Here is a 72,089-nt window from a genome sequence, read left to right as displayed (position 1 = left end):
TGGGCCTATCGCCCGACTGATGTTCGCTCCTCCTGGCTTCAGACCCTTTCCTACTATCACGGTTCCCCCTATATTTCTTGCTCGATCGACGTGAATTGTCATCTTCACGTTTCCTCTTGTCAGAATCTGCATTTCTTAATGCTCTTTGTCTCGCTGCATCTTGAGTGAGAGACAAGGATAGATCGGTGACAGATCTGAATGTGGTAGGTCGAGAAGCCTTCACGCTGGCCTTGATTTCTGGGGCCAAACCCCCAATAAAGCGCGCGATTCTCTTAGGTTCCGGGGTTACCAGGTAAGGAACCAATCTGGACAAGGTATTGAAGCTGGTGAGGTATGCCTGACAGTCTAGGTTCTTCATAACTAGAGATAGGAAATCAGACTCTATTCGCTCAACCTCATGCTGAGGGCAGTAGTTTTCCTTAACAAGAGCAACAAACTGCTCCCATGACATTTTATACAAGGCAACCTTTCCAGAAGCCTGGATCAACGCTCCCTACCAAGCTAAAGCCTCACCTTTGAAAGACTGGGATGCAAACTTAACCATATCCCTTTCAGCACAACCACTGATGTCTACCACTGTCTCTATCTCATCAAGCCATGTCATACAGTCTACTGCCCCTTTCTCTCCAGTAAACTCCCGGGGTTTACAAGACACAAAATACTTATACGTGCAACCCTTAGCACGTGGGGCTTCACCAAACACAACCTTCTTGGGGTGAACACTGTTTTCATTTGAGGAATGTCGGTCATCATCTTTCTTAGATTTGGGTGGAGTAGGTGGTGGTTTGTTGCGAGCCTCAGAATGATTCTTTGGTTTAGCATGCGGTGTAGATAGGGTTCTACTACGAGTCTCACTGTACTCACTGTACTGTCGTTCTAAGGCTTTTGCTACCGCCTCATTAACGATTGCTTTTAACTCCGCACCAGTTACAAGAAATTTAGCATCATCGCGGTTCCCTACCGGATGGCTATTGACTTCATCTGATCCAGCCATGTAGCTTCACTTGCTACATATAAATGATGGACAAGGTTTTTAACTTAAAGGCTCTTATAGTATTTTATGTTTTTATTAACCAAGGTTTTAAATTGCCATTTTAGGTTAATTTGTTAGAACCTTAGGATTTTATTATTATCCTATGATACTCTATTATTAGCACATAAGGCCTAGTCACAAGGTCAGTTAAAATATTTAATAAACCAAGATTTTTATAGTATCTAGGTGTTTTAGGTTGAATCATAGTTCATTACCATTTATTAACAGGGAGTCATAAGCTACCACTGTCCTTAGTCACGGAGGACATTTAGTTATTGTTCACAGGCACTTCACTTCAAAGAAGTGGTTAAATAATTTAAGGGAATTTAAAGAAATTAACCCTTTATGAGGGATGGCCTGTGTGACTTTGCTGATTCACAGTTTGCAAAGATCGTTAACATACTAACAGATGTTAACTATAATTGGAATCTATTATGTGGGTTATACCATCTTGGCCATGTTTGTAACAACATAAGGGCTAGGTTTTACCTCCAAGATTCTTTAATAATTAACGCAGAATAGTCCTAATTTGAGATGTTAATTATGGATCTTAACCTAATTATGGAACTACCATCTTGGCCTTGTTTTTATAAATCATAAGGCTAGGTCTCTGTTCTCTTTAGATTTTACCAATTTGATATAATGGCAGATTCTTTTAAATTCCATTTATTTTCATATTTTATGCATATAATTAAAAATGAAAACTTAACTAAAACATCCCATAAATTGTTTTAAACGAGTACCACATTTGCCCAAAACGGGACTTCTACGAAAATAATTGCCCATGCAGGGGCGGAAAACAAGAACAAACCCACGCAGGGGTTAACTAACCAAACATGCTCACGCAGGAGCAGAGTACAAAATGACAAGCTCACGCAGGAGCTGAATACTGAAGCAACAAGTCCACGCAGGGACTGAATTACAACTTAAATAAAATAACAAGGGTTTTCAATGACCCCTCCTCTTAGACTTCCCCTTTAGCAAATCTGACAGACCCTTGAAGAAGCCTTGCCGCTCCCTGCGGTCTTCTCGAACCTCCTGTTCAACTTGGTTCAACCTATCAAGAACCTCCTGCTGAAGCTGTGGCTGCGGTGGCTGATACACAGGTGGAGGAGGTGGCGGATGCTGGTACCCATAAGTCGGGTAGCCAGTAGTCCAAAGTCCTCCATAAGGCCCCTCAGGGTGACTGGCATTGTAGTCCCATGCTTCTTGATACGGATCCACACTAGCATAATTGTAGTTGTAGTGGGTATGCGCCGGCTGCTCGAAAGGATTGTACGCCGCTGACCCGGCGTATGCAGGAATTGGGTTATCGAAACCCAATGGTGGTACCACAGGTACTGAGTTGATGTCTGGAATGGGGCTCGATGGACCTCCCAACTGTGGGTCCTCTTCTTCCTGAAGTGGCGGGTAATGGCTGTCACTTGAAGGCTGGGGAGTACTGATTCGAACTCCTCCTCGCACGGACATCCGTGCGTTCGACCTTCTCCGCCTCGGTGGCTCCGGAGGCGGTTGCTGCTCTACTGGCGGTGGTGGCGGCGGCGTGACCGCCCTGAGTCGAGAATCCTGGGAAGGATCCTGTTGCTGCTGATATGGGGACGAGTGCTCAGAGGGCGTGAAGTACCAGTCCCACTGCTTGAATCTCTCTTGGTAACTATCCGGTCCGCGATACGGCGATCCATGGAATGATGACCCATCTGAGATCTCAATGGGGTGGTTCGGCGTTCCTGATGCAGGCTCCATGGGGTCAGTATCTTCGTCCATGTCGTTTTCCCCAGAGAAATGGTCTTCAGGTCCAAGTGGGTTAAAACCCACGGGTTCTGGTAGAATGTTGGCCGGGTTAAATCGGGTTTGGAAAACTGGGGTTGGGTCACGAAAAGAGTGATGAGAGTTGGATCTCTGCAAAGGTATGAAAGAGGGTGGTTGCTGGTTGGGCTCATTTTCCGATTGGGGCCCAAAGGAATGCTGGTAAGAAGGTGAAGAGCTAAGGGAGACAGATCGTCTTCCAGGTTCAACATAGAGCCTCCATGGCTCTTGCGGGCTCGTGCTCATAGTAATGGATGGAGTACGCCGGTGCGAAGGCCCAGCTTCGTGATCATGACCCGTGACGGGTCCCTTGCCTCGACCGCGAAGAAATCTTGGTGGCATGTTGCCCTGCAAACATTATTTAGATAACAACAACAATATAATAAAAGACTCAAAATAAAACAAAACAGAGTTTGTCCTATGTTCGATGTCTAGACTTGGAACTCGAAGAGTGTGCAATTCGTGCACTGAGATTAAACACAAAAGGCTAGTGTTTAATTCACTCAGTGTTGGCTCTGATACCAACCTGTCACACCCCTAATTTCCACGTGTCACCGGTGGGCCCGGTGGGGGAGTATCGTGACGTAGTTGATATCATCATTGTCAAACAACACAAATTATAATGCACAGCGGAAGCAATGAAAATAGATTTACTTCAACCATTAAATGTAATATCAAGTATCACAAATAGTCGAAATAGATCCACAGGCGGATCGAAATAAAAAGAAGGAAATTTTTCAACAGGTAAATGCATCCCAAAGCTTGCGAGACTCTATGATGCTAAGGAGAGGCCAGCCTATTTCGTATAGCACCTGCACTTAATCTTTTTGGGGAAAATACGTCAGTTTACACTGGTAAATACAATTTAACTGACTCATTTTGAAAAGATTTTTAAAAAAATTGATTTAAATGCACAAGGCACAAACATTTTATAATTTGGGAATAATTAATCAAAGTTAAACTAGTAAAAGAATTACATGTTCGTCATGCGTTCAGTCGCCCGAGTCGTGTCGGGTTTAAGGTTAATTGACACACCACTTAGTATAAGTCCGCGGCGGGAAGCCAACGTTTATACCTTAATAAATATGGACATAATACCGGGTGTACGCCTACACCCGGGTGTCAAGGTCGTGGCCAAAAATGATGCCAATGATATCCGGGACATGGTCATCAAACTCCCAAAGGCGTAAAAACAAACAAAACCAGTTTTCAAACGGGTCACATTGATAGTACCCAACTACAAATGAGTTAGGGTCAATTGCCCGACCAAACGGTATTTTATATACCGTACCCCCAAGCCCGTATAAGGGAAAATAAGTTAAAAGTATTTACCTGAGCAAGTATAAACCACAAAAGCAAAATGCAAGTGTCTTTTACTGGGCTCCTATTCTGGAACGAAGGTTTATAATAACCTATTAGAATCCTAACGGGTCTTTTAACATAGCCTAAGCTTAGACCGGTTAGTTTCGAAGGACAAATATGGTTTAATCGCGAGGAAGGCGAAAACCAAAAAGGAATGTGACTTAGACCCTACAAGCTTGGATACTTGTATAACATGGGTAAACTAAACACATTCTGAATTTAGAGACTAAGATGATACGGTTTGACCCGTTTCGGCTAATATGCGTAAACTAGACACATAAGTCGATCCGAACGCGAAAGTGCGTAACTGGTAACCATATAAATCATATACAAGTTTCCTGAGATTATATGCACCAAATGTGTTGTAATATCAGTAAGATATGCCCTATTATGCCCCAAATGAATTTAAACACCAATTACGCCTCATAAGGGCATTTTGGTAATTTTACATAAGCGAAAAAGGTAAAAACGGGAAATCTGAGTTTTCATCTTTAGTTTACTGTTATAATATGAAATTTTACTAAATATATCAGTAGGTATTAGACCTTATGCATATAGACTAGTTTTGACATACACTATGTCGTAAAAATGCCTAAAAAGACGATTTGGAGCCATTTCCGGGTTTTATAAGAAAAGCTGGTATTTTTATAATTCCAGAAGGCTCAAATGATTATATTTAACATAATAAATCAGTAGAAAAAGGTTTGGGGTCAAAATATTTTGTAAAACTCATTTTATGGCCGAAAAGGGCAAAACCGGCATAAGCCGAATTTAGCTTAAAACCTTAAGTTATGCTCAGCCTAAAAATAAATAAAAATCTTTAAAATTCCCAAAATATTATTATATAACAGTGGGTATAAGGTTTTGATATAAAATCTAAGTTTAAATAGGCTATGCGCTAATTATGCTAATTATTCATTAAGAAAGCTTCTAATTACGCTAATGAGCATAACTCTTAATCTAGACCTCAAACTGATGTCAAATTTTGGGGATAAGTCTATATTTCAGTAACTAAGATGTCTACCCTTTTACATTTTCAAAAATTATGATTTTCAGACATTCGGGCATAATGGTCAACATATGGGCATTTAACGGAAACATGCATGTGAACAAGATATCTAATGAACCAAGTTGTATAATCACAGGAGGATATACTAACATGTAATTAGGTCCAAAAGAAGCTCTAAGGCAATCTTAACCTTAATCAAAACGGGTCAGAACTGAAAGTCAAAGCGAAAGTTAAACTATGCGACTTTCGGTTCCGGACCGGGTCTAAACAGAAAATTGTCGAGTTGAACATGTTGGAACATGTTCTTACATCATTTACCAAATTATATTAATGATAAAACAGATTGCATGCATCCTACATTGCTAATTATAAGTTAATTTGAATTTAAGCTTTCTGTTGACTTTTTATAGTTAGTTTTGACTCGACAATTGACATGCTTAGAGTGGGAATCTGGAAATACCCTTTTAGGGGTTTGTTACCCACTTAATTACCTACTTAAAGGTATCTTTAATTCGTGGTTTGACAGAGCACATTTTAATTAATCACGAAGTCAAACCTTAATTACGATGGTTTGACTTTTACTTAATTAACTAAGCTAGAATGGATTAAGGGAGGTTAAGGACACTTACAAGAGTCCTAAGAAGGATTAGGGAGCCTAAGAAAACTTGGTGTAGATCAGAGAAGCTCCAGAGAAGTCTTGAACCAATGATTCAAATGAGCAAATGAAAATGGTCACACTTCAAGCTCTTATATAGTGAACTAGAAGCTCCAAGATCATGCCAAGCTAGCCTAGAATGGTTACAAGATCAACCCAGGTGTCCCTATGAGCCTAAATACTGCCTAGCAAGCCCCTGATTTCAAAAACCAACATTCTAAGTCGGTGCAACAGGCTGGACAGGCAGCTGTCCAAAATCTGCTGCCAGCGACGGTCTTACGGACCGTAAGCTTGAGGCCTTACGGTCCGTAAGGACCTCTTGCGGACCGTAAGCTGAAATGGTTACGGTCCGTAACCGACCTTACTGAAACATGCCCAGATACCCTCCTTACGGACCGTAAGCCTAAGGCTTTGCGGTCCGTAACCGATGGCCAGAGGACAAAAACTTGTGAACTTTTAAGTCTTGACCATGCACTCAAACCAACTCTGAAATCAGCCCATCTTTTTCAGTAGTGGGGCTACATGCTCAGCCATTGCATGCTTGGTTAGGTCTTACATGTTCCCCATTAAATTTCAACTCACAAGGGTCTTGCAAAGTGACGGAGATTACCAAGAATGAGTCTTGGATTCTCATAATGGTTGGCCAAAGGAATTAACTATATTGGTTCCTATTTACAAGGATTTTATTTAACATTTTCAGTAGTAACAACCTATAATTCCAAAGTCCTTAATAAAGATGCAACTTTATTTATTTGAGAGCAACCGGTTATCATATAAGATGATTATCTAATGATTTAAGGATCTTGGGATCTATAACAATTCGGGTCGCTCAGAGGTGATTTAATAACATGTCGCTCTTGGGTCGTTCAGAGGTATTTTAATAACATGACGTCCCTTTTTATTAAAATCCTACCAAACATCTTTTTATTTATTCCGGTTTTTCTGACACATCTGTCTAACGTGACACGTGTCTTTATTTTAAATGGACAGGAATTTTCGAGGTGTTACATTTGGGATCTCATCTTCCAGAGTTGCCTTTGTTTTGGGTTTGGAGGGATTTCTGGATATTTTCTTTTTGGTCCTTTTGGTAATGGCAGGTGTGGGTTTCAAAGCAGTGGTTGTGCTGCTATGATCACCTGGAGTAGTGGGCTCAACAGTAGATGCCTAAGGAGCAGTGGTAGCTGCTAAATTTTCCTCAGGCACCTCTGCTTTTGTTTTTATAGGTGCCATCATTCTAGAAAAATGTTTCAGTTGTCAAACCACTTATTTTAAAAGATGCACCTTGTTTGAGTAAATTTTCATTTTCTTTTCCAAATTTTTCTTTGAAATAGTAGCTTAGAAACCTTGGAAAGAGTAAAAATGATTTGGTATCAACATTCTTTACTAAGTCATTAAAGATCTCCTGGGAATAGTTATAATTTTCATTATTTAAAATAGCATAACCCAGACATTGGATCTTCAATGGTATTTCGTTAAAAGCAGTTGTTTTGTTTGAAACACACATCAAAAGTGTGTGGAATAAAAACCTAGCTGCAGAAGGGAAGAAACCCTTTTCTAAGGTATCCCTTTTTGGTTGTTCTGCATACCCCCTTTTCAAGAAATCAGTTTTCAACTCGGTTTTAGAAAAAGAAGTTTTACCTTTCTGATCATCGACTGAGATTGATTGTGGAGTAATCTGAATTGCTTTTCCCTGTATAGAAGAATTGATGGCTATGACGATGTCTCCTTGTTTTTCAAGGGTAGCATTTTTCCAGAACTCTCTTTGAGTTTGTTGGAAAATGGGAGAATATGCTCTAAGCAAAGTTTTGTACTTTGATGCAGATATGGTGTCGATGATGGAATCAAAGGTGTGGTTGATGGTGGGTTTTTGAGTAAACCTAAGTAATTGTGACGGGATTTGTAAGGGATTTCAATGGGTTCAGCTGCCGTTTGAGCGACCTCTTTGGAAGATGATGATGATTTTGACTTTGATTTAGATTTCGTCATTTTGATGAAGAAGACGAAGAATGGTTCGAAATGGAAGGATGGAAACTGCTTTGAGAAGAGAATTTTTAGAATTCAATTCGACAGTGTAAAACATTGTTTGAGGGTTTTGATCAGGCCTTTATTTAGGGAAAAAGTAAGTGCTAATGTGGCAGCGGTTACAAAGATCTGAAGGCTAAAAACTGACCACGTGTCAACCGCTGATGAAAAAACCAATGATTGTAAATTTCAGTGCATGTCAACAATAAAAAGGGGAGCAGTGACTATTTTTTAACTATCAGTGGATACCCAACAAAATGTAACACAGATGTTTGGTCAGTCAGTGGTCAACATGAAAAACGAAGAAACAGAGGGTGGCCTTCAGCAGTGGATAACATTTAACAATCACATGTTTGCGCTTAAACAAATGTTTGACATTAAAAGAAGTTGGCCCATAAACAACTGTTTGCAAGAAAAGACCAATTTCAAGAATACTATACCCAAACAATCAAAATGAGGAGCTTAATAATAATCCAAGTGTAGTTCATTTTTATTCAGTGGATGTCAACTAACAAAATGTGAGCAGTAGTTGTTTTTTATCTAACAGTGGATAGCCAATAGTAATTGAAACACTGATATTTGGAGTTAAATAAATGTTTAACCTTAAACAGATATTTGCAATAAACAGATATTTGGCCATAAATAGATGATTAGCCTTAAACAAATGGTCTTAAACCAAACATCTGTTTAAGGTCAAGATGTATTTGACTATTGGTGAACCTCAATTTAACTTTTGATGAACAAATGTTTGACGTTTGGTCAATAGATGTTTGGAAACCCATGATAGATTAAACACTATGAATGAATGAACTTTGAAGTATCATAAAACTTTGAATGAAAATCGTGAAACTCTCAACATGATACAACAGTTGAGAGGAGACGTTTGAATCATGTCGAGAATTTTTATTCACACTGAGATTATTAAAATAAAGTATTACATAGAAAAATAAAATTTAATGAAATAATTATAAACTATTACACGCTAGAGTTAACACTTGTTAGGATTTCGTAAACTCTGGCCTTTCTCCATATCATTTCATGGTCTCTTTTGTTTTTCAGATCAGTTAGCATGTTGCAGATTATCTGATCCTATTTTAGAAGTTGGGTAACAAACTCTTCTGCATTTTTCCGGAAATCTGATGGAGGAGAGTGGAGGACTTCATCAAGCAATGCTGTTCCAGGTTTTCTTGTAATTAGTGTCATTGATTATGTCGACTTTCATGTTTAGTTCTTCGTCTGTTCTTTTTTCTTTAAGTGACCACATCGAGAATTGGGTTTTAACATCGCTGGTGTCTGACCAGTGGTAGAAGCTGAAGTTTGCCATGTAGATTTTTGTTGAATTTTCTGATGTGGAAAATCTTTCACAGACAATGATTAGTAACACAGTTTGTTGATATTTTGAATAAAAAGTAATTATCGATCTTTTATAGAGTTTAAAAACGCGTGTACATGGTAAATGAATAGGTTAATGGTAATTATGATAATATGCTTTTGTTCTTTGAACTTCGAAAATTTGTCCCTTGGGTTTCTTGATATTTAATTTTAAAATTTTCCCATAAAAATTGGGGTTTGGAAAGGATTTTGCATTAAAAGACTGCTGTTTTGAAATATACATTAATCGGTTTATATTAAATCTACACGTTTAGATTGATTAAATATATAAACTCATGACCACTTCACCTGTTTTTCATCACAATTTCCTAACAAGATTCATACTTTCAAAAAAGTGGACTAATATAGTTTATTGTTGATATGGCGTCATTCACTACTGTAAAATCAGATGATTTAAAGCAGCGTTTTGTTAAGCATATAGAGGAACAGGTGTATGAAGATAGGACTACTCTTCAAGAGCTGAAGAGATGTTTTGATGGTGTTGGGATTGAACCCTACCAGAGGAACAGATAATGAAAGCCAAAACAGGATCACAACAGTGGACTCACAATAAGCAGCTGTTTACTATGAGCTTTCCCCTTGACAGTGGCTCCAACATCTGCTATACTCCAAACTACTGCTTTTATCAACATCTGCTGACCTACAACTGCTGATCAACACAAAGACTGATGAAAGTTAAAGCCCTGCTGTTCAATCTGCTGCCCTGAGTCAAGCACTGCTGATCATGACAAGTACTGCTGGGTTCACAGCAGTGGAATGATGCAGCAGCAGTTTTATTCATCTTATGTAATATTATGCAATATCAGTAGTTAGCAAAGCAGTAGTTGTATAGATCAGTAGATAGAGTTTGTTAGGTTGTTAGATGTCACTTTCATGGTGACGTCAGCTGAGATGCTTCAGTGGTTTGGACTGTCTATAAATGTAACAGTACTCTGTACTGTTACATTTGATTGACTGAGTGGATTCTTCTTCTTCAGTCCAATCCTTTCATCTTGTACAACCAACCCTGAAGTATCAGGCTGAGGGGGAGCTTAGTACTGTAAGCATGCTTGTAATCTTTTTATTTGCTTTGTAACCTTTCGACTGATGAAAAGCAAATGTTTATCAAACTACTCTCTCCTTTGGATTGTGTTTAACAAAGTTTGTATTCATTTCCGCTGCACTTTTTACTGTTTCATATTCTCTGAATGTTCAAATTATACAAACAAACACAATCATGACAGCCTCTGATCCTAACAATTGGTATCAGAGCTTGGACAGTCAAATTCGATCTAACAATCAATTTGACATAACAGTTCAGCTCAAAATTCATTGATACTAAGGTTGATTGTATTTAGTTGAAAAACAGAGCAAGTGAAATCATGTTCAAAATGATGAACCTGATTCTCTGTAAAACAACCAAGATGTCATAAGATTCACAAATTTTAATCAACAAGTGTTGTCATGCACAAATCATTCATAGTGTCCAGATCTGGAAACTTATCTGGTTACTATGGTATGTCCATCTTCATTCAAAATTGACTTCAATGATTGTTATGGAATTTGTGATGATTTCATCATATTTTATACTAAAGAATGTACCTCAGATTAGCAAAACCTATGTTCATATAAACACTAGTGTTTTGCTAACATAAGAAAGAGGGAAATAAAGCTTTAGTCAAAATTTCTTATGTGCTAAAAGGCAGGTTGAGAATCCTCAAAAGGACCAAATCAACCTTGTCAAAATACATTAAGAAAATATGGTGTCAAAACAGTCCAAATCATACGTGATGTGAGCTTTGGTAGTAAAACATGTACAAATGTGGCCAGATCTCTCAAAACATTACTTCAAAATGATTCTGGACTAAGCTTCTTCAAAATAAAATCTCCCAGTGAGTAATTCTGTACTTGTGAATGGGAAGGGTAAAAAGGGAAGAAGAAAGTGAACAAATCTCAAGTGTGGTTATCTCAAAACTTTTGAAGCCAAAAGAAAAGGGTATAAGCATAAAAACTCTTATGAGGTTAAAATTGGGTAAAACAATGGAATCATGCAACTGTGTGCATTCATCAAATATTGGAAATGTTCAGGTAACAATGGCATCCCCTGTGATTGACCTTAAAAGAGGAATTTACAATCAATTGACAAGAAAATGACCCCAAACAATGGTCAAAATAACTTGAGAATGATATGATCATGAACTTATTTGAAAATGCTGTCAGATCCTTTTGATGATTTTCAAAACATCCTTTCATTTTTTAAAAGGTGTTTTTCTCAAATAAAACCAGATATATTATTTCATTTTTTTATAATATATCTTGTACGTTTACTCATTTTTATAGTAAAAGTTCATCTCTGGTTAGGCTGTAATTTCCTTATTTTTGTGTGAAATTACTTGACTTAAAACTTATCAAAAGGAAATTGTACACATGTCAAGGTCATATCATTCTCAAGTTAGTTTCTCACAGATCATAAATTGATTGTAAACTAATTTTGAACCACTGAGATACTCATGTTCTAGTTCAAATAATTAGACACAAAATGAGTAGCCTTAGTAGAAAAATCTTCATCATCTGGGATGCTAAACCACTGTCAGGATAATGAACATGTGGCAAATCCTTGAACAAAAATTTCTGAAGATAACTGCTGACAACTTAATCTTGATAATATACATCTAAAATGTATTTTGTTAAGAGTAGCATTTCTGGTGCTCAACAGATGTTAGACAAGATACTGTGCTTACACAAAGCAAAATCAATTCCTACATCTGAACAAGCAGATGCTAACATTATTTGTCAAAAGTTTAAACACTGCTGCACTATCAGTTGTTGCACTAAAAGTCTTCATTTTATTCTCTACCACTGTTTTCCCTTAACTGCTGTTGTGCCACAACATCTTCCTTTATCTGATCCGATCTTATATCGTACTATTGTTGGCAGTTTAGTTTATCTTACGGTTACTCGGTCGGATATAGCTCATGCTGTTCACGTGGTTAGTCAATTTGTTACTGCTCCTACTTCTGTTCACTGGGGAGCTGTTCTTCGTATTCTGAGATATCTTCGTGGCACTCAGTTTCAGAGTCTCTTATTTCCTTTAACATCTTCTCTAGATCTACGTGTCTATAGTGATGCTGATTGGGATAGCGATCATAATGATCGTAAATCTACCACTGGTTTCTGTGTTTTCCTTGGAGATTCGTTAATCTCGTGGAAAAGTAAGAAACAAGATGTCGTTTCTAGATCTTCTACTAAGGCTGAGTATCGTGCTATGGCCGTGACTACATGTGAGATTGTTTGGTTACGTTGGCTTCTTGCAGATATGGGAGTCAATATTTCTCAGCCTACTCCTCTACATTGTGATAACAAAAGTGCTATGCAGATTGCAAAGAATTCGGTTTTTCATGAGCGGACAAAACATATTGAGATTGATTGTCACTTCACTCGTCATCATCTACAACTCGGAACCATATCGCTTCCATTTGTTACTTCAGCCTTGAAGATTGCTGATATTTTTACCAAGGCTCAATCGGCGTCTCGGTTTCGTTTCTTGTGTGACAAACTCTCAATGCTTATTACTATTGCATTGTGAGTTTGAGGGGAGATGTTAGCATAATATCGTACGGGCTCGTTTGTAATGGGTTTATTTCTCAGCCCATTTAGCTAGTTAACCTAGAAGCCCTGTCATATATATTGCCGTCCTTTTTTTGTTGATGTAATACTTTTAATACATTCTAATGATAAACCCTAGCCGTATTCTCTGAATATCATTGTTAATTTACAGTAACTAGATCTGTTTGATAACATTGTAAAAGAAAACTAAACTTGTCATGGTCTTTGGTTTCTTGAGTCAGATCTAGACTCGCCACCATAAAGAATCATTTTTTATCTCCTCACCATCTCCCCTTCCCCCACCCCCATTCCCATTCTTTGGCTTCACCTTCGTCTTGACCGCCGCATCATCGTCGGCCCCGCACCAACCTTATCCAACACCGCCCTATCTCATCCGTAATCGCCTCTGGAATCTTAGGGCTTTCTTATTTTTCAAGTGAGTTTTGAAATACTCTTAATGCTTTTGTGTCTAGAGGAAAAGCTTTTGTGTAATTTCCAGAATAGTCTTCTTTTACGTCTTGCTTTACATACTCGATTGCTTGTGTCTTTAGAATTGGTGTACATGGTTGAAATTCGGGTGGTTGTGCAGTGAAATGTTGGGTCAATTTGGTGAATTGGTTGAATTTAGGATTTTGCTTTTGATTTTGGGGGAAAAGGGGATGTGACGGTGAATAGGTGATGTAAGGGTGAAGAAGAAATGTTGTTCAAAGGATTGTACTAACGTGATTATTAATAGTTTTAATTGTTAAAAGGTATTATCGTAATCATTAGGTTTTTTAGGGTTTTATTTAATAATTAGTAGTTTTAGTAATTATTACAATGGTTTTGTTAAATAAATGGGGTAAAAAGACTAATTTACCCTTCATTTAATGGGTAAAACTAACTGGGTTAGGCACAAAGAAGATAATGCGTAAGATTTTCAAACATTAAGTACAAAACTCGTCAATTTTAAAGGCAAAGGACACCGCCTGAAATTTGGTATAAAGAAAAAGGACAAGACTTGTAATTCACTCTCACTTTTATTATGTGATGAACCTTACCCGATCCGAACTGTCGAACCGACCCGAATTTTTTATGTTCAGTCATATGAAATTGGATCCGACTTTGGATCTTAGTTGCAATTTTTAGAACGAAAAATATATGTGGTTACATGACTCGAAGAAAAATCGTTCAGTGATTTCAGCGTATAACGCACGTGAGATTTTGAAAATGTCGTTCGGTGGAATGGAGGTTGTAGGATGGTAGTGATCTGGGTGATTTGGGCGTAGGAGAAGAGAAAAAGAAGAATGAGCAGTTTTAGACTTTTAGGTTTAGTTTACCCAGAAAACCCATCCTGACCCACATGTTATTTTGTTATTTTTTAAAGTTACCCATCTTGACCCATTTAACAATTCTTGTTAACCCAACTTAACTCATCTACTACAAAAAATAATACCCATCCTAACCTAAAGTTGAATGTATGGGTTGATTTTGCTACCCCTACATACAATGCTCTTATTATGGAATGTGACTTAGTTCTCGTCCCTAGATCATCTAGGGTAAATGTGGTTGTTTTTATGCGGTAGAATAAACACAAGCTTAATCTAGATAGTTCTTTAGCTTAATAGAAGGCTCGTTGGATCGCTGATAGTAATGGCAAGAGCTAGCGACCCGGTTTAACATACATAGTTTAGTCTTGGACCACTTTCCTAACGCCTTGGGGTCGTGGTCGCCTATTTATATTTTTTTTGTTTGTATTCATTCGAGATACAGAATATATATACAGAGTTCTAAAGCAATGTAGCCATGGTGCTGAAAATGTCACCTAGATGCATTATTGAGATGTAGAGATTGGATATAATCCTAGTATCCTAATCATGCATTTTCAACATAATTCGGCTTTACTGTACAAGACTTTCGTCACAACAGTCTGTGTGACGAAAATAGGAAACATTTATGAATAACAAGATGTGAAACATAAATATAAGGCCGCCCGGGGCGGTTCGTTAAACTATCACGGAAAGCATAAATAACGCGTTATTTCCCACCCCGCTCCAAACGTCCACGCGTGATAGTTTAACGAAATCAGATTTTCGTGATTTTTTCAACGCTTATGGTTTTTTTTTGTGAGTGTAATTGTTGGTTGGGGGGAAATTGTTGGGTGTGGTGATGAGTGATGACCACCCCCACTAAAAAAAGTTGTGAGTGATGGAAAAATGATTGCTGACATGGCGGAACTTGATTGGTGCTTGTGAGTGATATAATTCTATCACTAGTGACCACCCCCACTCCCCTAATGATGGTTTGATATGTGCCTTTGTGTACTAACACGCATATGAGATTTCGAGTTCAGAAACAAAAACAATTTTGAGATTGTAGCTTCAAAATGATCATATCCCAAAAATGATGGCAGAAAATGCCAGCAAATTTATTTAACCCAAGAATAATTTGAAGTAACTAATCAAAACTCAAAAATAACAATCCCTTTTCAAGGAATTTATGGGCAATGATGAATTAATTAAACCTAGACAGTGGTGACTTGAGTCATAAGCAACTTGACTACCTCTGGCGAAACTTTTGCAGCTTGTTTCTTCAAGTGATCAATCTTTTTAACCATCTCTTCATCAAGCCGTTTTACATTCACTCCAGAAAATCCAGTTGACTGCTTCGTAATAAACGTAACAAATAATATGGTAAACATCTTAACATAAACTAATCAAGAAGATTCATAGGATATTTCTTTTACCTCTGAGACTGTCTTCTGGTATTCTTTTTCCATATGGGCTCGATATTTAGCTACTTCTTCTTCGGCTTCATCTTTTGCTTGCTTCATTCTGTTCAGTTTTGCTGAATCCAAAAAACCGACACCATTAATCGTATGGGATTACGCACAAGCTTACTTTTTGTGGATGATGGAAATACAAAAATAGTTTACCGGTTCTTGCAGCACTGACTATCTGTCGAGCTTCTTGTTCAGCAACTAGCAATTGCTGGATTCCACCTTGTTGTCTATAATTCTCTATATCTACACTTTAAACTGATAAAATAATAAAGGTCATCCAGAAGCCAAATCAGCTGTGCTTAGCCTAATTTAACGCGCATAGGTGTGTAAATCTTTATAAACAGGATGATAAAATTTATGTTTATGATCAATACTATAACACCCCCTTAAAAGGATAAATCCGACCCAAATGCAGTGTATCCGGTTCATGATGGAAAGGTGAAGGGGACAACGACTGCTATTGAAGCCGAAGAAGTAAGCAACTATAATTGCTAGGTAATTTCCTAACGCTACATTGGCACCATTTGTGCTCGAATCAAATATATATTAAGGACTAATGAAGAGAGGTTCATTACAAAAGACTAAATTATTGCGAGAACAAAAATAACAAATGTAAAGCTTTTAATTTTTTCTATCAATGATTCATTTATTAAAAAACTTTTACCTCTTACATACAAATGTCATGTCTAACTTATGTACATAAAAAACCATAAACTAATATGTTCATAGGTACATCTATTCATTTTTTAAAGTTTACCTACACATGTGTATATTGTGTTTAGGAAATATACCGACACTATTACCTACACATGATCTACACAAGTGTAGGTTTTATAAATAAAACAAAGAGTTAATTATATAGTTAGTCCTTGTGGTTTGCACAAAATAACATACTTAGGTACTAATAGTTTAAAATCACCTTCTAGGGTATTAACGTAGTTAGTCCCTATGGTTTGCACAAAATAACATACTTAGATACTAATAGAATGTGATTTTAAACCTACAAACAACGTTAATACCTTCAAACGTTACAAAAAGAAAAATTAATACCCTAAAGTGTGATTTTAAACTATTATTACCTAAGTATGTTATTATGTGCAAACCACAGGAACTAACTGTGTAATTAACTCATAAACAAATATCTTTTTTATATATTTTCTGGATCAAAATTCATGAAGCGGTATCCTTTTCAGTGTAATTTCTGGAAAGAGATTTAAACATTTGACAACAAAAGTATTAGTAAATTAGGGTAAAATTTACACAAGCAAGAGATTAAAATTCACGACATAGGAATTCGGAATTATTATCAACATCTTTTATTATTTGAGATTCATAAATCAACAATAACAGATTTACAGAAACAAATGATTGTAGCATAGAAAGGGAATGATACCTCAATAATGACGTGATTAGGAGGGGATGACGGGAGAAAGGGGATGTGAATATTATTATTATTATTACTAGCTTACAACCCCGTGTATTACACGGGTTAAATGACGAAAAAATATAAATTATAAACTTGTATATAATCCTTGTTAATGACATGACTTATTTAGATAAAATAGTAAAACAAAAGAATAATTATATTTTCGCTATTCAAAATAATTTTTTAAGTTTTCACTTCTCTTTTGAGATACTACAATCCATTTTATTATGTCTTAAAAAGAAGTAACACTAAAAAATAAAAAATAATGATCATAAAATTGTAAGTATTTTTAAAAATAATTATAAGTTATGAGGTTATGGTAAATGAATTGTAATTAAATTCTACTATGTATATTAATGATATAATAAATACTTTGATATAAATACTATTTTTAGATATATGGATCATGAGACAAGATACGAATATCATCATTATATAGAAAATACTACATATTAAAAAAATAATACTAAAAATAAAGTATACGTTTAAAAAAGTAGGACTAAAGTTTTTTAAACTATAAATTTTAGCATCTACAACAACTTTTTTAATTAGTAGTTGACATTTAAATATTCAAATTAAATTTTTTATAATATTATATAATGTCTTTATTTAGCATGATGATAATGTCTTTAGTTGCGTAATATGATTGAAATTAAGTTTAATATTTAAAACTCAATGTTATTAGGAAGTTAGACCATTTTTAAGATGAAAACATATTGATAGTAACATAAATTTAAAATTGGAAGAAAATATTGAACACGTGTATTACACGGCTTAAGTAAATGTAATGTTATATACTTAATAGCAAAAAAAAATATGTCTTTCAAAAACCATTTAGTGTTCGCTTTAAAGATAATTTGGTACTTTATTTAGATAATCCGCTTGTAATTTTAGTATTCTAAGTTATATATTATAAGTACTTGTACATGTGATTTGATACTTTATTAGTAATTATTGTTTATATCCAAATAATATATTTTATCTTAACAAATATATATGGTTAGGGTAAAATAAAATTCTCGACAAGTTGTGAGAACTTAGAGAACTTGGCCTTACAAAAGGTTTTTTGATTTTTTTTTACAGGGGTGTGAATGAGCGGTTAGAGACTCTAGACGTTAAACTTTTTGATTTTGGATTCAAGTGGTTAAAACCACTAAAACATAGGGACTCAAAACGTAATTTACTATTAATTAAATTTGAAATTATACGTTTGATCTCGAACTATATTAAATAATGTTATACTTATTATATTATTTGATACATTTATATTTGTTATAGATAATTATTAATTAAATTTGAATTTATAGTTTATCTCTAACTATATTAATTAATATTATATTATATTTTGTGTATAAAAATTAATATGTAATACTATTATTAAAAGGGAGGAGGCACCAGAGAGTGACACGTGTACAAAAAGATTTTTGTTTATTAGTATAGGAAGATTTACACTTAATAACACTATTTTTATGCTTTAATTAATCACTGACTTTTTCAATTTTCCTTTTACCGATTGTCACAAACCATTATTGAATTTTAACCAATCATAACCACGTTCACTAAGCTAATGTTTTGAAAGGGTTAGATCGTTAATAGTTTTAACTGGATAACGTGTTATAACGCCCGTCTTGTTTTGGTGCATGTCAAGGTGAGGTGGCATGGGTCGTCACCTTACAGGCCACAACGAAAAGCTTTATTGATGCGATTGATCTGCTGATTAAAACACTATCAAGAACCAAAAAAATATATTAAATAATTTAATAATTCAGATACAATGAATATACTATAATTAACCCAAAAATATAATAAATAGTTTAGTAATTCAAATACAATGAATATACTATAATTAAACTGAACTAAGATAGAAAAATATAAAATATAAAAACATGTAGTTTTTATCATTAGAGTCAACTAAATTATAAGAACTTTTGTCATTGTAATCAAGATACTTCATGTCGGGTTGGTGTGTTGGTTGATTAATGGGTTGGTTGGTTTATGGGTTGGATTGCTCAATAAGAACACGGGCCATATTTTAATTTATGTCAACCCAACCTCTGCAAGATCCAATTTAACCTAACAATCGGTTTGTCGGTTTGATCTTTAAATAAAAAAATAAAAAAAATTGGTTTACCTGTAGCGAGGTCCGGGCCTTACTAGGGGAAGTGCCCATGGCCCACTTTCCCGGGACCCAAATTATTATTAATTTTTTTGTATAATATATTTTTAAAACAAAAGCCTATAAATTTTAAACCCCAATAATATTTACAACCCAGTTTGTGTTTTAAACCCATTAACCTAATTTGTTTTGGTCCATTTAAGCCCATTTTACATTTAACCCAACTAACCCTATGTAGCCCAATTAAAAGACTTAAAACTTTAAACCCAATTATATTATATAATCCTACAAAAAGCAACTTAAGACACCATGGTTTGAATCACACCCCTTCAAAAAGACATAATCCTTCAAGCCACTTTTAAATGTATCGCACCCCTTACAAAAAAGTCACAACTTTTAAATATATTACACCTCTTCAAAAAGGCACAACCCTTCAAACCACTTATAAATGTATGACACCATGGTTTGAATCACACCCCTTCAAAAAGACACAACCCTTCAAACCACTTTTAAATGTATCGCACCCCTTACAAAAAAGTCACAACTTTTAAATATATTACACCCCTTCAAAAAGGCACAACCCTTCAAACCACTTATAAATGTATCACACCCCTTATAAAAGAGTCACAACTTTAAATATATCATACCCCTTCAAAAAGGCACACAACCTTTCAAACCACTTTGAAATATATCATATCCCTTACAAAAAGTCACAACTTTCAAATATATCACACCCTTACAAAAAGTCACAACCCTTCAAACTACTTTTAAATGTATCACATTTTTTAAAACAGGTCACAACTTTTAAATATATCACACTCTTCAAAAAGTCACAACTCTCTAAACTAATTTTAAATAATATAAAAAACATATACCCCTTCGTTTAACACATATACTCTTTTATTTAGTATAACTAAAAAAAAAACAACAACTTGGGTTACCTCTTTTATTTAAAAGTTATGTCTATTAGAATATTGCATCTGTTACTTTCTTTATACCATTCTTTATAGAAAGCATCGGTTGGAAAATTTAATATCAACACAAAATAAAGGCCACAATTTAGATCTACAATGAAGCAGTGTTCCATTAAAAAAAAATGAAGCAGTTAACAATGAAATTAAAACCAATAACAAACCCCAATATACTCCCCCAAAACTCCAATATACTCCCCTATTTTGCAATTCAATTTCAAACACAAATCTGGAACCAAAATCAACAAAGATAAAATTAATTGTCGATTCATTCTCGATCGTCATCAACTGATTATAAATGATTAATTAAATATATCCCATGACCATTTTAAGAACCAACGCGAAGATTACCGATTCCGGTGAAGATTCCGATATTCAAAGTACGAACAACGAATCATCACACGCCAATTGACGGTTAAAATGCTAATCCCTTATATATCCACTGATAATTGAATACAAGATGATCGTTGTTCGAAATTTAAAAAAAAAAGTGCAAATTTACTAAGTCTATGTTTTTGTTTTGGCACCCATTCAAAATTGAACATAAATTTTTCAAATTGTTTTGTAAGATCTTTTGATTATCAAACTGTTTTGTTAGCGGTGACAAGGAACTCGGAACATATTCAAGGGGATATTAAAGAGTATTCTAGGACCTTAAAAAGTTTGTTTTAGTCTGATTTATATGAAACACAGAAAATAAAAAATAGTGTTGTGATGTTTTTGGTTGCTAGAGAAGTAGTTTTGCTCAATTGTGTTTTGTGGAGATGAATAGTAAAGAGCTTTTGGATTTGCCATCTGAGAATCCTGGATTCATTGGGTCGAAGTTAAATGGTGGGCTAAGGAATTAAATAATCTTGGAATTGTGAAACATTATTTACAATGAAAATCTAATGTATTGTGGTTGAATTACATTTGATCGATATGAATACGTAGGGAATGTATGAAAATGTGATGCCTCGAGTAATTGCTTAATCAAGTGGAACAGGAACGTCGATTGCTAACAGCTTACATCAACGGCATATCTTACTCAAATGCATTTCTTTGCAAAATTAAGTTAGGAATAACCTCTTACTTAACTCGGTAATTGGTTGGCAGTCTATTGAAGCCATTTGCGAGGGATCAAATCCTCCAGAGGTCAAAATGTTTTATTTTAAGTTTTCTTTTTATTACAATACAATTTCTAAAATCACTTTTTATATCTGTTTGTTGAAATTCTTTTTTTTTTACTAACATTTTTAACGATTTTATCTTTTCAATATCAGCCCATTTCGCAACATAATGCTGTTTTTTATCTTTATTTCGATGCGGTTTTTAATATACTTAACCATGTTAATGTTAATGTCACCGACACAACGTCTGTAACGCATACGGTCCCGCCGCAACGCGCGGATAACGTTTTCTCGTTAAATTACAAAATCTTCTAATCTTTTTTTTTGTTTATTGGTATCACAATTCTTGTTGTGTTAGTTTTTCTATATTTATAATTTATAATTATAATCTAGGGGAATAAGAATTCATTTTTTCTAGTTTCACGGGGCCCTCAAATTCTGACGATCGGTCTACCTGCAATGGACCAACTTATGTGAATCGGACCGGTGAGGGGTCCGGTTTGCCCGTCCAACATTTATTACTGGTCACATTGGTTTAGACCATAGGGACGATTTGGATCACTGACAGACCATCGGAGTATCATTGTGCCACCAACGGAACACCCAATCATATCCATCTCTACAAATGGAACCTAAAAAGAAGGCGATTCTTGGGATTCTGCTTACAGCTAAGCTAATTGATGTATTTGGAAGGAAAGAAAAATACCATTTTTTGAAGGTAAAAAGGCAAATGTGGCTAAAGTGGTGGAAGACATAAAATTTTTAGCCAACCTTTAGATTAAAAAATATCCCCGGTTAACAGTCTTTCGTGGAAAGATTGGAGCGATTTTAATTTGTAATTCTGTTGGATATTATTTTCTAGCTTCTTACTAGTTCTTGTTTGATGAAAGTCGCAGTTAACATTTACCAATAATGAATTTTATTAATCCCAACTATTAGCCGTTAGATAGTAACCGTCCTAACTTAAAAAATAACTAGTGATGGTCCCACCTTTTCACATATTGTAAACCAATTGACATTTACTAGCATAACCTTAATTTTATTTCCGTTCCCCTTTTCCTTTTCTATTAGTAAAGGTCTAATGGTTTACAACATGCGAATATGTGGGACCATCACTGGTTATTTTTTAAATTGAGATCGTTGCCGGCCAACATATGTGTGTGTGTGTGTTTTGTAAGTTTGGTATCATTTGTGATTTATTTAACTTAAGTAACTATCTTGTTTTTGTTTATAAACCATGTAAATATTTGTTTTAGAGTTAAATGTCATTTTAGTCCCTGTGGTTTGAACCATTTTGCTAGTTTAGTTCAAAGGTTTCATTTTTCACCTGTGGGTCCAAAAATGTTTCACTGTTGCCATTTTAGTTCACTGGGTTAACTTCATCCATTTTTTCTGTTAACGAGAAGGGCAATTTGGTCATTTTATATGTAATTTTGTTAACTAGAATGACAATTCGGGCATATAAAAAGATCGAATTGCCCTTCTTGTTAACACAAAAAATGGATGAAGTTAACCAAGTGGAATAAAATGGCGACGTTGAAACCTTTTTAGACCTACAGACGAAAAATGAAAACTTTGGACTAAACTGTCAAAATGATCCAAAACCACAGGAACTAAAATGTCATTTAACTCTTTGTTTTAGTTAGAAGATATAACTCACAACAACCTAAAAGATGTAAATACATGTTTTGTAAATTTCGTATCATTTCAATAATTTCATTGTAGTAAAGTTTTAACATTGATTGCACTATAAAATATCTGTGATTTTTCTAAGTATGATTACTCTTATTCAATAAGTATCAATTATTGGCCGTTAAAAAAAAATATCAATTATTGCAACTTATGTATTTTAGAAAAATATGAGCCCTCATATCTAAACTTTATGCATATTAATCTATATAACTATATAAAGCATCTTATATGGGCAAAATGGTAAATCTCTAGCATAATTTTAAGATGGCATACGAAAATCTATATAACTATATAAAGCATCTTATATGGGCAAAATGGTAAATCTCTAGCATAATTTTAAGATGGCATACGAAAAGTCTGTTAAAATACTAATTTTTGTCATTTTTCTTCCATTTCTGCCCCTCTTCCCTAACATTGGCCTCCCTCTTTTCCCATGAAAACCCTATCGCATGCCGAGTCTTTGGTCTTCAATTGCAAATGAAGCGTCCCCTTCCGACGGTTTCCATCGCCCCCTCTACTCTTTAATATCTATATATACAGATTAGAGAACTTTTTAATATCTATATATATAGATTAGAGAAAAAGAGAGAGATGGAGCTACAGATGCAGAAAGAGAAATATGAGGGATCCAATCGGTGGTTCCGACGACCGGTCTACAGTGGCATAGACACCACCACGACAACATCAGCGACATACAGAGTAGTCTTTCGTCACCACGCCTGGTTTCAAACCCTAATTTTTCTTTTCATCATATGATTTGTTTATTTTGGGTTTCTTTTACGGCAGCAGAGTTGGCATAGGGCTCCAATGGAGTTCCACTCGACAACCCTAAGGTCAGTTTTTAAAACTCTGAATTGTTATGTTGTTTACTTATTTTGTGATTTTGTTGTTATGTTTCTATTCGGATTGTGGTTACGAATTTGCAGTATGACTCATTGGATCAAGGGTTTTGCTGTTAAGTTGGAATATTGTTGCAACTTTTTGATGATTGTGATTGTTGGTGGTTTTATGTAGGCTGTATCACCTCTTACTGATGTTGTAAAGAGCGATGGGAGAGAGAACTGCAAAGAGGGAGAGAATTGAAGACACACTAGCAGCACCGCCGCCACCGACCTCACTCGCACACTGATTCTGGTTTCACCCACCAATTTGTAGTGTATTATTTGCAACGGAAGGACCGCGGGAAGCCGTTCTGGTTTCATGTTGTAACGCAAATCGATGCAGGGAACTCGCCGGTATAAATCTCTGTTTTTAGTTAGGGTTTGGTTCATTTGTTTTCTGAATCAATCTTGCTTTTCATTTCTGTGTTGCATTTCATCTTGTTTTGATGTTTCACTACTTAATTCATTCATTAATTTCATTAAATTTGTTAGCAATTTAGGAGGTTTTAAGCATTTGAAAATGTTTTACTCTTTGAGTGGCTTTTGACCTGCTAGACTCTGTAATAACCATTGGATCCGCTTTTTTAACCAAGCTACACAAGTTTACCCTTTTGCCCGGTAACCTGTTGGAGATAAATCACAACCCAAACTGACCCAATTTTGTCAAAACTATTGATTTAGGGGGTTTTGTGTCTAGAACTGAATTTGAATTGGGTTTTTTGTTTGAAGTATTATTTACAGGTAACAAATGAATGTTTGTGGCTAACTCGATTGTGACGTGTTATTGGTTCGGTTTGTTGCCGACCCGTTTCTTTATTTTCGGTTTAACTTTTTTATATATAACCTTTTTATAGGGCTTGGCCATGTTTGATTCGCATTCAATTCATCCTTTTCAGTCACAAATTTTGTTAGATAATGCTATGTGTGTGTGTTCTAGATCGTCCTCAGACCTTTGAAAAGTTCTATGAAACAGACAGCACACGTGAACTATTAACGGAAACCTGTAAAGTATTAATAAGTAAAATCAAGATGTTACAGTTCAATCTTAAGGGCTCAATTCAGTGAGAATCGTAATTGAAAATCTGGTTAAGAAGACGACACTTGAAAGAGAACGGCTCCGAAATCAGGTTTCAAATATCATGCAAATAGATATAGCATTGAAAAATATATATAATAATTAAGCTTTGTGTTGATGGTTTTATATATGCATATGCAGATATCTTACTTAAAACAAGATAACAAAATCTTGCTAAATCACTCAAGAAAACATACGAAGATCCTGATGTAGAAGACAAGTACGACGATAAGGCTAGCAGTAATAACGACTTCACTACAGATAACAAAGAAGCCTTATCAACCAATTTTGAGGTATTTTTTTAATTGCTAGCTGTTTGACTAAGCCTGGCAAAATGGGTTGGGGTCAAAGCGGATCAATTTGAAAAAGTATCAGTATGGTTCGGAGCAAAACAGTTTTACTTATCATAACTTTATTTTTAGGTAGAGAAGTCATACAACGAGACTGTAACAGATTCTACCGAGACTGCAAGAGGCATGGATGCATGACAACTAAAGACGAAGACGTTCTGTTAGTACTCTTCATAAATCACTATCATGGATGTGCATTTACAAAGTTATTATTACGACTCCGATATTCAAAAAATCACTATCATTATTAACTAACACTAAAAAGTTCATAATTCCAACTTAAGCACATCCAAACACCCTGTATGTATGCATAATTTTCCCCTGACATGGAATATATACTGATCTAAAACTTTTTTAATCATTATTTCATGTTTCTTTCAACTTATGTGTTTTGAAAACTTACAGTGAAAGTATTGGATTGGGGAGAGGACGGTCTTGCCACTACTGCCGAGACCGCAAATCTGTGTACGTCTTTTCGTAACATGTATTATTAATATGAAGTTCTCATAGAAAGCTTATTGCGGACTGTTGAGTTCACTTGGGTCACTTATGAGTTATGTTTGCAGGATAAATTGTAGAATATTGGTTTAAAAGATAGCAACGACTCATGAGTTTGGCTGGGTGATGGGTCCAACTCTTTCCGGTAGCATCTGTAAAGATACTATTGTATCTATCAAACTGACTTGATCCAGGTTTCAAGTGTGTTCAAATGTCCCTATGAAGGTTAATGTTTTCGGATGGAGAGCCTATCTAAATCATCTTCCCACTTGCGACAATTTGATTAAAAAACAAACGATGACGGGTCCAAATATTTGCAGCCTTTGTAAGTCTTCTTCTGAATCTGTGGATCATATGTTTTCTTCCTGTTATGTGACAACCATTGTGTGGCCAGAGACCAGTACGTGGTGCAAAATCCCTCTGATTTTCGCCTTCTATTCCAAAGATATTTTCGAGATCCATAAGCCATTTTTGGAAAATAAACTCAAATTAAAACTGGTCCAGACTATCATTTTTGTGGCTTCTTGGTGTATTTGGAGATCGAGAAACAATTTTATATTCGATAGTCATCCGGTAAAGATTAGGAAATTAGTCTCTAAGCTACTTATCGATTAAAAATAGGTGTAAAGGGGTTGCTCTAGAGTGGAATGATTGGAAGATTTTTAATGTGTAATCTGTTATTTGTCTTCCTCAGTTTGTTGTTTGTGCAGCCTTGGCTTGCTGTTTGTGTTTAATAAAAGTTGCAGTTAAAAATAAAACTTAGTTAGGAACTCAAAGGTCAGAAAAAAGCTATATTTTTGTTGTCTAACACTTTGGTTGGGAACTCAAGAAAAGCCATATAGGTGTTGGAAACATGTCAAAAGCTGCCCAAAGTTTATCAAATTTACTTAAAAAATCAGATTACCGGTAATAAACTTGAGCTTGCCGCCATGGATTTAGAACCACACCCGGCCCATTTTGCTTCTAATCGCCGCTATTGCCATGCAATTCTTGCAGTGTAAGGATCGTATCGGGTAGCAATTACTAATGAAAATAAGTAGGTCTGAGGTTACAAATTAAAAAGTGAAAAATGAAGCACTACTGACCGTTGCTCTCATAGTTTCAACATCAGCTTTCAGCACTCTATTGTCAACAACTTCATTGTTTTTTGGCTTATGTCAGTCACTAAGACGCGTAATCGTGAATTTTCGCCCCTCAGTTGAGAAACCTAGAAACAAGTATACAAGATGTAAATATGTGATCTCATTTGGCATTTTGTTTTCCTTTATTTTTGTAAAATTAAACCAGAAACACTGTACAAAATTGGCACCATCATATCCATTTTGAATCATAAACAGTCACTGTGTTTTTGTAAGCACACACATTTAACGATACAAATTTAGCATAGCATGATAAAAGATAGAAAAGAAAGGTTAATTCATATCAGAAAAGAAGGATCTTTTAAAGTTTCCATCATATAGACAATCACAAGGACAACAAATTATCCTAAAGTCATTGGATCCTCTTAGAAAAAGACTACATCATCATCAACTTCGTTTGTTAATAGATGATCTGTTACTATTAGAAACTCTTTTTTCTTATGTTCCAGAGCCTGCATAGAGTTTTTGATGGGCTCTACTTCTTTGTTTACAAACGAAAAACATTGGAGCAAGTGAAAGCAAAAGGATAAGGTTTGAACACATGATCCTCATCAGTTTTTATATTCATGATCATCACAAATGTCTGTGCTCTCGAATTGACATTTGTCAGGGGCTTTATTATGTTTGTATACAAGCATTTGTTGTATAGAAATGTTTTGTCGACTCCGCTGCAACGCGCGGGTTGCCCACTATATTAATAAATGAGATGATACGGGCTATGTGTCCTTGAATGGTGGAGCCATTTTGATGATGTGGCATCCATTTGTTTAGTGGACTTTGATTTTAGGAGGGAAATGATGGAATTTCTCTATAAACAAAACAACTTTCACAAAACACAAACCAAAAACCCAAAGACACGCGGGATCCGATATTTGTCTGGGCAGGTTTTCGGGTTATCCAAATTACCCATTTAAAATTCGGATCCTATAAATTGATTTCACTCAATTATTTCACATAACATTTCTTCATCTGTGGTCTTCTTTCTCTCTATGTTCTCTCTCTACCTACCATCTTCGATTACAATCCCTAAAAATCTAACCTAACCCTTCTTTCTCTCTATTCTCTCTCTCTACCTACCGAGTTCAATCTTCATATTGATTCAAGAATCTTTCAAAGAAATCTCAGGTAAAACTACATAATCAAGGTTAAATACTTCCGGATTTAAGTTGTTCGATCATCATTTTATTCACCAAAAAGTTAAATTTTGTTGTTAATCTCCGTCTCCGCAGATGCGTATGTTTGTTTGTTTTGCTATTTTTTTGTAGATCCTTACACATATTCAGAAGGTATGTAAAGTATTTTAGATTGTTATGTGTTTTAAGTGTTTAATCTCAATTTTTTACATTATCTGATTTGAATCTTATTAGTGGATTATTTGTTTTTGATGTATTTATTGATTGATGTTGTTACTGATTCTTTTGTTTTGTTTTTTTTTCATGAAAAACCCTAAATTTTATGCCACTGCCGGACTATCAATCTTGGTCGAACATGTTAAAGGTAATTTGGTATTTTGATTGATTTTTTTCCTAATTTTTTTTACCTTATAATGTTATGTTTCATCGTGTATGCTCTGTTATTTGTCAGTTTCATATTTTTTGTAATAAATTTGTTTTGTATTAAGCCTCAATCCATTAAAGATTATGCATTTTTTTAGTGTCTGATGTGTTTTGATTGTTTTCATGAAGATTTACAGTGGTCTGATAATTTTTCATCAGGTATAATGTTTTTTGTCTTTGGAATATTGATTTTGTATCTAAAAAATAAATAATTTTTAATTTTTTTAAACCGTTTCTTTTTATTTTTGGATTTGGAAGTTTCTCCATTGACAAAATTATCTTTTAAAGCTTATTGATTGTTGCTTTAGAAATATTGATTGTTTTTCTATAAATAGTTTACCGTTTTAATTTTTTTAAAAACCTTCATATATATTTATCAGCTTATGTTTTAGTAAGGTCAAAATCCTCAAACCACTTGTTGTTCATAATAATAAATAATGATTACTAATGATTACAAAAATAATATCGTTATAATTATAATATGAATATATATTGTAATCAGAATATATTTGAATAAAATGACTTAGGAGGTCGATGCATCAATAATGGATTTGATAGATTTAAGAGGCTTTATCATTATATGCATTACAATTGTGACACATTTACTTTATGAATTAAGTGTTTATTAATTGTGTCATAATTGTTTTTGTTTAAGGTCCCGGGATTGAGAAGAAGAGCGTCGATGTTGTTTGGACGAGGGCAGGTTTCAGCAGATTTGAAGATGAGTTTTTTTTTTTCAGACAACATTCTTCATTCGACAACTAAGGTATAAATTGAATCAGTGGTCTCGAGCTTCTTCTCAGGTCCATGATTGTGATTGATCTTTTTCACAATCATTTAGATATTGATTATATTATGAATATATTAAGCTCATTGGTTTTGAATTTAAGTTTGAATTATATTTAACTATTTAAGTAAATTGTTTTGACTGATTATTTCAAAATTTGAATTTTTGAAATTTATATCAATTATGGATACTTATCAAAGTTGTCTAAATTGTAATGTATTTCCAAATTTATCAAGATAAATTATATTAAAGTTTTAATTGCTTCCAAATTTTGTGTTAGTTTCCATAATTTTCGACAATCACATTATTTTTCAAGCTTCTCAAAATTTGGCAAGGTTAGACTTTCCTAATAATTTTGCTTGATTTACGGTATTGGATATTAGTGATTTGATTTTCAGATTTTAAATTTTTAAGTCAATCATTATTTTAGATTTAAATTTTGAAGTAAACCATTATCGTGTTTGATTTAAAATTTTCAATTTCGAAGTCAATTATTATTTTAAATTTAAATTTGAAAGTTTGTCATTAATGTGTTTGATTTTAAATTTAGAAGTCAATCATTATTTTAATTTTAATTTGGAAGTAAACCATTAATGTGTTTCACCCGTTTAGTCCATTCCTTTTTTCAATTAACTTAATTTATCTTTAATGTGACAGAATTGATGGAGTGCTCTAAGAAGGTTTCTTTGTTAATTAATTCTTCTCTTCGGCTTACAAGGGATGGCGCTAAGGTAATTAACATCAAAATTCTATCTTTTTATTACTTGAATTCTATTGCTTTATAATTTCTTTCAATGTATTATTTTGTATTTTGACTTGGATATAAAACATAATGTGAAGGTATATTTCAAACTTATTTTACCGGTTTTTTTTTTATTTGGATTGTAAAATAAGTGCTTTAATGAACTAACATGTATTTGGATTCTATTGGAGTGTAAACTTATTTCAAATGTTCTGTAGGTTCTATTGGAGTGTAAATTTAGTTCTTGATTTTGATATTTGGTATTTTTGTTCTTTCAAGTTTTAGGTGAACATCCAATGAATAAAAAAGAATTTTGATTATCAGTGTAAGTTTTATTGTACAAAACTCCGGTTAGGATCTCTTCGAAAGGATTATTATGCAAATTAAGTCTCTTTTTACTGACCAGTTTACTAATTATTTTATGTATGTACTGTTTCATACATTCTTTTTCATTTTCAGTTATAATCTTTGCTCTGTTTTTTGTTTACAATATCCGCTTGAGTAACCCAATCCGAGTCTGATTTTTTTTTGTTAACGATTCAAGTAAACTTTCCCGATTTGTGTTTTCTGCAAGGCTAATCATCTAAATTAATTTGTTATTTTTATGGTTTACCATTGCATAAGTTAGTATAATTTGTTGACAAAGTTTTGTTTTGGGGGATAGTAGTCATAAATTGAGTAATATTCAAGGTTTATGTGTTTTTATTTTGATTAATTAGATGTTTATTTTGGATGGTCCGAAGTTTTTGCTGCAACTATGTTGGACCGAGATATGGTTGTGTGGCTGGAAATTGGTACCATGTCGGTTGGTTTTTCTTGGCAAAGTTAGACTTTCCTAATAAGTTTGCTTGATTTACGGGATTGGATATTAGTGATTTGATTTTCAGATTTTAAATTTTAAATTTTAAATTTTGAAGTCAATCATTATTTTAAATTTAAGTTTTGAAGTAAACCATTATTGTGTTTGATTTTAAATTTTCAATTTTGAAGTCAATTATTATTTTAAATTTAAATTTGAAAGTTCGCCATTAATGTGTTTGATTTTAAATTTGGAAGTCAATCATTATTTTAATTTAAATTTAGAAGTAAACCATTAATGTGTTTCACCAGTTTAGTCCATTCCTTTTTTCAATTAACTTAATTTATCTTTAATGTGACAGAATTGATGGAATGCTCTAAGAAGGTTTCTTTGTTAATTAATTATTCTCTTCGGCTTACAAGGGATGACGCTAAGGTAATTAACATCAAAATTCTATCTTTTTATTACTTGAATTCTCTTGCTTTATAATTTCTTTCAATGTATTATGTTGTGTTTTGACTTGGATATAAAACATAATGTGAAGGTATATTTCAAACTTATTTTACCGGTTTTTTTACTTGGGTTGCAAAATAAGTGCTTTAATGAAGTAACAGGTATTTGCATTCCATTGGAGTGTAAACTTATTTCAAATGTTCTGTAGGTTCTATTGGAGTGTAAATTTAGTTCTTGATTTTGATATTTGGTATTTTTGTTGTTTTAAGTTTTAGGTGAACATCCAACAAATAAAAAAGAATTTTGATTATCAGCGTAGGTTTTATTATACAAAACTCCGGTTAGAATCTCTTCGAAAGGATTATTAATGAAATCAAGTCTCTTTTTACTTACCAGTTTACTAATTATTTTATGTATGTACTGTTTCATACATTCTTTTTCATTTTCAGTTATAATCTTTGCTCTGTTTTTTGTTTAATTCAGCACATTTGGGGTTTCGAGTTTCATTATTGCGCTTTAACACAATAGATATGCGGCCTGTTGATTGCGTCTTGGCATAAGTTTGTTAACAATCAATAAATTTTATGAAATTATATTTATCATTTGGTTTCCATGAGTAATACCCAGACTTGATTCCCTTTTAACCTGTTTTTATTAGGTATATTAAGATAAATATAAATAGTTTTATGTCTTATGTTGGACCAGTAGATTACAATACCCGTTCTCAGCTTTGTGTGATTTCTTTGTGTGATTTCTTTTTACGATGCGATGAACCTCAATTTTTGTGTTACAGGGATCTTTTGTAACCAGCTTTGTTGATTTGTTATCATGCTTCATTAAATTTACGGAACTGTTAAATTGCTTCTCTCTACTGGTAACAAAATCAATAAATTATATGTTTGCTATTGTATTTTGTTTAAGTAAAGTTAGATCTTGATATTCTTTTGATTCATTTTGTTGATCTAAGATATTGTTTGTGATTTTAGGCTTCATAATATGGCTTTTATCAATGGTGTATGAAGCTGAATATGGTATTTATGACGATGCATTAATGTAAGCTTTGTTGTCGTTCAAATGTTTTGTAGGTTCTATTGGAGTTTTAATTTAGTTCTTGATTTTGATATTTGGTATTTTTGTTCTTTCAAGTTTTGTGTGCACATCCAATGAATAAAAAAGAATTTTGATTATTAGTGTAGGTTTTATTATACAAAACTCCGGTTAGGATCTCTTCCAAAAGATTATTATGCAAATCAGGTCTCTTTCTACTGATCATTTTACTTATTATTTTATTTATGTACTGTTTCATACATTCTTTTGTATTTTTCGTTATAATCTTTGCTCTGTTTTTTGTTTATTTCTACACATTTGGGGTTCCGAGTTTCATTATTGTTATGTGATGTTGTATATTTTTGTAAATGAAATGGGTATGAAGGCTATGGTTAAGGATAAATGATAAGATCTTCAAAGGGCTCGATTATTTTCAAACTAAAATAGTGCAAGACATTAAGAAGGCTACTCTCTGATAGATGAATAACAGATCGATAGGCGTCAATCTCTCAATCTGGTCCGCTTTCTCTGGTTAAGACTTTGGTTAGTGTATGTCTATAGATAATTGTTTTAAAGTGATTGGGTGTGTAATGAGGTAAGAGTATTTTGGATGTATCTTATTGTGTTTTTTGGCAGCTTAATTGTTGTTTGTATGCCTCTTTTGGTAATTAATAAAGTTTGGTTTTCTGAAAAAAAAAAGCAATTTCAACCGTTTTTAGCTAACGGGTGATTCGCTTTATATTTATCTCTAATTGCTCAAGTATGTAAACTTTGAAAAATTGTTTAAACACGGACTTATGATTAGTTTTTTTATATTTACTTTGAAAAATTTACGGAACTGTTTCAAAGGATTATGTGGTTGACTTGAAGCAATCATCAGCCGATGAAGCGTAACCTTAGTGATTTGTATGCGATTGAACAGGGACTGGGGTCGTCAGCAAGTAAACCTCGCATAAGTGTTGACATCATTTGTCTTGATGAAGATGTTGCCAAGAATTGATAAACGAGATAAGTGATTGTTACAATAAAAAAACATTTGGTTTGTTATTGGAGTGTTTGCTTTGAGTTTTTTATTTTGTATTTAAAACATTTATATGGTTTCCCTATTTAATATGACATTTTGAGTTATCTATTTTGGCGTTTGCTTCGAAATGATGTTTACTTATGTTTCTTATTTTATGAGATTACATTTTTTATTTACTAATCTAATCATACGATAAAAACGAAAATTACAAATTTCATATTACTCTTATCCTTAGTTACTTTTCATGAAAGTAACACTAATTATTTATTTTAAATTCTTTGTACAAATAAGTTACAATTTTATATTTAGTTTATAAATATCATGATTATAGAAATTAGATTGTAGTATTGACTAATTTAAAAAATTCGTAATCTTTCTAAATTTAACATCCTTTATATAATTAAGCTCATTAATTTGATTGTAATTGATTTGTAATGATGTCATTATTTATTCCTTAAATAGGTTATGTCTATAAATAGAAAAAAAATACATACTTCTTCATTTCATCTTCAAGTTTCTTTGAATCTTGATTCTGACTTTTTCTACGTTGTCATATTTTTTTCATCACTCTATAAATTTCCAGTAAGTTTTCATGTATTGTACTATCATTTCTACGTATTTTCATGTTTTCCATTGATGATAAATCTATGTTAGTTTTAATTATTTTTTTAGATGATAAAAGTTTTGATTCTATAATTATAACCGTGTGTTATGATGTTTTATTTTAGCTTTCTGCTGGTGTTTAGAAAATGCATAATGCGTTCAAACAACTATATTCATCTTCTTTTGAACTTCCAATGAATGTCGTCGCTAATGATTGTTACTTTGCTTCTTATTTTGTTTTATCATATATTATTGTTTAAACATTGAAGAGACTAATGAAATTCTTTTTTTCCCAAAATCTTTCAGATTTCAGATGTTGGTTCTCTTACGTTATGCAAGGTAATTCAATATTGTTCTCAATTTTACATGTATTCTTACGTTTTAAAACTTAATCCATATTGATTTTTAATTTTTTGTCACTCCTTACTTTACCTCTTTAATTTTTTAGGAATTGAGTTAGAACTTATATAATAATGCAAAACACATATAAACAACCACATTTTAATTTCTAAATATATATATTTGAACATCGATAATCAACAAGCATTTAGAATTGATACCACTGTTAGATATATTCAAAAATATGGTATCTGTCATGATGATATACCACTAATTGTCTTTAAGCTTAAACTACCAACGACCAAAAAAAACATGATAAGAAGAGAACTTGCATGTCCAAAAAAAAGATACATAAAAGCAGTAGCACAAAAGAGTCATGATTTCGTCTTGACAAACACCTTCAACATTATCTTATAAGATTACCTGTTAACCTACATTAACTGCATCCATGTGTGATAAGATCAGGAGATTTCCTGAACTTACAAATGTGCTATAACCGCTTTTCCTAACCGTACATGGTTGGTTGTTATGGAAAAACATGGTCAAAATTTTTATATGACTACTGGATGAAATCAAATTAAAGAAGACATGAAAATTGAAGATGAACAACTTATTATCTTCGACATGATTTCGGAGTCAAAATTTGATATGATGGTTTTTAGAGGTACAGAAGATTTGGTCCGTATTCCTTAATGACGTCTTGCACGTGTTAAAGTAGAAGTTTACACTGAAGTTAATGAAGAAGTTGCTGCTTAAAGTGTTTAGTATTAGGGTTTATAAATGTTTTTCTCAGTATTACATTTTATAAATGTTTACTTCTACAGACGTTCGTATTATTGATTAATCTACCCTATTCATTATGAAATTTTCATTTATTCATATATATGTATATATTTATTTTTTTAGAAACAAAGATTAACAATCTGGGAGTATTCCCGAATTATAACCTAGTGAGATATAAAGGTAAAAATACATACACATGTGACATATGTCATGACTCAAACGATGATTTCTTTCTAGCATAGCTATAAAGGCATATCACATTTTAAAAAAATTAACTAACTTCGTGATTTGAACTTGCATCAGTGCCTAAAATAAAGAAAGTGTGTATCGGTGTCATGTTGCATAGAATTCAAAATAATTATATATCCTAGAAATCAATTCAAGATCAACAAGTAGATTAAATAAGCTAATATGACATTATATATCCTAGAAATCAATTCAAGATCAACAAGTAGATCAAATAAGCTAATATGACATGAGACTAAGACAATGAAAAGAAACATTTTTAGCACCGGTCAGTGGCGGAGCTTTGACCAAAAGTTCCGATAGGGCGGAAAGTCATGAGACCAAATTTATATATTGTATAAATATTTAAGCAAAATAATTGGGAAGACAATCCTATATAATTTTTAAAATTTTCAAACGAAAAATAGGAAATTTTACACTTTTAACCGAAACATTCGAGGGGGGGGGGGGTACCCACTTTACACTAAGCTCCACCATTGGCACCGGTGGCGGACACAAGAATTTTTCCATATAGGTGCAGAACATTTTTAAAAATTTTGGGTCTCTAGGTATATAAGTAAAAAAATCGGTTCGTATCGGGTCAGTCTTGTAAAACAAAAGAACATCAAACTAAATTTATAAAATCATCAAAAACACATCAAACCTTGTTAGAAACATAATTAAAACATCGCCATACCGGTTTACATTTTTTTTAAATTTATCCAAAACATCATCTAAAACAACTTTCTTAAGCAACTTTCTCTATATAACATATACAACTATCACTTAAATTCTCATCGCCAATCCGATTACGCAAGTCGGTCTTCATATTCTTCATTGCCGAAAAACATCTTTTAACAGTTGCGGTTGCGACGCGTAATACGAGAACAGGCTTCAACAACCGATATACCAATGTAAAAGTTACATGAATATTTGTTGAAACCATGAACCTTACAAGACTTAACAAACCATCCAAGTTGGTGAATTGTTTATCTTTTTTCACAAAATCAATGTAGTTTTCGAGTTAAACTGGAAGCCTTCTTTTTTCGTCTTCATTGAAATCATATGGATACTTCTCGGCTAGCTTTAGTATATTTGGAATGTCAAATACAGTAAAATTATCACACGCATTCTCTAAGATAACGTTACCAAGCTCTTCATTTATTTCACCCATTAGTTCTAAAACCTCTAAGAAATTTCCTTTATTAATGAATCTTTTGATTTATCATGATCACGAAACACCAATCCGCCATTCAACAACCTTTTTTCCAAGCATAGTAGAAGCACTAAGTCTAAGTTGGTATTCACGTCTCTCCTTAGTGGTCCTATTGTCCCATTGTCCCATTGTGTGTACCGTTTGATTTTCGTTAACTAAATCGGCACTCATTTGGAAACATTTGTTGTGGAAGCTGTTAACTAAGCCAACATGTTTTTCAAGTGACGCATGTAATTTTTTCCAATTGTTATACCCGTCGGACATAAACGTGTCTATACGATCTCCAAATTGGCTCCTAAACAAACAACAACATAAGCAAAGCACACGATCCGATTTTGAGCTATACTCTAACCATCCCTTATACTCGTGTTTTTCATACCATTCTTCTTTAAATTTTCTTAACTCGTTACCTTAAAACGTTGATTGTGGGAATTCAATACCTCTTGGTTGACTTGGTCCTCTTATTAGATATGCCCTTCTAATCTCATCTCGTTGATTCACGTTATATGATTCAATCGGCTTACGATCATAAGGATCCGAAGAAAGATTATCCACATCAACGAATTCGGAAGATGATTCAACCCCTTTTCTCTTAACAAATTGCGCCATAAATTGCCTACTCATGGTTCCTAAATTCCTATTAAATATAAAACAACACCATTAATTTTCATGCTTTTCAACACCAAACTTTATAATTTTCACTTCTAATTTCAAGCCCTAGTTATGGATTCCTTTTAAGTAAACATTTAAACAACCTAAAACACATCATCACCCTACTAATGTTTCAAATAACATCAAAAGAAAAAAAATCAAACTTTAACAACTCTAATTCTACAAAAGAAACTATTAAACCAAGAATATAAACAATAAGAATCGATCCTTACCGAATGAGAAAAAAGCCTTCGTTCGTGTGTGATGTGGGTGGCCGGATTTCAAGTTTCTCCGGCGAAAATTTTTAAGGGGTGCGGACAAAAAATTGCTAAGGGGTGCGGACGAAAAATTCTAAGGGTTGCGGACGGGATTTTCGACGGATAATACCACTAATTTTTTTCCGAGGTGCGCCCGCCCACCTTGGGCTGGTTGTATGTCCGCCCCTGATAAGCACAAAATTTAGATGAGAAGTACAAAGAATTAACATACATGGTGATGGATTTGATCTAGTACGTTTCTAAAAACGATGTTTTGAAATGTACATGGTACTGAAGAGAAAATTTGTTTTTTTAACGGTAAATCAACTGAATTTTTAACTTATTTCAAAGGACCAGCATATGTTGTTAAAACCCTCACCCCAAATTCGAATCTCTCCTAATAATACTCACCCATATGTTTACATAACATGCATTCAGTATAAAACCTTCTTAGAAGGAAATCATTTAGTAAAAAACCACTGAACCAACTTAGCTATACCTTAAAAGAGAAAATTTGTGTTTGAGATATGGGTGGAATCTAATGTCGTGTGACGTGGCACATTTGGATGCTTTAGAACCACATATTATTATATTTCTTGGAGAAGTTTGATGATGGGCTAGTTTAGCAAGAAAAAATGCAAAATAATCCACACCAACAACTGTAGGATATATGATTGTTTAGTGAAATACAGATGGCAGAAGAATAGTGGTTGGAACATGAAATAATGCACGAGAAGTTGAAATGGACGGTGGTGGTTGATTTTGAGTTGTGACACGCCTACTCACACACTTCATCATGGTCGGCTTCATACACAATTATTAATGCTAAAAAGTCAATAAAAACAGCAATAATAATAACATGGCGGTAAGAGCACGGGGAGTGGAACTGTAGAAATGGTGGTGCACCTAGGAATCTAGGATGTTATCTCTAAGACTGAAGGGTATGGGGTCGGCTGAGGCCCGGCTAGGACCGGCGGCGGTACCCCACACCGCCCTCTGGGCTCGGCTCGGCAAAGTCGACTCTCCACAGCCGGAGGAGACGGGCCACTTAATAATTTTTTTTTTCCGTTTTCAATTTAAATAAATACCCTCTATCTCATCCATTTTTGTACAATTCTCTCCCATTCTACTCCTATTCTTCTCCAATTCTCTTCCATTTTTATAAAAAAACACTCCATATTTTTTGTACCATTTTCTCTAATCATGAATCCATTCAACCCAAACAACCCCAACCCAAACAACCCCAACCCGAATAATCCCAACCCGAACCAACCTAACTTTTTTTCGACTCCCGCTTACACTCCGACTATGGATCCTTCGTGGGGGGCTCTGCAATTTCCGTTTTCGGGTTTCCAACAAACACCCAACGCCTTCTCACAAATGTCTCAACTTCAACAAATGCAACAATACCAAGCACTCCAACAAATCATGCAACGCAACACGTTTGAACAACTCCAATCGCAACCGCCAACTTCCCAACCGCAACCCCCGGTTCAACTTGACGATGATGATGATGATGAAGAAGTCGTCCCCGAATCGCCACCGCAAGAGCTCAATCGCAAAAAAAAAAAAAAAAAAAAAAAAACAAGGGGAAGGGGAAGGGGAAGAAGGTTGAAAACGTACCCGAAATCGCGCCAAAAAGCGGTTCGAGAGCAAAGGGGAGACATTGGACGAAAGTAGAGGAGGAGGCGCTAGCAAATTGTTAAGTCCTCTACTTGCCCGATAATCGGTATGAACCAAAGTTTTAATTTAAATTTTAAAACATTTATTTTTTATTTTTACTAATGCAATATTTTTTAAAATTTAGGAAACAACCAAACGGGTAGTAGTTTTTGGAAGGCGACAACGGATAGATTTAACACGATTATGGAGCATGGTACGGCTCGTAATGTCGAATCCGTCTCGGGCAAGTGGCGTAAAATGAGCAAGGTCATCAATAACTTTAACAGGATTTATAACCAAATTTACACTTGTCCTCCTAGCGGGAGTAACGACGAGGACATTCTTAACCTTGCTATCGCTAAGTGAGACTCTCAAAATCAACGCTTTTCCTGCACTTTCGAGCATGGAACGTTGTAAGGAAAAAACAAAAATGGAAGTCGGTTCCAAATGAGATCGCAACCGCCAAACGGACTAAAACTTCCGAGTCCGGAAGTTATAGTGCGAGAGGCTCCACCGCTCGTTGTCAAATCGACATAAACGACGACCCGGAAGATGACGAGGATGTGTTGCTCGTTCACGAGTCGGAACGTACCACCGGAAGGGACAAAGCAAAGAAAGACGCGGCCGGAAAGCGCAAAGGGGCCGGCTCGAGTGGAGGGGCGGCTCGGGTGGAGGGGGCGGCTCGAAGGCATCGTTGAAAATGGACGAGTTGATAAACGAATTCCGTTCGTTCAAAGAGTTCGCGGCCGAAAAATATACTCACAAGAAAACCGTGTCGGCCGACTATGCTCGAGCGGAGGATTTTAGGATTATGAGGTTGGATCTCGACTCGGTTCTGGAGGATGAACGCGAGGTTTATCGGAAGATGAAAGAAGAGATGAAGAAAAAATGGACGTCGTAGGTTGTTTAGTTTTTTAATCTTATCGTAATTTTTTTTTCGTTTTCTATGTTTTCCATTTTTAGGATTAGTAATTTTTATTTTTAGGAAATGTAATTTTCTTTAATGTTATGAAATGAATTTATTTAGGTTGTTTTATGCTATAATTTTTAATGTTTTTAAAGTTTTTATTAAATTAACAAAAAAACTTAAAAAAATATAAAATAATAGGTGGGGTAGGCTCATCCTCCACCCCCTCAAAATGTATGGAGGTCATCCTCCATGAGTTGGTGATGTGGCGCCTACGTAATGGCCCATCCTCATGGGGATGAGCCTCCCCATATCCTTTAGCCTAATCGTGTGGAACCTTATTTCACATGCGAGGAAAAAACTACAACATTAAAGTTATTTGATTAAAGTTATTAGGTATGTGAAATGATGATGATCATCTTTAAATGGTCGAGATACAAGTAACGTGTAAAAGTAGAAACATATTAGATTCATGTTTAAAAAAATAATAATATGTGAAGATGATCCTGAAATTCATGTTCGGGCTTAAAGAGGCTTAATAGTATTTGTATAAGTATAATAGTAATCTATATCTATATATATATGGTAAAAAGTATTTAAAATGTGAGAAGAGTAAGAAGTGTTTTAAACCATTGGATATTTGATCTAATGGTTGAGATCAATAGGGTATAAAAATGTAAATTGTGTTTTAATTAGAGGGACCTTATGTAAAATTGAAGGGCAATAGTGTCTTTTTCAATGTTTGAAATGTGGTAACCGTAACCTACACAACCAAAAACACCTACATTCACTCCTTTTTCCTTAAATATGAGAATTAATGATTCACCTTAATTGTAGGGAGGTCTTTGGTTGCATATTCTTCATACGTTATCATAAAGAGATCTATAATCAGATTCATGGCGTGATGTTCTAAAACAACAGGATAAATTGACTATGATTCAAGTCATCGTGTTTTATCTGAAGACATTGTTCATGGCGTGGTGTTTTAAACATCTATGATTCAAGTCATGGTGTTTTATCTGAAGACATTGTTCATGGCGTGGTGTTTTATCAATACAAAACATTCCCAGATTTTAAAACACCATGACTATGATTCAAGTCATGGTGTTTTATCTGGAGACATTGTTCATGGCGTGGTGTTTTAAACATCTATGATTCAAGTCATGGTGTTTTATCTGGAGACATTGTTCATGGCGTGGTGTTTTATCAATACAAAACATTCCCAGATTTTAAAAGACCATGACTATGATTCAAGTCATGGTGTTTTATCTGGAGACATTGTTCATGGTGTGGTGTTTTAAACATCTATGATTCAAGTCATGGTGTTTTATATGGAGACATTGTATAATCAGATTCATGACGTGGTGTTTTAAAACAACTGGATAAATTGACTATGATTCAAGTCATGGTGTTTTATCTAGAGACATTGTTCATGGCATGGTGTTTTAAAAATCTGGAGACATTGACTATGATTCAAGTCATGGTGTTTTATCTAGAATCCAGAAAACATTGTATTGTGATTACATCCATGGTGTTTTAACATCTGGACAATCAATACGAACTATTCCCAGATTTTAAAACACCATGACTATGATTCAAGTCATGGTGTTTTATCTGGAATCCAAAAAACATTAAAACACCAATTCAAGATCGAAGCTGTATGTATATAACCCTTTAAAACACCAGAATCGAAGAAGGGCGCAGAAGTTAAACAACTGTATTGTCTCTAGCGATTTCATAAGACTTCTTGTATTTATAATTGATGAAGAATGATACGTAGATAACAATCGTATTGGATCTTGCAAAAAAATACAAAATTCGAATCAATCCCTAAACATTCTCATCGCCAGTTTTTTTTTTCAGTTATATTGGAAATCGATTAATTGACAAGAATGTACAATTACTAATATACCCTTTTGAATTAATTAAGATGAGGGACACTTGTCATTCCCAAATTATTTCTTACACTTCTTACAAAAGATGGACTTTGTACAGCATCCTCTACCTCTATATATATTAATAAATGAGATGATTTGGGCTACGTGTCCTTAAATGATGAAGCTATTTTGCTTATGTGGCATCCTACGGTTGAGTAGAGGATGATTTTAGGAGGGAAACAATATTACACACAAGTAAATTTGGGACGCGGGATCCGTAACCAAGTGGGCAGACACGGGATCCATGTTATGACCCGGGTATTTAGATGTTCTAAAACCCTAAATGTCCACCTCTTTCACCGCCGATTCATTCTTCTCCTTCACTTCGCGCTGTGATAATCCCTTCATGTTGTTCATTCTTTTCCTTCTTCTTCAACTTCTATAATCCATTAACCTCTGTAATAATTCGAGGAATTTCCCAGGTATCATAATCCCATTTACTTCTTTTTTTTTTCTTTTTTTTGTTGTGGATATGTAACCTGATATAACCCAACTAATCAAATACGTTACTTTTTTATGAACCCTAGATCTCACTTGTCTTCTTTCTTCTACTTTTACAATCTCAATCCGCCACTTCCTCCCACTATTCTAATGCATTGTATTTTTTGTGCTACCAGTAAAGAGATTTGTCCCAGATGATGATGGTCACCAAACTTCGAAGGAGAACTTGCAGACCCAGATATGTTTATGCCCTTTGATATACGATATAGTAGATCATTCACTTCTATAAAAGGGTATTAGTCATTTTGTATCTCCCGGTTCTGAAGAAGTCATGGAAGCCCTGAAAAACGGCCTTCTCCATCACTACGGTTGTCAATCGTTCGTTTTGTCGCTGACTATCCGACTAATTCAACAACGGTAAGATTTTGATTTCTATGATGTATTTGTTGTGAGGGATTTTGGAAGTTTTTATATATATTATATATGTTGAAATGTGTTGTTTTGGATATCATGTATATTGTTCACCTTTTTCTATGAGATATAATAACATGTCGCTTTCTGAACATGTAGCTCATTTTTGGTGAAAAATTTATATATGTATCAAATGGAGGACCCCTCCTCTAGAAAGTGTTTGGTTAATTGTAAATAATAACAAATATCCTTATGTAAAGAGACGATTAATTGTAAAATAATAGCAAATACATTTATGTAAAGGGATGATTAATATATTACCCAAAGATTAAGATTACTGTTTGCATTTTATAAACTAATTGTGCATACATGAACAAGGGATGAACATTTGGTACTTGGTAACGGTACCGTACCGGTGCCGAATTTCTCATACTGGTTTTTTTTTGGTACCGAATCGGTACCCATTTTTTGACGTTTTCGGTACCGGTACTTTCGGTTCAGTATATGTTCTGTACGACACCTGTATTTTACCTTCAAATACCCGTACCGAACATTTTCGGTACCGGTACCCATACTTGGCGAATTACGGTATCGGTGCAGATATTTCATGATGAACTATAAGTTGTGGGTTCAAGCCTGATTGGTGTCTATGTGTATTTAGCCTAATAACAGGCAAATTGGGCAGAGATGATTAAAATTGGGCGGAGACAAGTCGGGTCAAAAAGTTGGAAGATTTGGAGAGGTGAAGTGACTTTTATGTCCGTATATTATTTTGTAATCGCATTTTGTATTTGGCTGTTTTTTTCGTAATTGCTTTGGTAATTTTCGTAATTTATTTCACTTTTTTAGGGAATAGAAGAGACGTACAGTATAGAAAACGAGCATTTGGATTCTGGATGAGATCCAAGTGGGACCTGCTACAGATCTTGATCATGAATATTTCAATCATAAGAAGGTAATTTGTTGCAGTCATGTTTTCATAACTTCATCTTTGTGGATTCTGATGTTTTTCTGGGCATCTTCGTATTTTTAGATGTACTATGATGGTTAATCTTTGGGTACATGCTGATTAGTGACATTTATATTGATTCATGACTTTAATAGTTTAACTCAATTGATTATATTGATTTAAGGATCCGGAAAACAATGAATATTGCTGCCCAGAATGTAAGGGTCAGTTTTCATTTGACCAATCGGTTGTAGACGAAAGTCAATCTAAAGTCAGCAGTTGTACAGAAAGCAATGACCAGAGTACACTTCCTGACAAAATAGTTGTCGTCTGTACGGACATTGAAGGCATTTACTATCCAAAGCTTCATCTGTAAGATCACCGTTCTCGACTTTAATATAATGCTTTGATTGTTTAATTGACTCTAATTTTCGTTTTATTTTGTAATAGGATTCAGTGTAAGTGTGGTTCATGTGGGATCAGAAAGCAAACTCCATCCGAATTGGTACGACATACTGGTTCCAGACCAAAAAAGTTGATTCTTCGCCTAATACACGTTCCATCTCTCCGCCTCTCCTCTTTGCCGATTCTCTCAGATCATTGGATTCTTCGCCATTCACCCTGGCGCATTTCTAATCTTGAGGTGGTTTTTTAAGTCTTCATCAGGTATTAATTTTTTAACCTGTTATAGACTTTGTATAACCTTGAGGTGATGTGGATTGATTTGGTTTATACTCATCTTATTTTGATTTTATTGGTGTCTTTTGGTTATATTAGGATTCCGGCGAACTGATTCGAGGTGTGTGTATGTTATCTCAGTAGATCAACATTACCTATGACAACTGAGAGACACGAGGTGAGCCAATTATCACTTTACATCCTTCCGATCATAATTCTTGCATGTTTCGTTTCTATTTAGATCTACAAGTAACAACTAACTTATGTTGGATTGGAGTTTGATACGACGGTTCTTCTGAATTATGGCAACCTTTGGATTTCGAATGGTTTTGTGATAAGATGTTGAGCGGCGAATGACGGTGGATGGTTTAAATCGTTCCTCCGGTTGATTGTAAGCAGGTTCCTTTTCTTTATCGATTTGGTGTTATTTTGTGTCCCTTTTATCTAATTGAATTTGATTATTACTTTTCGTGTCATATATGTGTGGATTAATTTTCGAAGATGGGCTAAATAAAAATAGTTTGATCTCTACTCTATTGGTGGGTGGGTAAATATAAAGTAGCCTAATGATTTAATAATCGCAACTGTATTTTGGTAAAATTAATTTTGTAAAAATTTACTCCTACAAGGAGTTAAGAATTAGTGGATAGAAGGTGATGCGTGCATTATAGAAGAGAAGCACCCATGTTAACTAATGATGACATACAAGTAACTTAGTGCAATCTGTGATGTTTTAAAAAACAAGTAGTCGTGTTGTTCGTAAAAACTGGGTTGTTAGCTCAATAAAAAATGGAAGTTGACAAGGATAAAGAAAAATCCAGGTCTAGTTCTTCATTTATTGTTTAATCATCATTTTATGTTTTTTATTATGATGGATTGATGCAGTGTGTCTTTTTACTTTTTGTTTGATCTTATTTTGCAGCGATCATGTGCCAAATTGTTGTAAGCATATATGGAGATGAATTGCAGAGTAAAGATATATTTACAGTCCCATGAGGACTTCACTCAATGATTCTAAGGTAATTTGTGTCTTATCCCTTTCATTTTCATGGAGTATTGAAAAGATCCAAAGCTTCTATTGAATGAAACATCCCACATGGGGTTTTGATCCCTATAAAGTTTACTGTGAGTTAACATATTCTGAAATTGGAGAAGCTTTGCATCATTTGGACTCCAAAGATGACACCAGAGCAGAGAGCAGTTAATGGACCTCTTATACTTTAGGTGAGACGGCTAAATGCTCACGGAGGAATGCATTCTCGGAACCAAAAGCTTATAAATCATACTTGAGCTTCGCCATTGTAGTTTTGTTTAGTTCTGTATATGATGGTTACCGTTTATTGTGATTGAAAAAGTGGCTATGAGAAGGATGGCCATTGGTATAACTAAAACGTAGTAAAAGTTGCCCAAGCACGTGCTGAACAAGTGAGTAAATGCTCAAGATATTTTTAGATGTTAATTGCTAATAAATTTAGGAGAGTATCTGCTTTTGAAATCGCTGATAATTTCAGGAAAAAAACATGGGTTGATTTTGAGATCATAAAGAAGAGTTAAGTGTCATAAAAGTATAAAAAGTCATTTAAAAATCATAAACAAGAGCAAATGTTTATTTGGATGAAAATCACTTCATATCGCACATTCTTTGATATTTGAGCCCTTTAAATCAAGGAAACTTGATAATATGAATTTTTTTATTTGGGTTTTTGTCATCAGTTTCGTTGGAGAGGAATTATTTCAAGGAGTAAAGACGTTGTTTCCGATGGTACATAATCAATTGGAAGACATATCATTAGACATGGAAGCTGACAAAGGTGGAATTGAAGACAGAGCAAAGAAAGATTGAAAAACTCGCTTAACCTCTTTACTTGCTGGGAGAAGAAATACTCGACGGGAGAGACGGCTATTTGAAGAAAAAGATCAATGTCGAATCCTGTCCATGTTTATAGCTTTATTTGGAAAGCATAGTTATTTTTTTTTTGTCGGTATATAACTTGAAGCTCCCACTAGGTAATAACTGCGACTGATGCTTGAAGGGTGTCAAAGAGAGGTAACCGATGAAGCCATTTTTCAACAACTGATGATGAAACTTGAAGAACCACTGTTGCATTATCAACTGCTGCAACTACTGTTATACATCGTTTCTGCTGATACAACTATGAAGGTTGGTTGGGATGAAGCGAACCAGCAATCATGGGTACCGAGGTTTGCTCAACCACAGGTCAACATGTCTTCCATGTTTTAAATATGGCTAAATCATTGTGGGGGTATATATGTAAATGTTATTTTTATACTTTTATTTGTTGTAAATTAAATTTTTCTACCCGGAAAATTTCCGGGTGATAACCTAGTTATTTAATATAGTAAATGTATAGTTGCATAGCAAATATCATTTACATTCTTTATAAGAAAAGAACCGAACACTAATATTATGTATGTGTGATTGTGTTTGCCTTTAAAAGAAAATGTTATGTAGGGATTATAATTGTATAGAAACATAACAATTAAATACTTCGTAATTAATGATAATAAATGAGTTGAATTTGAATTAAAAATTACTATAATTAATGGTTAATTTAAGAGTTATTTTTCGTCACATCAATATTATCACGACTGTTAAAAAAGGTACAACGGTTTCTAAGGAACCACGTTTTTAACTTTAAATAGATATTTAAACAAGTCACTAGATTCTAGAATTCTAACTCATAAAAATTACTTTTACTTACAAACCGAGCTATAAGTTTATAACTTATATAAAGATCTAAACAAGTTAAACTAGAGCTTGAACTCGTTACGTTAAATAGTCAAACCCATATCCAAGCTTAAAGTTTTTTACACCCAGATCGGCGAGACTCCTCTGGACAAATGACCAGAGCCTTCTTCAATTTGTGAATGTCGAGTGGTGAAGAATGTGGTGTGAGTTAAAGATATTTTTTCTGTAATTTTTTATGTTTTCTAGAATAAAAGTAATAACATAATACAAAAGTAATTCTAATAATATGAACCTTTAATTAATAGTGTTTTTTTTAATAAAACTTCTATTTTATTTATACATAAAATACTGGTCGAGTTACATCAATATCGCAGGTAAGCGAGCAACGAGCTGCGCCGCTACCCCTTTCTGAATAGCAAACCCTAGCCTATTATAGACAAACCCCTGGCCCCCTGTTGATGAGCAACTGCTGTGGACAACCTTTTGGACCCTAGTCAACAAACAGTCTGGAGCTAGGGAGCCAAAGGTGTCGAAGGCGAAGGGGACAAATGCATGTTGGTTATTAGCACATGCTTTAGCGTGTTTATTCACCTTTTTAGATTCCGCTTTCCTTATAGCCTGTCTTGCTATAAATCCGCTTTCCCTTAAACCAGCTAAGGGGAGACTCCTCTGAGATCCACACAAGCATGTTTCCCTCCCGCCCAGCCAAAGACGAGCAGATCCGTTGGTCTCAATGTAGATCTCCCTTCCATCGGATCTGTAAGGAAATTCACAGGGGCCTCCTTCTTGGCAGAAATCCCCGCTCTCCTCAAGATGTCCCCCAAAACATCTCTCACCCAGTCGTGCCGATATTTGAAACCAGGGAGCTCCTTACAATAAATAGCATGCTCCCCGTATTTATCCATGCAGGCTTTATGGCAAACTGGGCAGGTTTCGTCTTCTGAATACATAGGGATCATCAGCCGGTATTTGAGGATAGCCCGATACTCAACAGCCGGCACTGCCCCAGCCCCTCGATCGGGATAACAGTCAAAAAATCTTGCGCATGGGGGCCTTTCAAGCACTCAATCACCGCCTTCTGGCGGGGAGACAAATCGAATGTTTCTCCCACACTCCGACCGAGTTTGTCAAATAGGGCATTCGCCAAAGTTTTTTGTGGCTTTGGGGGGGGGGGTACCCATATTAGAGAAACCGCCAATATCAAAGTCTGGAAGAGAGATACTTAAGTACTCAAGGGCCTGTTGGTAGTCTGCGTCAAGCTTAACAACCCCACTGTTTCGAAGGATATGGTCTTGCAATACACACGACTGAGCTATAGACGCCACAAAAGCATAAACTCCAACATCCCAAGCTAAGAGGAGGCCCAAACCACCAAGACGCATCGGCAAATATGTCAAACGCCACTGAAGGTCACCGAAGTAGGACCCCCCGCAAACAACAATGTCTTTGATAGGCTCTCGAATACCATCATCAAAACAGGATACCGCATTGGCCATCAAGTGGGATTGACAGGTCCGTGGCCCAAACAGTAACTTAGCTACCCCCATGCATGACCTTAATAGTTTTGAGACCTTTACAATTTCGGTCACAAATCGCTCACTGTTTTGCGACCATTTTTTAGTCGCAATTACCTATTTTTCTAGTAGTGAACTTCGACAAGATTTATATTTCATGAACTAAGATAAAAGTTTAACATTCATTTTTAGTTTACCATCAATTTTTATATACGGATATTAAGGGGCTGTTTGGTAGCCTCTTAATGACCATTCAGATGCTGCCTCTTAATGGTTTAAAACCTTTGAATGAATAAGAGGTCTCAAGTCTGAATGGTTAAGAGGTAACCTCTGAATGGTATATCATCACATGTCACATTCTTCTACCTTCTAATTAGTAAAATTCTTAATGGTTCCATTAAGAATTAGCCTCTTAATGACCATTCAAAGGCTACAAAATAGCCCCTAAGTTGATGACACAAAAAAATATAAATAAATACATTATCAACTAATAAAATAATAATAATAGTATAACTTTGATGATTTTTTATACACAAACTACCGTTTATCCGGTAGTCTATCTAGTTATTTGAAAAGGTATATATCCAATTCAAATGCCTAGAACTATAACTAATTGCGGGTTGAATAATTGAATTGCATGATTTGGACCACAAATCGGAAATTTAACACCTTTTTATAGTCTTTAATTAAGGTTCCACATTCGTACCAATATAAATATTCCTACTCTCTTCAACTCTTCTCATCATCCACCACTCTAATCTCTCTCAAACACTATATATACAACCCTTAACTAATATTATAGTCTAACAATGGGCAAAGACGTTGAGGTTGGAGGTCATGAGTATGGTGCAAAAGATTACCAAGACCCTCCACCGGCTGCCCTCTTCGACGCGGAAGAGCTCACCAAGTGGTCTTTTTACCGAGCCATCATTGCCGAGTTCATTGCTACCCTCCTCTTCCTTTATATCACTGTCTTGACTGTCATCGGCTACAAGTCCCAAACCGACCCCGCCCATAGCCCAGACCAATGCGGCGGTGTTGGCATTCTCGGCATCGCCTGGGCCTTCGGTGGCATGATCTTTGTTCTCGTCTATTGCACTGCCGGCATTTCAGGTTGGTAACTTTTTTCCCTTTTATCTGCTAAACAAACGACTATTGTTGACGGAAAGTAAACGGTATTCAGTCAATGAGAAATATAAGCTTATTTATTATTTTTGCAGTGTGTCGGTAATTTGTCACTAAAAAGTCCGTCGGTAATTTGCACTGGTTTTTGTCGGTTAAAACAGAATATTGTTGACGGAAAATCATCAATATTCCATCATCATGATAAATGCATCAGTAATGCATCAGTAATTCGTTGTTAACTTCTACTATTAAACATTATCATAAAATCATCGAAATATCGTTGCTATAAAAAGTAATTTTACTAATTATGTATTTTCTCGTCGGTAATTCAGTCGTTTAGAAGTTCATCAGTAATTCGTTGCTAATACCCATCAGTAATCCAACTACACACGGCCATATTATATATATTTCTGACGGACTATCACCGACGGAATCTCATCGGTGACCACAGTCGCTGACGGAAACATGATTTGGTGTTATTAATTTGTTTAGTTGTTTTCAATTAGTTAACAAGTTGATTAATTTGATAATAACATTGGGGTGGATTTTGACCAGGAGGGCACATTAACCCTGCGGTGACATTTGGGCTGTTTTTGGCTAGAAAGGTGACACTCCCGAGGGCGTTCATGTACATTGTGGCTCAATGCTTGGGTGCCGTATGTGGTTGCGGTCTGGTTAAAGCTTTCCAAAAGACTTACTACAATACTTATGGCGGTGGTGCCAATGAGCTCGCAGATGGCTACAGCAAAGGCACCGGCTTGGGTGCTGAAATCATTGGCACATTTGTCCTCGTTTACACCGTCTTCTCCGCCACTGATCCCAAGAGAAATGCACGAGATTCCCATGTCCCTGTAAGTACTACTAATTATTACTAGAAAACTGAGCATTTGCGACTAAAATTTGCAAACAAATTCAAATTGGTCACAAATTAGCTACAGCTATTAGTCTGGTCGCAAAATTTGGTGACGTTTTAAATTCAGTTGCAAATCATTTGAAATAAATAATTAGGAATAAAATAATATTTGCGGTCGTAGAGTTGTCACAAAAATAAAAAAATTGAAAAAAATTAATAATTTAAAACACTCTTTGTTTTTGGCTTTTTGACATAGATAATTGTTTGGATTTAAGGTATTGGCACCTCTCCCTATCGGATTTGCTGTATTCATGGTTCACTTGGCCACCATCCCAATCACCGGCACTGGAATCAACCCTGCCCGTAGTTTCGGTGCCGCTGTCATGTACGGAAAAGACAAAGCCTGGGATGATCAAGTAAGTTTTACTAGCTATCAGTGTCATGTCTTGCACCATGTTGTTCAAAGTTTGTCCCACAAGTTGATCATATATGTGAACTTTGTGCAGTGGTTATTCTGGGTGGGACCGATGATTGGAGCCGCGGTAGCCGCCTTCTACCACCAGTATGTATTGAGAGCAGGTGCAGTCAAAGCTCTTGGATCTTTCAGGAGCAATGCCTAAGAGCCAGAGCATGAAGCTTCTAGTAATTTCCGTGTTGGCTTGAAGAAATTGTACAAATGTGTTTGGTATTTGTGGCACTTAGTTTTTGAATGTGCCCACTATGGTCCTACTTTTAAGTCCCTTAAATTTTCTTTTTTTATATCCCTTTAGTCCCAATTGTTTTGTTGTAACTAAAGGGTGTATTTGCTACTCAAATAGTAAGATGAGGTTTTGTTGCAGTATTTCATATCTTTTTTTTTTTTTTTTTATTTGAACGAAAACAGAATCAATCCCAAGCACTCTCGGGGCTCCCACTGAACCAAAAGAAGTACCCCGAAATTAATCCGAGTCCACCACCAATTCCGGATAAAACCCGGTAACCCACCCGCCCGTAGGTACGACGGTGAAATTACTTATAAAACCCGTTTGGCTTAAGAATCGAACCCAGATTTCCCTGGGTCTCCTATCATTGCCCACCAGTGTCTCACTCTACACCAAGTGAGATGAACCTACATCTCTCAAGAGAAATGTAAGTCTTCCACCACTTGATCTAGATATCATTAGCTATCTTAATGTGTCATTCAGAGCTTATATAAGTCTTCACTACAAGAAATCTTCTCTGACACGTCGACTTTTCCCTTTCCGACGACTTGTTGGGAAAAGTCTAGTCATTACAACTGCGACGCTATAGCTCAAACGGTCGCCGGGATAGTGTCGTCGAGATAGATCAACGTTTAGCGACGACAATGGGTCATTGGTAGAAAAATATCAAATGTCCGTTTTACTGATGACCAATCAGTTTTACTAAACAAAAAGATATGCCTTCAAATTTCTTCAAAAACAAACCTTCAAAGATGAGATGTTGTCGTGACAAGACTCAAAACCTTCAAATTTCTCCATTACATACACAAATACACACATAACTAAAAAAACAAAAAGAAAATAACTAAAACGACGTATCATGACGACCTATCGCCGGGAAACCTTCTATAAAAGGACGAAGTATTTATACACCTGCTCAATTAGCGTTTAGAAAATAAATAAATAAATAAAAAGAAAAAAAATTCCCGACGACTTGTCATCAGGAAAGGGTTTGAATAAATTTTTTTACCAGATTTAAAAAATTGGAAAAACAAAATAAAAAACTTTGTCCCGAGGACAAGTCGCCGGGAAAAGTTTTCGCCATGGTGCAACCTTTTCCCTCCTTTGTCAATTTTGCCCGCCCAACCGTTTCCCTACGACTTGTCGTTGGGAAAGGTCAAAAAAATATTGTTTTTTTTTAATTTATCTTTACCTACGGTAACAGGTCATACGGTAACATGTCATCAGGATAGGGTGATCGTGTCAAAAAGATTTCTTGAAATTTAAATTTTACATATAATTATATGTGTATATGTAAAAGTGGTTTTTTTTAAAATATAAAATGTGTATAAAACTAGTATTTAGCCCCGTGTTGTGACGGGGCGTAACACAACATTATAAAGGAAAATAAACATGCTAATAGTGATTGTATAAGAATATAAAAAAATTACAATCAATATTCGTACTTAATGTTACATTAAACCGTAATCTAATTTTTAACAACATTTGCGTTTCATAACTTGAAGGTCGCGTCAAGCGATACTTGCAACTCTGCTTGTTTCTACCGAAAGGTAGCAACCCTTTCTGTCAGTTCGTTGAGCTTGACGGTGATAAGATTATCATATTCCACAATATCTTCGAGTATCTTCTAGAGGCGTGTGAAAACCTGGTAATCCTTGCTAGAAGTCGACATCTTATACGAAAAATAACTTACTTAGATATCATAATAACCATATTAAAAATGCAAAACATATCAAAAGTTCATTATAAGGATCCGATCAACAGGCTCATGAACATCATTGCAATTAGAACTCTATTCCAACCGTTTTCTACTATGGGGACGGTGGCTATGGGAAATACAAACCGCAATCGGTTGTGACTATTGGACACACAAGTTTTCTTTTTGAGCTTTATAAGGAAACAACATAATTCTTGGAGCAATATCCTCTTCTCCATCAAGTTCTTTATGTATAATTATTGAGTCAATTGTATCCATGTTTTAAGGAGAAATTCTCTCCTTAACTGTTGTCATAGTCTTTGTATATATAGAGAATGTACAGGCAAGTTCTTTATGTATAATTATTGAGTCAATTGTATCCATGTTTTAAGGAGAAATTCTCTCCTTAACTGTAGTCATAGTCTTTGTATATATAGAGAATGTACATGCATGTATCAGACAAGTTGAACCATTACAAGTTAATATGGTATCAGCCTAAAAACATAAAAAGATCCTTTCTTTCTAGTTGTTTCCCTTTTTCCTTCTTCCTGCTACTTTCTTTTTCCCCTCTGTCGCATCCTTCTTTTCTTTTCATGGCTGCCGAACCTCAATCTCTTTCTCTCCGTTCTCTTACCCATCTTATTAACATCAAATTAACCTCCACAAACTACCTCACATGGGAGAAACAAATTACTCTGGTCCTGTTGTATCTCAAACTTTCCGACCATGTTATCGGCAACAACTCTCCTCCATCCGAAACTGTAACTGCTGATAACAAAACTATTCCGAACCCCGAGTTCATTGCTTGGCAACTTGCCGATCAAAAAGTCCTTCTTCTCATTAACTCTTCTCTAACCGAAGAAGCCATGGCCGAAACTATCGGTCATACCACGGCCAAAGCCGTTTGGAAAGCCCTAGCTGACGCTTATAGCCACTCCTCTATTGAACGAATCCACAACCTCAAAGACTCCCTTCGAACCCTTCAAAAAGGGACATCGTCGGTCTCGGAATTTGGCCGAAAATTCAAAGCCTTAGCCGACCAACTTGCGGCTATTGGGCATCCCATAAGCGACGAAGACAAACGTCATTGGTTCCTTTGTGGACTCGGTCCTTCCTTTGAAAACTTCTCAACCTCACAACGAACCATTCATCCATCCACTTCGTTTCGTGATCTCTTGGCTAACGCCGAGAATCAAGAAAAGTTTGTTCAACAATTACATGGTTCTCAAACCCCTCAAGCCGCCTTCTATGCCCACCCAAACAAACCCTCTCAAAACCGATCTTCCTCTCGTGGAAAAGGTTGCGCCTCTTTCTCACGAGGCCGTACCTCTTCCTACACCAAATGACCTCCTCATTGCCAACTTTGTCGCCACACCGGTCATTATGCGAGTACTTGTCCTCAACTCGCCTCCTTTGTCCAAAAATCAGTTCCTATTGATGCTAATCTTGCCGAGGCTTTTCATGCCTAATGTAACATAGCATCCGACTCTCCGGATTGGACCGCTGATTCAGGTGATATAGCACACATATTACCCTCAAATCATGGTTTAAATAATTCATAATCTCACAATGGTAGCCTTCGTGTTACTTTTGGGAACGAAAAATCATCACCCGTTACTCATATTGGGAACACTAAATTAAATAAATCCTTATCTTTACAAAATGTTTTAGTAGTTCCTAATTTAACAAAAAATCTACTCTCCATTAGTAGGTTAACAAATGATTCTCCGGTTTATGTTTTGTTCTCTAATGTTTTTTTTTTCAAATTCAGGACCGAAAAACAGCGGAGGTTCTAGCTAAAGGCACATGCGAAAATGGTCTCTATGTTCTCACCCAAGGTCACAAGTCTCTCGTTGCTGCGCTTTCTGTATCTCACTTACGTGCATCATTCAATAAATGGCATAGTAGATTAGGACATGTTTCCTGTGATACTATTACTACTTTAAATAAACTTGGTCGTGTTTTTGTCACATCTATATTACCCAAACTAGGATTATGTGAATCTTGTGAATTATCAAAAGCAAAACATCTTCCATTTATTGAAAATCCAAAACGCGCATAACATGTTCTAGACTTAATTCATTGTGACCTTTGGGGACCTGCACGTGCCTTCCAAGGATGGTTATCGGTACTATGTTATTTTTATTGATGACTATTCCCGTTTCACTTGGTTCCATCCATTAAAAGCTAAATCCGAATTTTTTGCCATACTCACCACTTTCTTAACTCTTGTTCAAAACCAATTTTCAACAAATGTTAAAGTTTTTCAAAGTGATGGCAGCACCGAATTCACCAACCATCAAGTTCAAACCTGTTTTCAACAACAAGGCATACATCATAGATTGTCATGCCCCCCACACACCCGAACAAAACGGTGGGGCCGAACGAAAGCACCGCCACATCACCGAAACCGGTCTTGCTATGATGTTCAATGCAAATGTCCCACCCACTCTTTGGTTTGATGCTTTCACTTCCGCTACCTACATTATCAATCGCCTACCCACAAAACTCCTAGACGACAAATCCCCGTTTGAAGTTTTGTTAAAACAACCACCCACTTACTCAAACATGCGTATTTTTGGTTGTCGAGTTTTTCCCTACCTTAGAGACTATACAAAAATAAACTTTAACCAAGAAGTGCTCCTTGCATATTCATTGGTTATAGTCCTAAGTATAAAGGTTTTCGATGCCTTGAACCATCATCGGGTCGTGTCTACACAACTCGCCATGCGAAATTTGATGAAGATATTCTACCTTTTCACAAAAACTCCACATTCACCAATACTAATGATTTACCTATAACAAATTTTGAGGAACAAATACCAACTCCTACCACTAATAAAACTCCCTCAACAACCACCTCAACATCGTCCAACCATCCCAACACCCCAACCACTTCGTGCCTTCCTTTCTATGATGTTCCTCTCAACCCACCATCCCAACCATTACCCATTAATCTTAACAACCCAATCCAAAGCCCACCCTCTTCACCCACTTCCAATCCATCCACCTCCACTCCTTCCAGCCCACAAACCACTGACCCACCTTTGGCCCGCATACCTACCGCCCCAACCAGCCCATCTGCGACCCATTTGCCACCCACTCCATCATCCGTTCCAACCCCACCTCCTTCAAACCAAGCTCATTGTCACACCCCTAGTTTCCACGTGTCACCGGTGGGCCCGGTGGGGAGTATCGTGACGTAATTGATATTATCATAGTCAAACAACACAACATATAAATGCACAGCGAAAGCAAAAGATATAGATTTATATTTCAACTGAATAAATTGTAATGTTTAAGTATCACAAAAACAGTCGAAACAGATCCACAGGCGGATCAAATAAAAAGGAAACTGTTCAACAGACTTTGACATCTAAAGCTTGCGAGACTTGAGTAATGATGCCTGGAGTAGCCAGCCTATTTCGTCTAGAACCCGCACTTAGCCTTTTTGGAAAATACGTCAGTTTGCACTGGTAAATACAACTTAACTGACTCATTTTGAAAATGTTTAGAAAATTGATTTGAGTGCACTTAGGCAAAAATATATTTTATAACTTGGGACAATTATTCAAAATAATCTTGTATACAGTTTTACTCATTTGTCGTCCATTAGGGCCGGTTTGTAGGGCCGGACTTAAGTTAACTGACACACCACAGGTATAATGCCCACAAGGTAGATTCCTTATAGTGGGATACCAGTTTTTACATAATGCAGCTGTCAGGTGTACGCCTACACCCCGTGCTTAGGTCGTGGCCATTTCATGAATGATGCCAAGGATATTAGGGGTGAGCAAAAATAGGGTCGGACCGAAAATAACCGAGAACCGACCCTATAAAAAACCGAACCCGACCCGAGATATAGCATATAGGGTATTAGTCGGTTCCAATATATATTAGAAATCGGGTATCGGGTCGGTTCCGGTCCAAAAAAAGGAAAACCCGAGTTCATGTTATCTGGACCGATTTATCATAGAGAATAGGAAATACAAATGGGCTTTGGCCTGTTAGTTCATGTTATCTGGACCGTTTTATACTTATCTATTAAAAACAAACACTAAGATTATCACTAAGATTATTCTAAGTAAAGATTTTATTTTTAAGTAAATAATATCTTTTATAAAAACAGTTCCCTGCGTATTACTTATACTATATATCAACAAGATCAGGGAAGGGACGGCTGAGGCTGAAGATTGCAGACACATTACAAGAACGTGCAGACTGCAGAATTTCAGGTTCCCTGCGTATTCCTTATTCTATATCATTTTTTTACTGCTGCATATGATATGATCGGTCACATGTCAGGTGACTAATGATCCCCCAAAATCTGATATTGCATTTATCGACTGTTATATCAAGAATTGCAGAAATATTGTGTGTGTGTGTGGGGGGGGGGGGTGTTGGACTATATTTGATCAAGAATTGCAGAAATATTTATCGACTGTTATATCGTTTTGTATGTTTCAGCCGACTGCACATACAACAGTCAACTGTTATATCAACTGCAGGGTCAAGAGTCAACTGCAGGGTCATGAGTCAACTGCAGGGTCATGACTCTTCCCTTATTATACGAGTTTAATATGACTAGTTATTGTGGTCACATTCTGCAGATGGAGCCTACTTGCAATTAAGTAAAATATATATTATTTAGATAAATAAACGAAATCAAACAAGATAAATAGTAATTTGAAGCCGTGTGGTATTATTATATATAAAAGCATCTTTGTTAATCAAGCATCTTTGTTACTTTTCCAGCTAGGCCACTGTTATAAAAGCATCTTTGTTAATCAAGCATACATTCCATTCAAACTTGCATGCAACGAGTGGGATTTATTTATTTATGACTAATTTCTAAACCTAACATGAGAAAAATATAATATATACAAGACTTCAAACATTCTTGTCTATGAAAAATATTATACAAAAGACAGTAAATGTTTACTAAACAATAAAATATCAACATGACCCTGCAGTTGACTAATATTTGACTCATGACCCTGCAGTTGACTAATATTTGACTCATGACCCTGCATATAAACCATTACCCGTTTAATGATTACGTAATTGATTGTATGTTTTATGACAAACTGTAGATGGATTCACCAAATGTCGACATCGAGAATGTATCAAGCGACGACTCTCACGGAGACAGAACCGGAAAGAGGAAGTCACAAAATGTCGAAAAACAAACCGCAAAAAAGAAAATTAAAACCACAACAACGAAGAAAACGACAGGTTCTAAAACATCGGGAAAATCTACTGTTTGGATTGATTTTGAGAAGTATAAAGATGAGGACGGAAACCAACGGGCAAGATGCAAGCATTGCTCGAAAGATTTAGCTGCGGACCCGTATAAAAATGGCACATCGGCGTTGAGTAAACACAGTAGGAGATGTGAAAAGCATCCGGACCGATTAAAAAACCAAAGCAATATTTTCTTGAAAAAAGGCGATGATGGCGAAGGCGGTAGTGGTGAGGTAAAGGCATGGAAGTATTGTGCAAAAGCGAGTAGAAGAGCCATTGCAGAGATGGTGTTAATAGACGAGGTCCCGTTTTCAACAGTTGAGCATCAGGGATTTAGAAGGGTTATAGAAAGTTTTAATCCGACTTTTAAGATGCCAAGCAGGTTTACGATTGCGAGGGATATTGGGGAGATATTTTTAGAGGAAAAGGGGAAGTTGAAGTCATTTTTTGCAAAGAATAGCACACGGGTGTGTCTAACCACAGACACGTGGACTTCAAATCAGCGGGTTAACTATATGTGTGTTACAGCTCATTTTATAGATGACAACTGGGTGTTACACAAAAGGATCATCAACTTCAAGCAAATATTCAGCCACAAGGGAGACGAGATAGGTAGGTCCCTTATTCAATGTTTAAAAGAATGGGATATTGAAAATGTGCTGACCATTACATTAGATAATGCGTCAGCTAATGATGTTGCCATACAGTTTCTAAAAAGTAGGTTAAACAACCTCTTGTTCGAAGGGAGATACTTGCACATCCGATGTATGGCACACATAATCAATCTGATTGTGAAAGACGGTTTACGTGATGGGTCAACATGCATAGATCGTATCAGAGATGCAATTCGCTATATTAGATTGTCTCCTCAGCGAATAGACACTTTTAAAAAATGTGTTAAGGCAGAAAAGATCGAAAGCAAAGCATTCATAGGTATAGATGTGACTACAAGATGGAACTCGACTTGGGAGATGTTAGAAAAGGCAGAAAAATTTGAGAAGGCGTTTAACAGATATGATCTGGATGACCCAAATTATAAAAATGATATGGGTGATGATGCTCCTAGAGTTAGTGACTGGAACTACGCGAGACAATTGGCAAGTGTGTTAGAATTGTTTCAGCGTAAAACTGCCAACGCTTCTGCTACAAAAACAGTTACCGTTAATTTATTTTTTAACGAGGTTATGGATATAGACAGGCATTTAAGGAATATGAAAGACGGATCTGACTTGGAAGGTAGACTTATGGGTGCTAAGATGCACCTGAAGTTTGACAAGTACTGGAGAAATCTACCGACTGGCAGATCATTTAATTACATTCTGTATTTTGCTGCAATTTTAGATCCGAGGTTAAAGGTTCGTGTTATTGAGTTTGGATTTGAGAGAATTTTCAGGGCTGAAAAAAAAGACGATGAGACAGAAGATAATTTGAAGAAGCGAGTTAAAATTGTAGTTAATAGTATAAAGGATGAATTGAAGCTTTTGTATGAGCATTATGCATCAAGCAGTGAAAAACAAGCTTCAGATAAAGTTTCACCAAGTCAGGACAACTTTGAACCATCATCACAAGGAGAGAGTGATTTTTTTACAGAATTTAAAGCGGGTGGCGGTTCTACATCTTATAACACCAAGTCAGAACTTGATAGGTACCTAGACGACGGAGAGGAGGACCATTACAAGGGATTTGATATTCTGGGTTGGTGGAAGGCTGCATCTTCAAAATACCCTGTATTAGCGAAAATGGCGAAAGGTATGTTTACTAAGTAGTAGTTTATTTTTATTACTTATAATAATACGATAGTGTTAATTAGATTTTCTTCCTATCACTATAGACATATTGGCTATCCCGGTATCCAGTGTTGCTTCTGAGGAGGCGTTTAGTACAGGCGGAAGAGTTGTCGATACTTATCGAACTTCTTTATCAACTCCGATTGTCGAGGCATTAATTTGTACAGAGGATTGGATTCGTGCATCAATTAAAAAGAAAATCTACATCGAAGATTCGGCAGAGTTCGATGACATTGGAAAAGGTAATTTTGACATACACCCATAAACATCCTTAGTTTGTTGTTTACGTTGTATTTATCGTTATATATTTTTTTTCATGTAGAAATTTATGATAAAGTGGAACCGGATCACATGAATATCGATGTCGATTAACGGATGGCTAGAGATGGATACGGAAAAAGTAGAAAGGAGTTAAAGTAGTATCGGTTTCAGTTCGTTTGCTTTGGATTTGTTGGATTTCGTTTGCATTTCTTACATTTGTTTTGGATTACGTTTGAAGTTCTTAATACTTTTTGAATTTTTGGATGTTTAAATTATGAATTTTGGGTTACAATGTTTATTTATTCTATGTTTAGCAACGAAATTCATCAAAAACTGCTTTTGGTATCATGTTTTCATCAAATTTTTCACTCGGACATTATATCGAACACTTGGTGTGCATAGGTATTAATAAGGTTTAATAGACCTTAGATTGAAGCATAAACACCTCCATCAACTATCAAGCATCAAATAATTACAAATTCCTATCAATTTTTCAGTAATTAAACCAAACATGTTATACGAGATGATCATGAAATTAACATCCGACTGAAATAGAAACTAGGATTGAAATGTTTAAACCTGAAAATGAAGGTGAATGCTAATGATTCTTGAATTGAAACAGCTTCATGATGATGTCTTTAATGGTTCACAGCCTTCACAATCATAAACATACCAGAATAACCTTCTACATAATCACAAACAGCCTTCATGATGATGATGTCTTTAATGCTTAACATCCGCTGATTGTTTCGGGTCGGTCTTGAACCCTAGAACCGATATACCCGAACAAGTACAGAACCGGAACCGATACCCTGAAATAGGGTTTTATTTCGGGTAGCATAATTAAGGTGTTTCGGTTACCGGGTCGGGTCGGTCATTTCTCGGGTCGGGTCGGTTCTAGCACTTTGCTCACCCCTAAAGGATATCCGGGACATGGTCATTTAACCCCCAAGGGCCATACACCAAATAATACATATTAAACAGGTTATGTAAATACATCAATCACAATACGATTTAAATGACTACATACACCCGACCAAGCGGTACTTTTATAGTACCGTATCCCAAGCCCGTATAGGGAAAATAAGTTAAGAGTATTTATCTAGGCAATGTATAAATCAAATACAACAAGTGCACGTATCTTTTACTGGGCTCCTAATCTGGAACGAAGGTTTTTAAATAACCTATTAGAATCCTAACGGGTCTTTATTTAAGCTTAGACTTAGACCGGTTAGTTTTTCAAAAGGAAGACACGGTCCATAACGCATGATAAAGCGAAGACCGGTTTAGAATGTGATTTTGACCCGAAAAGCTTGCACGCTTGTTTAATATGGGTAACTTAAACACATTCTGGATTTTGAGATAAAAACGATATGGTTTGACCCGTTTCGGCTAATATATGCAAACTAGTTACATACGCCGATCCGAACGCGAAATGTGCGTAACGAGTAACCATAAGAGTCATATACAAGTTTCCTAAGTCAACATGCCTTAAATATGTTGTGACATCAGTAAGATATCTTCTATTATGCCCCATATGAATTTATACTCAAATTATGCCCCGAAAGGACATTTTGGTCCTTTAAAAGGTTATAAAAGAGTTTAAATATAATTCTGAGTTTCGGGTCTGATGTAATCAGTAAAAATACTCAATTTACTAAGTTATATCAGTAGGGTATAACCTATATGTGAAATTTATCATTTCTAACCATACTATGCTCCGAAGGGGCATTTTGGTGATTTCACTTAAGGTTTAAAGGTCAAATATGGAAATCTGACTTCAAAACTTTTGCTTACTGCTAAAGTATAGAAATTTACTTAAAACATCAGTAGGTATCAAGTCTTATATGTCTAATATGGTTTTAATACATACTATGCGTTTAAAACGCTTAAAAAACGCTTAAAATGGCGATTTTGAGCTATTTCCGGGTTCTTAAAGGAAAGCTGGTATTTTTACTATTCCAGAAGGCTTAAAATATTCTATTTATCATTTTAGATCAGTAGAAAAAGGTTTGGTTCCAAAAGGTTTTGCAAACCTCATTTTATGGCTTAAAAGGGCAAAACCGACAACTACCGATTAGGCTTAGAACTCTAGGTTACGATCAGCCTAAAAATAAATAAAAATCTCCAAAAATCCCAAAATATTATTTTACATCAGTAGGTATAAAGTTTGGCATCAAAAATTGGGTTTAGATAGGCTATATGCTAATAATGCTTTTTAATTACTAAAAAGCTTTCTAATTACGCTATTGAGCGTAACTCTTAATCTAGACCTCAAATTGATGTCAAATTCTAGGTACAAGCTTATAATTCAGTACCAAAGATTTCTACTCTTTTACATTTTCAAAATTCATGTTTTAAGGTTATAAGGGCATAATAGTCAACATTTAGGCGATTAACGGAAACATGCATATAGATTGGATAACTAATGAACCAAGTTGTATAATCACAGAGGGTTATACTTATAGGTAATTTGGTCCTAACAAGGCTCTAAGGCATTCCTAAATCATGCACAAATGGGTCAGAACTGAAAGTCAAAGCATAAGTCAAATTATGCAACTTTCGGTCCCGAACCGAGCCTAAACTGAAAATTGTCGAGTTGAACATGTTTAGACATGTTCTTACATTAATTACCAAGTTATATTAAAGTCAAAACAGGTTGCATAGCTTCTATATTGCTAATTATGCATTTATTCGAAAATTAGCTTTCTGTTGACTTTTTATAATCAAGTTTGACTCGACAATTGACCTAATTAGAGTGGGAATCAGAGGGTGACCTTTTAAAGGTTTAATGCCCACATAATTACCAACTCATAGGTACTTTCAAATTGAATTTTGACTGGAGCAATTAAGATTAATGACGAAGTCAAACCTTAATTACGACGGTTTGACTAAACGCTAATAAACTAAGCAAAACTGGATTAAAAGAGGATAAGCATACTTACAACAGTCCTAAGCACGACTAATGAACACTAAGGATGAGCCTTGAGCTCCAGGAACCTCCAAGCAAAGAGTTGTGAAGTTCCAAATGAATGAGCAATCAAGAACCCAAGATCATGGCCCTTATATAGGCTTCTTTGATCATCAAGATCATGCCAAACAAGGTCTATGGATGTTATGGGATCATTACAAGTGTCCCTAGGCCTTAATATACCAGCAAACAAGCCCATAGAATAAAAAACAACCATTTTAAGTCGGTTACAAGGCTTTAACAGGCAGCTGTCATGAATTTCTGCATCTGGCACCCTGACGCGGCCCGCGTAAGGATCCATAAGGATCTTACGCGCCCCGCCTGAGGTACTCTGATCCGGTTACAAAGTTTCAATATTTGCAGTTTTGGTCCCTGGTCCTTCCAAACTTGATTTTAAGGTGGTTTCTTGCACTATAAACCCCCAAACTTGACTTTTAAGGACCCCAAGTCATAAACCAACTTTTTTTAGTCCCCGGTTATTCATACGTTCACCGAAAAGTCCTAAATTTCGATATTGACGCTTTTAATCCCTCGTATACGAATATTGTCATAACTTTCTCATACGTAATCGAAACCTTGTGAAATTTTTATCACACATTCTTGTGAGTATAATTTATCATTACAAAGCTTCGGGTCTGCTAAAAGATCACTCAGAGGTATACTTTTAAACATGTTGACACGTTTAGCCCCTGCAGTTTGTAATTCCTCACTTTCTTTCACAATTAGCTTCGTATGATCCATGATTTATTCGTTTAAGGATATAAACATCATATGGGGTTATTGGAAGGCATATTTATCCGTTGTTGACATTTTGAACCCTTATATTCACATACTTTCCTTGTTTGTCAACTTTAGTCTTTCATACGTAATCTTTCACACGTTCAAAGCTTATGACACGTGTCAATACATTATTGGACATGAATTTTCGAGGTGTTACATCCTCACCCCCTTAAAAGAAATCTCGACCCCGAGATTTACTGAAACAAATGAGGGTACTTTTCTTTCATTGTGGACTCTATCTCCCACGTGTACTCGGGACCTCTGCGGGCATCCCATTTAACCTTTACAATAGGCACATGCTTCCTCCGAAGCTTCTTAACCTGTCGATCTTCAATCGACAAAGGTTCCTCCACAAATTTCAAGCTCTCATCGATTTGCACATCTGTGTGAGGTATGACTAGCGACTCGTCAGCTAGACACTTCTTCAGATTGCAGACATGGAATACGTTATGAATACCACTGAGCTCTTCAGGTAAGTTTAACTTATAAGCCACTGATCCTACACATTCGATGATCTCGAATGGTCCTATATACCTCGGGCTTAGCTTACCTTTCTTACCAAATCGCATCACTCCCTTCCAGGGTGATACCTTGAGCAAAACTTTATCACCAACCTCAAACTTGAGAGGTTTTCGCCTTTTATCCGCATAGCTCTTCTGCCTATCTCTGGAAGCTTTCAGGCGATCATGAATTTGGACAATCTTGTCCATCGTTTCCAGGACTATATCTGGTCCTGATAATTGAGCTTCTCCTACTTCTGCCCAACAAATAGGCGTTCTGCATTTCCTACCATATAATGCCTCAAAAGGCGCAACCTGAATGCTTGTATGGTAGCTATTGTTATAGGAGAACTCGACCAACGGCAGATGCTTATCCCAGCTACCTCCTAAATCAATTACACATGCACGAAGCATGTCTTCCAGAGTTTGAATTGTACGCTCACTCTGCCCATCCGTCTGAGGATGGTAAGCCGTACTGAAATTTAAGCGCATGCCCACAGACTGTTGAAAACTTCTCCAAAAATGAGATGTGTATCTGGTATCTCTGTCCGAGATAATAGCCACTGGTACTCCATGCAGAGACACAATCTTATCAACATATAACTGGGCCAACATGTCAGAACTGAAAGTTTCCTTAATAGGTAGGAAATGTGCTGACTTAGTCAGTCTATCTACTATCACCCATTAGTATCATTTCCTTTCTTAGTCTTTGGCAACTTGGTGATGAAATCCATCGTCACCATTTCCCATTTCCAAGTGGGAATTTCAGGCTGTTGTAGCAAACCTGACGGCTTTTGATGTTCAGCCTTGACTTGAGCACATGTCAAGCATTTAGCCACATAGGCAGCTATAGACTTCTTCAAGCTTATCCACCAATAATTTTCCTTTACATCCTGGTACATCTTATCCGATCCAGGATGAACGGAATATTTGGAATTGTGGGCTTCCTGAAGGATAACATCCCGAAGTCCTCCATAAACAGGAACCCATATTCGTCCATTTAACCTTAGGATTCCGTCCTTACCATAGGATAACTGCTCTTCAGTCACTCCTAACTTCTCATCAGGATAGTTAGCTTCTAACACAGCTTCCTTCTGCGCAGCTAACAACCTTTCATTCAAATTATTCTTTATCTCAATGCTCTTGGCATTGATTCTTATAGGCTTCACTCTTTCCTTTCTGCTTAAGGCATCAACAACCACATTTGCCTTGCCTGGATGGTATCTTATCTCACAGTGATAATCATTCAGAGTTTCCATCCAGCGTCGCTGCCTCATGTTCAAATCCTTCTGATTGAACAGATGCTGAAGGCTCTTGTGATCTGAATAGATCACACACTTAGTTCCATACAGGTAATGCCTCCATAGTTTTAGTGCGAATACAACGGCACCCAATTCCAAATCATGGGTGGTGTAATTCTTCTCGTGCACTTTTAACTGGCGTGAAGCATAGGCAATGACCTTGCCTTTCTGCATAAGCACACAACCCATGCCGGTGTGTGATGCATCACAATAAACCACAAACTCCTCGATCCCATCTGGCAATGTTAATACAGGAGCATTGCTCAACTTCTGCTTCAAAACATCAAAGGATTCTTGCTGCTTAGGCCCCCAATCAAACTTGCTATTCTTGCGAGTGAGAAGAGTCGGGGGTGCCGCAATTCTTGAGAAGTTTTCGATAAATCGTCTATAGTATCCTGCCAGTCCTAGAAAGCTGCGAATCTCCGTAGGCATCTTAGGCTCTTGCCAGTTCATGATAGCTTCAATCTTAGCGGGGTCTACTTGGATACCACGCTCGCTTACCACATGTCCAAGAAATTGGACTTCGCGAAGCCAAAACTCACACTTCGAGAACTTGGCATAAAGCCTTTCTTGATGAAGTAGTTTCAGAATGCAATGGAGATGCTTCTCATGGTCAGCTTGACTCTTCGAGTAAATGAGGATGTCATCAATAAAGACGATGACAAACTTATCCAGATAAGGCTTGCAGACGCGATTCATGAGATCCATTATTGCGGCAGGTGCATTAGTGAGCCCAAAAGGCATCACTAAGAACTCATAATGACCATAACGAGTCCTAAATGCAGTCTTGTGCACATCTTCATCTCTAACCTTCAACTGATGATAGCCTGACCTTAAATCGATCTTGGAGAAATAACTTGCCCCTTGCAATTGATCGAACAGATCGTCGATCCTGGGCAAAGGATACCTATTCTTGATAGTCACCTTATTAAGCTCACGATAATCAATGCATAGACGCATCGATCCATCCTTCTTCTTGACAAACAAGATTGGCGCTCCCCAAGGGGACGAACTAGGTCTTATAAAACCTTTGGCTAACAAATCATCTAGCTGCGTCCTCAATTCCTTCATCTCTGTTGGTGCTAACCTATAAAGTGCTCTCGCAACAGGCGCTGCTCCGGGGATGATGTCAATTCTAAACTCCACTTGTCTATCTGGTGGCAAGCCAGGTAGTTCTTCAGGGAAAACTTCAGGGTATTCAGAAATGACTGGAATATCTTCAACCTTGGGCTTCTGCTCATCAATAGTCACTTGTGCCATGTAAATGACACAACCCTTCTTCAAGCATCTAGATGCCTTGAGCATAGACACTTGCCCAAGTAATCCATACCGGGTATCTCCCTGAATGGTAAGTGACTCACCAGACGGAGTCTTAATTACCACTTGTTTCTTATTGCAGATGATCTGGGCTTGGTTATGCGATAACCAATCCATGCCCAATACTATATCAAATCCAGCTAACTTCAAGGGAAGCAAAGACATAGGAAAAGAGTGGTTCCTAATGGATATAAAACATCCATCTAAAATGGTTGAGGCGGTTTCTAAGGTACCATCAGCTAATTCCACCTCATACTTCACACTTAAGGTTTTAACAGGCAATTTCAACAACTCGCAAAACTTATTATCTACGAACGACTTATCAGCACCAGAATCAAACAACACTCTTGCATGTATATCATTTATGAGAAAGGTACATGTGATCACGTTGTCGTCCTGAATTGCCTCCTGTACGTTCATCTGGAAGACCCTAGCATTGGTCTTCTTGGCTTCCTCAGGCTTCTTGGCGTATTTAGGGCAGTTAGTCTTAATGTGCCCTTTCTCGTTACAGCCGTAGTAGGTAGCATCTTTGATCCTTTTGCAGTCAATAGTCTTATGCTCCTTAGACTTGCATAACCCACATGCAGGTGATCCTGATTGAGACTTGGTCTCAAGCCTGCATTTTCCAAAGTGGCGTTTTTGGCAAGTTGAGCACTTTGGCTTTTCTTCAGTTCGCTGGTTACCCTTGTTGGACCCAGATTCTTTCTTGTGGTCCGAATTACCTTTATGCTTCTTCTCAGACCTTCGTGAGGTATCATCCTCACGCTTCCTCTTACTCTCCTCTGAGTTCTTGAGCAATCTCATCCTGACCGCATCTAAGGTGAGGGATAGAGATAGATCAGCAACTGATCTAAAAGTAGTAGTTCTCGAAGCCTTAACACTGGCTTTGATTTCTGGGGCTAATCCCCCAATGAAGCGAGCAATCCTCTTGGGCTCTGGTGTCACAAGGTAAGGAACCAATCTAGACATGGTATTGAAACTGGTGAGGTAAGCTTGACAATCTAAATTCCGCATCACCCATGATAAGAAATCCGATTCAATCCTTTCCACTTCATGCTGTGGACAATAGTTCTCCTTAATGAGAACAACAAACTGCTCCCATGACATATTGTAGAGTGGGATCTTTCCAGCAGCTTGAATGAGAGACTTCCACCAAGCCAGTGCCTCTCCCTTGAATGATTGGGATACATACTTCACTATATCCCTTTTAGCACAACCGCTGATATCAACAACATTGTCCATTTCATCTAACCAAGTCATGCAATCAATTGCTCCTTTCTCCCCGGTGAAATCCCGGGGTTTGCAGGAAACAAAGTACTTATAAGTACAAGACTTGGTACGTGGCTCATCATCGAACATTATTCTCTTGGATGGAACACTATGTTGGTTTGAGGAATGTTCGACATCCTCTTTCTTGGGTCCATCCTTTTTCGAGGGTGGCTTGCTATGAGCTTCTGAGTGAGTCTTAGAAACAGACTTAGAGTGGGGTACCGAAGAGGTTCTACTATACGTCTCACTAACCTCCTTGAATTGCTCCTTTACAACTTTAGACACAGCTGTATCAATTAGTGTACGGAGCTCTCCCTTGGTTATATTAACCCTATCATCATCATGGTTTTCCAAGGAATGACTGTTCACTTCTTCCGACCTTGCCATGTAGCTTTAATTGCTACGTAAAATCAAATGAGGACGAGGTTTATACGGAAGCTTATACAGTTCTATCGTTTTAAACGATTTATTAACTATGGTTTTTAATACACATTTTAGTTAATTATTCAGGATAACCCTAAATTATATATAATAGCACAAAAGGCCTAGTCACAAAGACAGATTTAATTATTAAACCAGGAGTTTATAGAATTGAGGTTTTAAGGTTTGAATCAAAGTTCATTACCTTTTCTTGACAGGGAGTTGCAGGCTACCACTGTCTTTAGTCCCAGAGGACGTTAATTATAGCCCGTGGGCACTTCATCCTTAAGGGATGATTATATAAATAAGGGACTTTAGAATAACCCTTTTCAGTAATGACTTGGTGATTTTATCGGACCACACTTTGTCAAGCATATAACATATCAAATGTTAATAAGGGTTGAATCTTTCGAATAGGTTTTACCATTTTGGACATGTCTGCAATGACAATTAGGCTAGGTTTTACCTTTAAGATTCTTTTAATATTTAAACGCAGAGCAATCCTAATTTGAGATGTTAACAAGGATCTGAATCTAATTGAGGAACTACCATCTTGGCTCTGTCTTAAGGTGACACATGGCTAGGTCTTGTCCTTTTAGATTTTGCCATTTTATCATAATGGTAGATCTTATAAAAGAAAGATATTATAATAGGAATGGTTGCCCTAAATGGGAATTCTAACTGAAATGACTTGCCCATGCAAGGACTAATCAGAAAAATAAGAAAGGAAACAAATAAGGAGAAATAAAACGAATTAGGATTAATCCTATGTTCTTTGTCTAGACTCGAGAATGTGCAATTGTGTAACTGAGATTAAACACAAAAGGCTAGTGTTTAATTCACTCAGTGTTGGCTCTGATACCAACCTGTCACACCCCTAGTTTCCACGTGTCACCGGTGGGCCCGGTGGGGAGTATCGTGACGTAATTGATATTATCATAGTCAAACAACACAACATATAAATGCACAGCGGAAGCAAAAGATATAGATTTATTTCAACTGAATAAATTGTAATGTTTAAGTATCACAAAAACAGTCGAAACAGATCCACAGGCGGATCAAATAAAAAGGAAACTGTTCAACAGACTTTGACATCTAAAGCTTGCGAGACTTGAGTAATGATGCCTGGAGTAGCCAGCCTATTTCGTCTAGAACCTGCACTTAGCCTTTTTGGAAAATATGTCAGTTTGCACTGGTAAATACAACTTAACTGACTCATTTTGAAAATGTTTAGAAAATTGATTTGAGTGCACTTAGGCAAAAATATATTTTATAACTTGGGACAATTATTCAAAATAATCTTGTATACAGTTTTACTCATTTTTCGTCCATTAGGGCCGGTTTGTAGGGCCGGACTTAAGTTAACTGACACACCACAGGTATAATGCCCACAAGGTAGATTCCTTATAGTGGGATACCAGTTTTTACATAATGCAGCTGTCAGGTGTACGCCTACACCCCGTGCTTAGGTCGTGGCCATTTCATGAATGATGCCAAGGATATCCGGGACATTGTCATTTAACCCCCAAGGGCCATACACCAAATAATACATATTAAACAAGTTATGTAAATACATCAATCACAATACGATTTAAATGACTACATACACCCGACCAAGCGGTACTTTTATAGTACCGTATCCCAAGCCCGTATAGGGAAAATAAGTTAAGAGTATTTACCTGGGCAATGTATAAATCAAATACAGCAAGTGCATGTATCTTTTATTGGGCTCCTAATCTGGAACGAAGGTTTTTAAATAACCTATTAGAATCCTAACGGGTCTTTATTTAAGCTTAGACTTAGACCGGTTAGTTTTTCAAAAGGAAGACACGGTCCATAACGCATGATAAAGCGAAGACCGGTTTAGAATGTGATTTTGACCCGACAAGCTTGCACGCTTGTTTAATATGGGTAACTTAAACACATTCTGGATTTTGAGATAAAAACGATATGGTTTGACCCGTTTCGGCTAATATATGCAAACTAGTTACATACGCCGATCCGAACGCGAAATGTGCGTAACGAGTAACCATAAGAGTCATATACAAGTTTCCTAAGTCAACATGCCTTAAATATGTTGTGACATCAGTAAGATATCTTCTATTATGCCCCATATGAATTTATACTCAAATTATGCCCCGAAAGGGCATTTTGGTCCTTTAAAAGGTTATAAAAGAGTTTAAATATAATTCTGAGTTTCGGGTCTGATGTAATCAGTAAAAATACTTAATTTACTAAGTTATATCAGTAGGGTATAACCTATATGTGAAATTTATCATTTCTAACCATACTATGCTCCGAAGGGGCATTTTGGTAATTTCACTTAAGGTTTAAAGGTCAAATATGGAAATCTGACTTCAAAACTTTTGCTTACTGCTAAAGTATAGAAATTTACTTAAAACATCAGTAGGTATCAAGTCTTATATGTCTAATATGGTTTTAATACATACTATGCGTTTAAAACAAGGAAAGCTGATATTTTTACTATTCCAGAAGGCTTAAAATATTCTATTTATCATTTTAGATCAGTAGAAAAAGGTTTGGTTCCAAAAGGTTTGGTAAACCTCATTTTATGGCTTAAAAGGGCAAAACCGACAACTACCGATTTAGGCTTAGAACTCTAGGTTACGATCAGCCTAAAAATAAATAAAAATCTCCAAAAATCCCAAAATATTATTTTACATCACTAGGTATAAAGCTTGGCATCAAAAATTGGGTTTAGATAGGCTATATGCTAATAATGCTTTTTAATTGCTAAAAAGCTTTCTAATTACGCTATTGAACGTAACTCTTAATCTAGACCTCAAATTGATGTCAAATTCTAGGTACAAGCTTATAATTCAGTACCAAAGATTTCTACTCTTTTACATTTTCAAAATTCATGTTTTAAGGTCATAAGGGCATAATAGTCAACATTTAGGCGATTAACGGAAACATGCATATAGATTGGATAACTAATGAACCAAGTTGTATAATCACAGAGGGTTATACTTATAGGTAACTTGGTCCTAACAAGGCTCTAAGGCATTCCTAAATCATGCACAAACGGGTCAGAATTGAAAGTCAAAGCATAAGTCAAACTATGCGACTTTCGGTCCCGAACCGAGCCTAAACTGAAAATTGTCGAGTTGAACATGTTTAGACATGTTCTTACATTAATTACCAAGTTATATTGTTGGTGCAGTCATCTGTCGTCTTCGTCTTAATATCGAGTCTTGGTCTCGTTGTGGATCCGATCAAGCATGACATGACATGTGACATCACCTTGATGACATCACATGTGACATCATC

The 72,089-nt window shown here is 35.8% G+C and overlaps 1 protein-coding gene and 2 long non-coding RNA genes across 21 annotated transcripts; 2 read left to right on the top strand and 1 right to left on the bottom strand.

Annotated features, from left to right (window-relative positions):
• Positions 1-15,248: 15,248 nt before the first annotated feature.
• Positions 15,249-16,133, bottom strand: LOC110867122. Its single transcript, XR_002551464.2, has 3 exons — positions 15,779-16,133; positions 15,590-15,690; positions 15,249-15,505 (listed from the first exon to the last, which is right to left on the bottom strand). It is a non-coding gene; the product is annotated as an uncharacterized LOC110867122 (long non-coding RNA).
• Positions 16,134-42,017: 25,884 nt separating this feature from the next.
• LOC110868331 lies at positions 42,018-46,733 on the top strand. Of its 19 annotated transcripts, none has more exons than XR_002552391.2 (10): positions 42,018-42,292; positions 42,488-42,728; positions 43,384-43,464; positions 43,572-43,677; positions 43,856-44,043; positions 44,122-44,337; positions 44,449-44,527; positions 44,627-44,740; positions 45,272-45,774; positions 46,063-46,733. It is a non-coding gene; the product is annotated as an uncharacterized LOC110868331 (long non-coding RNA). The 19 variants fall into 19 exon arrangements; XR_002552389.2 differs by having other exon boundaries at positions 44,627-44,748; XR_002552395.2 differs by having other exon boundaries at positions 44,449-44,740; positions 45,272-45,368; positions 45,574-45,774.
• Positions 46,734-49,286: 2,553 nt separating this feature from the next.
• Positions 49,287-51,392, top strand: LOC110868335 (aquaporin PIP2-4). The gene is made up of 4 exons (XM_022117463.2): positions 49,287-49,686; positions 50,254-50,549; positions 50,827-50,967; positions 51,058-51,392. Exons 1-4 carry the CDS (start codon positions 49,383-49,385, stop codon positions 51,169-51,171), a joined length of 855 nt encoding a protein of 284 aa, XP_021973155.1. The 5' UTR covers positions 49,287-49,382; the 3' UTR covers positions 51,172-51,392.
• Positions 51,393-72,089: the final 20,697 nt, after the last annotated feature.

This window comes from Helianthus annuus, chromosome 7 (assembly GCF_002127325.2).
Source record: "Helianthus annuus cultivar XRQ/B chromosome 7, HanXRQr2.0-SUNRISE, whole genome shotgun sequence".
Classification (NCBI taxonomy): domain Eukaryota; kingdom Viridiplantae; phylum Streptophyta; class Magnoliopsida; order Asterales; family Asteraceae; genus Helianthus; species Helianthus annuus.
Note: the sequence above shows the minus strand (reverse complement) of the source record. Positions and strands in the feature narration are given on the sequence as shown.

Bases quoted from the DNA above. Each gene is read 5' to 3' on its own strand.
- LOC110868335 (XM_022117463.2), top strand. From the start codon at position 49,383: ATGGGCAAAGACGTTGAGGTTGGAGGTCATGAGTATGGTGCAAAAGAT. The intron at 50,550-50,826 runs GTAAGTACTACT...TTTGGATTTAAG, and splicing joins CACGAGATTCCCATGTCCCT to GTATTGGCACCTCTCCCTAT. The intron at 50,968-51,057 runs GTAAGTTTTACT...AACTTTGTGCAG, and splicing joins ACAAAGCCTGGGATGATCAA to TGGTTATTCTGGGTGGGACC.